This window comes from Anopheles nili, chromosome 2 (assembly GCF_943737925.1).
Source record: "Anopheles nili chromosome 2, idAnoNiliSN_F5_01, whole genome shotgun sequence".
Taxonomy (NCBI): Eukaryota; Metazoa; Arthropoda; class Insecta; order Diptera; family Culicidae; genus Anopheles; species Anopheles nili.
The window spans coordinates 50,377,042-50,449,130 of NC_071291.1; the positions used below are offsets into that span (position 1 = coordinate 50,377,042).

Genomic DNA, 72,089 nt, shown 5'->3' on the forward strand with positions numbered 1-72,089 from the left:
ATTTCATAATAAGGGCAGCGAATGGTATAGAAGATGCCCGTTTTTTCTTCGGGGTAACTGAAGCTTTAGTTTCTGCTCGAAAAGTTAAAAGGAACATGTTTGTCGATTTGCGTATATTTCGGTCTTCATTTGTGTTTTGCCCCCCTTTTTTGTGGTTGTGTTTTTGTGCTGTATTTTTGCCCCCTTTTTTGTGCTTGTATAGAAGCCCTTCCTTTTTTCTTGATCGGGGCTGCCGAAACTTTTGATTCTTTTGCAAAATATAAATAGATGCATTTGTGCTAAATTTCGACCAGATCTGTGTTTTGTATATTTAAGTGAATAATATTGCCTTCTTTGAAAGGGGGTTGTATGGGAGCCCCCATTTGTTCCCCACCGGAGTATCTAATGATTTGGATTCTTTTATAAAATTGAAAAAGATACATGCATCCCGAACTTTAGTCAAACCGGTGGTTTTTTTGTATTGTTTAGTAGTTATTATAAATTTGTTAGACGAAGGGAGTTTGTATGGGAGCCCCCTTTTTATCTCACGGGGGTGGATGAAGCTTTGAATACTTTTGCCGAATGTAAAAAGAAACATGTTTGCCAAATTTCTGAAAATTTGGACATCATTTACAGATCTAAGCGAATAATATTCACTTTTAAGGGGGTTGTATGGGAGCCCCCCTTTGTTCTTCATTCAGAAGGCTGAAATTTCGCCAGTATAAGTTTTAAGTAATGAACGTCTATGCACCAAATTTCAACCAAATCGGGCATCATTTGTATTTTTAAATGAATAGTCGCGAATTGGGGTTGTATGGGAGCCCCCCTTTTGGGGACTCTAAAAAAATAAAAAAATCAAATGCCTAAATCCGAGACCATCATACACCTATGTACCAAGTTTGGTGCAAATCGATTCAGTGGAAACCCCATTGAAGCGCGCGCATAGGCACATATAAATATATATATATATATATATATATATATATATATATATATATATATATATATATATATATATATATATATATATATATATATATATATATATATATATATATATATATATATATATATATATATATATATATATATATATATATATATATATATATATATATATATATATATATATATATATATATATATATATATATATATATATATACAAACATTCATTTAATTTATAAGATGCACCAATGCACTGACATGGTAACATGATGGATGGTAACACATTAGTCCAGATAACAGCAGCTAGCAGCTTGGTTGTGAGAAATACCAAGTTCGCACTTCGGGACATCCATAAAGCCACTTGAGTATCTACAGCTCCCTGAATAGAGCTTCTTCCACGACAGACAAAACAGATGAAACACGTATTGAAAAGTTACATGTCAGGACAATATGTGAAGCAAAACTCGATTACAACCTCTATTTGGTAGATTTTGTAATTCGTTCAGAATCACTAATGTTCCGCACCAACGAGAAAGAATGCAGCTCGTACTTTTTAAAGGACAACAATGTCCAATGACGGGTGGACCAAATGTTTTAGTCCCTCCATATTTTCATACACTTTCGGAAAGTCTACATACAATAACATCTTCTTCTTCTTAGGTTGCACATCAGCTGTTGTTGGCCTAGGCCCTGTTAAGTAAGGCTTTTATTAAAGATTTCACGTAGCTGGATATAGTCAGTCCTTTGTACGAAGAGGGGTGGAGGGCATACATAATTTTCTAAGACCAGCGTGACATGCCATGTCAGGTGTTGGTGAATGGAAAACTCCTAAGGTACTTTGTTATTTCTAAGGGTCCGAAGTTGAAGGTGATCATCTTTTACAAGCCTATCCAGATCCAGTCATATGCTGATGACATAGACATCATTAGTATGCGGCGTTTATATGTACCAGAAACATGTGAGCTGGTTGAGCAGGTGGCAGAAAACCTCCAGTAGAAGACAGGCGTTGCATAAACCAAAATGCAGACGGTATTACCAGCGAACTTGTTTACAAATAAAAAAACAAATCTACGAAGGGGTGATGTACAGATAGGTGAGAGCATCTTTGAATCTCGCCTGGAGCACCGCAGATACTAAAAAGAGTTTACTGTTTAGCTGGCGTAATAGTGCAGCATATAGAATGGAGGTTCTTTAAGATGTTGGTTCGCTGAACCTGTATGTAAAATAATAAATAAATAAATAAATACATGAATAAATGCCGTTCTGATATACAAGGATCCCACGGAGTTAGGAGTAGGAGTTGAAAAGAACAAAATCCAAATATTCCCACAAAATCCGAAATATTCCGCATGTAGAAAAGCGATGGTATTTTACAGGCAAGTCCTGAACTATCCGCATGAAAGACGCAAACGATCCTGTCGTCTATTAGCGATGTGTGCTTCGGATTTGCTACGGTTGTGTATACGAACATGGCGTGAGGTGGAAAATAATGAATCATGGGTTTGCTGAGGTATGTAATTAGGATGTGGGACTAATGCTCAATCAGGAAGGTGCTCGTCAGCAATCCGGTTAGAATGAGTCTTAAAGACCCTGTAGGATATGGCATACAACAGAGAATGAGGGATCGAGTAAGCTGGAGATCGCCTAGCAGCTTGGTCATGAGGCACGACGTACTAACGTATCGAATTGCACGTCAGCTAACAATAATCCAGTGTTTTAAACAACAATAGTCAAAACATAGACAAAACACATTAGCAACGGGAATATGCTACCCTGTCATAAGTTCAGTATGCTGTTAACGTTATGATCACTCATGAAAACGATAATTATACATTATAGAAGAGGGATAGAAAATTGCGATGATTGATTATTTTGACAAACTTCCAGCTGTAAATGGTAGAGCTAATTGTCAGTAATGTATTTTTTGACTTTCCTGTGTCCATTTTAAAAGATGGAAAAGCTCCTTCCTTCCATTCCTTCCTTTCGCTGCGTTATGCAGGTTTTGTTTTTTTTTTTCGAGATTGTCACTTCACTGTCATAATTTGTTGAAGTATTCTCGGAATTAATTTGTGTCTTGGTGTATTTCTATTCAATATAACAAAAAGTGCAATAGCACACGACCGCGAGCGGTCCCGTTTTCTCCTGGAGCAGGCCAAGACCACCAAGCGGTTGTAGCGCCTGATTAGTAAGTAAGTAAGCAATAGCACACGATTCTGCTCAATGACGAGAAGTCACAATAGTATGTATGGCCCAGCGAGATTATTCACAAATGTTTTAAACTTTGATCTCCTCATGTAAATTCTAATAATTATTTGCAAGGCCTTAAAAATACAATTAATTTCTATAGTTCTGTTGAACTTCACCGAATGTTCATTACTTTGCAGCTTTAGAAAAAAATAAATTTCATAAACCTTGGTATGCTGGAATCGGAGTTTACATTATGAACATTTCAGCACCGATGCTAGTCGCCTACGGATGAATAACACTTAAGCGTTTTGCGAAGTTCATGATTTTGTGAAGGAAAACTCGTTTTCTCCTCTTTTTCATGATGGAGAAATGATCGGATGTAGGAGAATTTACTCCTGAATGAAAAATAGGAGAAACAAAATGAATTTGTTGCAACGATTCTTTAAATGAACATTTTCAGCATAGATATATATTTCCATGTAGAAAAGAGAGCATAAAGAAGAAAATGAAATAATTTGTTCAAACTAGATGGGCTAGGGATAGAGCTTTGCCATCTGAAAATTTCAGCACCGATTCTAGAAGCAGGCTTATGATTGTGATCGCAGGCAGTACAGTGTTTCTGCGAAGTTCATGATTTTACGAAGGAAAAAACGTTTTCCCCTCGTTTTCCATTATGGAAAAATATCCGGACGTAGGAGAATTTATACACGAAGCAAAAGTAGGGGAAACAAAATGAATTTGTAGCATTCATTTACGGAATGAACATTGCCATTTCAGATACAGATTTCCAGCCAAAACGATGTCGCGAAAAAAAAAGTAAATTTGGTTGATTTTTTGTAGCTGTGAAGAATACAGACAAATATTTTAAACGCCTTCTGTCCAGTATTTGTTTACGTTGTTTGCCTGCAAATATAGTTATGGTGGATAACATTACTCTACAACTACATATAGCATCACTTCTTTACACCAAACAGTTGTGATATTAAAAAAAACTGTATTTGAAATTATTTATGCAATACAAAGTGTTATGGTTCACACACCTACTTTTTGTGTGCTTTTTAGTATTCTATAGCTATTTCATTGTTGTTTCTGTACTCAACCAACCATTTAACGAGTCTTCGTGTTTTGGTTTAGCACATTTGGTTTTAGCATCTGATATAAAAGCTCAACTTTTTTTGTACATGGAAACGTTTTCAATAGTTTAAGTACGTTTGTTAAAGTTTAGAAAAGGTAAAATTATCAGCAAATTATGTTGTCGAATATTTATACGACTATTTATAGTAAACCTCAATAGCCCAGCTCGTCTTGATTTATATTTGACATAATTTATGTATTTAATAAAAATTGAAATTATAAGCGATGTAAAGGTTCACACTTTACGACTCGTTGCATTTTGTTGTTCTTGGTTACAGTAGAAAGTTTGTAATATTTGCTTTCAATATGTACCTAGTCCACAAATGCACTAACTTTATAATACCGGCCATGAAAGATAGCATGTTAATAACATACGTCAACATTCGTCAACAAAATACAACCAACCAGTGAAGCCCACTAATCGTAGCGTTTAAAGCACCGGTTGTTACGGCTCTGCGGTTCGCATAATGCCCATCAAAATCCTGCCCGGGAAGAAATAAACCTGCGAGCGTACGTGCGAAATATGACCCACCTCTAAAACCTGTCACCCTTTGCTTTACCACCCTAACCCTTCACACTTATCTGTGCATGGTTTAGAGTTGAGGTATTTGATTCGCATCTGAGAATTTCAGCTGTTCCTATGGCCACGCTCTCATTGCCTTCTTCAACCGGAACCAGAGGACGCACGAACTGGAAACGGCTCGGCGAATCGTTTGTTTTACCGCGGCAAAACATCATTATCCCACATCAGACTGAGGCTTAAAATAAACATAAAATATGCAAATCCCTTCTTCTTCCTGTCGGATTGCTATTTGGAAAGGGCCGTTCGTGAACAATTCTTATTACATTTTTTGCACACTCCGAAATGCCGCTGCCTTTACGAAGTATTCATCATATTTCTTGATGCTGCAAGAATATAAGAAACCGAGTACGAACGAGTAGAAAGGTGTACTTCTATCGTTCGGTTGTCAGAAATGGGGTAGTTTGTATCTGAGCTTTTCATTACATGTTGTGGTTTCTGTACCGGTTTGAAATAACGAGTGCTACAAAATTTCACAAAGCATTGAAAAAAGTTTATTGTTACAAGAACTTTTCCATTTTGTTCTTGTGAATTCTCTTTAACCTTAAACAAGTGTAGCAAAGGTTCGGTTTTTTTATTTTCCTAATATTTTACAACAATCACAATCTTCATCAACAGTTTCTTAGCAGCTAGCAATTATCATTTGTCAAATTATCGCTAGCAGGTGAATTCCGGATAAAATTTGCATCTAATAATACCACTTGCTTTAATTCTACTCTTTAACTTTTTTTGTATAATTTTGCTCTATCTTTCTCTATCTATCTCCTCTTTATCTTTTTAACTAAACAGAGGTGTAAATAAACAAACAAAGAGGTGTAAATAAATCAGCTACGTAGAAACAAAGAATCATTTTCGTTAAATACTCAATTAGCAAACACGAGTCGATCAACGTCTTTTTGATTATCTGTTATGATCCAAATACTTTAAATAATTAAAAAATAAATGTTATCAAAGCGGTCTGGAATACAACCTTCAATCGGCAAAACATAGCGATTTTAGTGGGGAAGGTAAGGAAGAAGAATTAAAAATGAAGTTGTCTTCTATCAAATACATTGAAATAGCTAGTTACCATCTTTGAGGCAGTTTGTTTTACCAAAAACATGCGTGGAGAAATTTGCAAAATTCACATGACGTGTAACGTGCATCGCTGTTGTTAAACCCCAAAATCGCTATCCACAAACGGTATGCAAATCCCAATTTTGTATTCATCAAATACATTTTCAATAGTGATAAATATATCGCATATACAATTTCAAATTAGTAATGTATTGTCATATACTTTTGTAATAATAAAAAAATGCTGAATTACCTGTTTTCTTTTTTGTTCATAAATCCGCAACTCCCACAGCCTTACTTTTTTCGTGAATCACAATTTTACCCTCGCAAGCTGAATACCAGCCATCGTTCGAATTATATACTCTTTCCTTTTCCTATCAATTCGTTTTCGCTATGGATCAAGATTCACTTATGACAAGAAACTGAACTGACTGAACAAGGAACCGCAATATAAGGTATTTGAAATGAATCCTCTAAATCTACACAGGAATGTAGAATATAAGGTATTTGAATGAATCCTCTAGATCTACACTTCTTAACCAGAACCAATCTGGGTTCGAATGCACTAATATTAGCTATCAGACGCTTCCAACTCCACCGCTGCATATCAGAGTCTGATTTTTGTTTGTTTTATTTAAACTGTCTCGTTCTAATGTTCCATGCTTACACCTCTGGCATGAGACATGTGCAAAATGAAGGAGCCCCATACAAAATGTGAGGAAACGATAAAGTGGCAAGATATAACTGGAAAAGTACTAGTTTACAATCAAAGCCACATGTCTCACCCATCACGCAAGCATTTGTACTGGGAATTTTCATCAAAAGATGTATGTTCAAACATAAGATCTTCATTAGGGTGCGAGACAAATTTGTTGTTCGATTAATAGTGTTACTACCGTTCACGACATTATTTTGCGTTGCAAAAAATATGCAAAAATCTTTTTTTTAGCTCTTGGAGATCCTTGATTTTACACTCTTAATGTTTCACTTCGTTATTAGTGCTTATTCTTGTAATTCAGAGAATCTTTGACTCAATCCCACCTGGCTTACACTCATTAAGGAGAATAAAATTATAATCTAATGATTTCCTACAGGAATATTGTTAGCAATAATCTCATTTAGTAATTAAACAAACCGGATCAATGTTACGAGAGTTGATCCCTGCAAACATAGTCAAGTAGGTTACCGAGTTCTACATTAAAACCCACGTACAGGCTATTCTAGTGATATCAGAAATCGTATCTGCTACCTTAGATAATATATGAATTGTTATTGTTTATCATGTAAAATGGTGTTCAAAAGTACATGTAAAATGTGGTTTTGTGAAGTAATGTTGAATTTCTCAAATTCGTTGTAATTGAAATAAAGCATAGTAAGATACATAAACTTTTACATCAAACACATATCATGCCAACGTAATGACCTTTTTATTTTACAAAATAAAATCCCTTTTAATTTATTACTTTCTTGTCGATTATTTCGTTCATCCGTAGATAGCACGTACCTATCATGAAGATGGGAAAGTACTATCGCATGAGTAATGTGCTCTTCATGTTACGATTATGGTTATGCTACCGCAGCGCTGGGTCGTTTTGATCTTTATATATTGGAAAGCACCACATGTGCTCATCCGTGTATCCTTGATGCTGTGATTTAGTTTGACAGTTGGGGAAGTTATATAGTAGTGTTTCTCTGTTTTTGTTTGCATAGCCGTGTTCCTAAAAAGCCTGTAACTATTTAGAATGCATGCTTGCAATACATAAAGAAAAGCGCAATACGAGATATTCGCTGAATGCAGAATGCCTTCAAAAGCAATGTTTGAGGGAGTATTCTATTACACTCTGTTTTGGATATGAAATGAAATGACTCATTCATAAAGACCACGAAAGATATAATCAACAGTAAAGTACAATTGCCATTCTTTTCATTAAGATAAACTAGATGGTTTCAAGTAAAAAGAGAATAATTGATCAACATGACAAGAATTAAGGAGTGTTTTTAAAACTATTTTTTAGAAATTTTTTGCTACGTCTTCTTTACTGGCCCGCTCACTATTGAGCACATCGTAACAACATAGCCTACCTTTCTATGCTTAGCCAAGGCTTTCATGACTTTTTTAATTACTCGTAGCTGGTCAGTCAGTCCTGCGTACGGGTGGCTCAGAAGGAGATTCGATATCGATACTCTATCGTGTGTTTGTGCCACACGCTAACGCTTCGGCTATCGAGCACCCCTAAATCTCCTTTTTGCTATGCTCGATCAAATTGATTCAATTCTAATAAATGGATGTTCCAAGTAAGCACAGTTTCATAGCAAACGTTAATTAAATTAAAAACTTACTTTTACTATTTCCTAGCCTTTCTGATTCTCTTCAAAATACTTAACCATACCTCATCCTTCTCATTTCGCTCGTTTTTCATCTCGCCTACTAAACCAGACAATACGCTCTCTCTTTCTCTCTCTCTCTCTCTCTCTCTCTCTCTCTCTCGCTCTCTCTCTCTCTCTCTCTCTCTCTATATATATATATATATATATATATATATATATATATATATATATATATATATATATATATATATATATATATATATATATATCTTTATTTATCTATCTATCTCATTATATTCTTATTTTTCTCTTCCTTACCCTCGCTAGCTTAAGTATTTTACTCTTATCTTCAACTTAATAAATCCAAACTACTAAACCAGACAATACGCTCCCCTCCCTCTCTCTCTCCCTCTCTTTCTTTCTCTCTCTCTCTCTGTCTCTCTATATATCTATCTAATTATTTTCTTATTTTTCTCTTTCTTACCCTCGCTAGCGTAAATATTTTACTCTTCTCTTCAACTTAATATATATTTATTACTTTTCTATGTTATGTATGTTATGGAGGTTCTTCCCAACAACACCTTCTCTTTTTCTCGCTGTCTCACTTGCAACCTTTTACTGTTCTCTATTGATCCCTTCTTATTACCTACTTATTGCCAATAGTTTTGGCGAGCTGCACGGATCGCTTGCATATTCTATTCCTGACTATTCTAAAGAGGACACTCACATTTTGTTGATTATTTATTCGCAGTTCTATCTTTATTACCTTAGAATCTTCCAGTTGACGTACGTGCTAAATGCTATGATATATAATATTGCATGAAGCAGGAACAACATTAATCTTCTTTAGTTATTGTTATTTTGTATTTATTTAAGAACGGCCTGGCCGTATTTAGATTTGAATAATTAGTTATGAGCTGAAAGGCATTTCCTCCCAACAGCCGCAGAGAGCCTTATCCCGGGCTGACTCGGTTAATTATTCTTCTTAAGACAGTTTCAATTTGAAACCCCAGGCCAAGAAAATGTTTAGTTCGTTTTGATTAAAAATATCACAAATGATGATAGTGCAGGTAGTTATTAAAAAAAAAGTAGCACGGTTTTACTTTTTAATTTGTGAAAACACGATATATGTGGTAAAGTGATAATGTGGTAAAGTGATAATGCAATGATACAATATACTAAATTCATTCAATCTTCTCAAACGAAAACGAAAATCTAAAATTTATTGGAACTGTTTAAGAGTTATCGTTAATGCAATGTGCGAAAAACCATTGTCCGGTTTTCTCTTTTATTTTAACGCAACATTTATGTTTAGTGTTAAATATTAGATATATCGTATGTTGTGTCATAAATGATAGTTAATCCTGTACATTTTTTTAAGATTAATGCTCCTATCATACTTATACTAATATGATATTCGTTACATGAATTTTAGGTTCTTTACACAGCAGGGCTTGAATCACATCACATTACGATGATATCCATAAGTCATCTGCTCAGCATCTCAAATAGAAAATTTGTTCTACCCCTGTCATTCCTACACGATGCTTGCTATGATACGCTTTCTTTTTATTGTACCTTGGTAAAAGAAAATGTATAGCATTTCTAAATAATAATGAATGTGTCGCGATTATTGATATTGATGAGCGTTACGACGGCAGCTAGAATCAGAAACAGTTGAGTCAACCTCCCGTTTTTCTGTAGGGTTGGGTTTGAGAATCTTCTTTTATGGTGAACGAATTTCTTCAATATCCACTACTTCCTATTCCTTTTCATAACTGGTTAGCATTCCATGACCTATAACATCAATCAAATCTGCATGACCATTGGCTAACACGGAATTTGGGAAATTTTTAGTTTAAATTTATATTTAAAAAACTTGCTTCAAACTAAAATGGTTGAATAAATAAAAGGTTTTCTTAAAACTATGAAATAATTTCGTCGAAAATGTATGCAATTTGGTACAATGCATTGTATAAATTTAAACAAAAAATTTCCCAAAATCCGTGTTAGTCAATGGTCATGCAGTTTTGATTAAAGTTATAGGTCGAAGATTTGTGTGAGAATAAGATTTTATTTAGTTTATAATGAAAGTTATGAAATGGAAATAAAAAAAAAATTGTTGTGTCTTTCAAAGATTGTTTTTTTGTATTGATTGTATTGGTCAAAAGTCAAAAACAAGTAGAGTTCGTGAAACTGAGTGCTCATAAAGCTGAATGCTAATTTTATCATACAGTTACCCAATATTCGCTTAGCGCATTCAAATAACGATAAATTGATATGCAACACTCAGTATTTCAAAGATATATTTTAATCAATACATTCTTTTTGCCATAATTGTTTATTTTATTATTCTGAGATAGCGACACTTAATTTTAAAAAAGCATGTAATTTTTATTGAACCGATGTAATACAACTTTGCTTATATGGTATGTTTGTGTTTTTTTTAAATAATTCTTTTATAATGTTTTAAACACTTTATGCTCAACAGAAAAAAAATATTACACCAAATTCATGACATCATTTTAGAATATTAGATAGTTAGTATATGATGCTTATACTTTGTTTTCATTTATGCAGAATCCATGTACGAATAATATATCAAACAAACTCAATATCAACAAACAGCATAACTGAATTTGATTAAGGTATTACATTTAATATGATATGGAATGTGTTGCTCACGCTGCAAAAACAATTTAAAATGGATATTATGTATTACACATATTAAGGTAACATAAGAGCATACCCTTTTAGTACCGCTTTAAAATGTTGAATAACATGCATATGAGCGGAAGAACATGTGCGTTAAGAACATTCATGTTGACAAGGCGCCAAATGCATTTGTCGTAATTAAAGATAAAAGATAAAAAGCATTCAGCTGTAAAATGGTTTCGAAACTATGCCAAAAAAGTTGCTTTTTGAAGTACAGTTCAGCAAGAGACACTAGCACGGATTACACATTGCAGCCAAGAAGCTCTGTTTTTCTTCAATGAAAAAGAAATCTGCTCAAAAGTTACTCATGGGAATCATATTTCTACGGCGAATAAGTTATTGTCGCCAACACACATTTTTATCATTTCATTTAGTTTAAGCAATAGTACAAGAGCTCGAGTTCTATAGCCATGTATAGCAAACTTATGAAAGCTCACCATTTAGTTTAAGCAATAGTACAAGAGCTCGAGTTCTATAGCCATGTATAGCAAACTTATGAAAGCTCACCATTTTTCAAAAATGATTTCAAAATGATTTTCAACAAAAATGATTATGTAGTATACTTATTTCTTAAACTTTATCGTAAATTCAAAAAGGTAGTGGATGAAATTTGTAGATGGAATTCAAATCTCAATGCAGAGCACTAATATCAAAAGTGTTTAATTTGTATGATAATCAATAAGAGTCGCATCTGAAAAGCTTTCTTCTACACGTTCGAGTATAGTGTACTTAACATCATTAAAGTTGCTCGTGTTTTCTGGACTAAGTTATCGCTAATGATAATTATTTTTAATTTGTTTTAATATAATATCTGCTGTCCGTCTATGATGGCTTAACTGACTTAATATAAATGCTTCTATATAACATAGGCATTGACGTTGACAAAAATTTAATGAACAACATGGAGCTAATTTCAAAAAAGGAGATATTTTCACCAAAGTCAAAGAACATTCTTAGTTTGTTGAATTTCCTTATCAAAGCAGTAAGGGGGTCATTTGAGGCGTATTTAGTGTTTCTAAAGTCCGTTCTAAAGTAAGTTCTACTTTTATAACAAAAACCTACTATGAACACAATAAACTTTTACAAAATTGTTTTGGTGTTAATCTAAATATGGCCTGGTCAACAATAGTTCTCCAGGATGCTCGTTCCCTGGCTGCAACTTCCCATCCATGCAGAATTCCGATCTCCGATAAGTCTTTATTCACCTGATTCAGCCATAGTCCCCGCTGTTCTCCCCTGTGCCTAGTGCTGAACCTAGTGATGATGATGATGTTCCATAGCTCATTCCGGTCTATGGTATCGTAGGCCGCCTAGAAGTCGATGAACAGGTGGTGCCTAGGGATATGGGGCTTCCAGCACTTCTGGAGGATCTGCCAAAGAGTGAAAATTTGGTCGGTGGTGCTTTTCCTAAAACAAACCTAACTTGGTAGCTGCTCACGAAGTTTGTAGCAACAGATAAAAGTCTGCAGCACAGGATCTGGGACAGGATCTTTTAAGCGGCATTGAGGACTGTGATGGCGCAAAAATTCAAGCATTTCCTTTTCGTCATTGATGCATCCAATGTGCGGACTGAACACATTTATAGGTCTAAGGTTGAAGAAACTGCCTCGCATGTTCAAACTGCACATCCGTTCGTTAATCGGCCACCATCCGATCACTCTCTGTTGCATCGCTCCTAGCACCATGAACGCTGTACCGAGCTCGCGCGTCTCTCGATCCCTCTGATAAATCGTGTATTTGCTACGATACTATCCCACCGTTGCGCTTTTCCACTACACCACCTGCAATATTTCAAATTGGACATATTGACCAAAAGAGCTATAACCTTCACACATTCACTCACAGTGACTCTCTCTCTCTTTCTCTCTCTCTCTCTCTCTCTCTCTCTTTCTTTTTCACGTTGGTTGAAACATTCTTGAACACGACTTGGAGACATGGTCCACGCAACAACAGTTCTGTAGATTGATTGATCTCTGGTTGCTGCCTCCCATACCTTTTGATATCCGACTGGTGCTAGCTCACCTGATCCAGCCACGGTACTCACTGTACTCTTCTGTACCTTGTGCCGATTTGAGGATCACCTTCGAACACATTTTACATGGAGCTTATGTTCGGCATCCTCAGAACATGTCCCAGTTATCGCATTCCGCCGGAATTCCATCGCCATAGATGGTCTTGAGAATTAATCGCTCAAGCACGCCCATTTGCATCTTCTAGGACGAAGAGTTGGTCTGTAGAGAACCAAAAACATATCTGATGGCATTGGCGACATCATCCAGAAATAACGTTGACACTTTGTTGTCTACACACTACTGTCGTTTGTACTAAAATACAAACTGGGCGCAACACTTGTTGGTTGATATTTGTCTAAGTTTCTTTAAGTCTTCTTACACTTATAATGTTATCTCTCAAAACCGGAATTAGAGGGGTTATCGGATTTCAATTTCAGTAAAAACATTAGGAATTGATTTTTTTCCTGAATGTAGCTTAGCATGCTAGAGCTCAATAATACCAACTAGCCGAAATGTGGCCGAAATGTTTCTTCGAGAAGATATCCAGTTAACCAGGAAAGATAAAGATATCTTAGAATAAGTTTGATGCAGTGATCTTAACGTGAATCAAAGTGAGTTACATGCTGGAAGAAGGTGCTGCGATTGTTCATATGTTTGGAGATTGCAAAAATTGATCAGCCATAGAGTTATATAGAGCCTCTACATATCTGATATACTAACACCAGTGATGGACCAGAAAAAACTCTTTTTAAAGAGGAAAGGACAGGTATTCATTCTCTTACAAGTAGCGAGGACGCTATGTAACTCCAAACAAGTGAGTTTGAATTTACTAGCGTACGAGTGAGCTCAACTAGTAAGATAGTTAGTGCAAGGAGAAAACGACTGTGAGCTTTTGTTGAGCGCAAAGTGTGATGAGGCCAAAAATTGATATTTTCGGTTAGGTTCAAAAACATAACATTTTTAAAGTATATGTTCGAATAAATAGCAACATTCATAGTTTAGTGTGTGCTTTTCATAAATATAATGATAAAATTTGATTGAATAAACTAAAAATACTTTTTACGTTGAACTAAAAATACTTTTTTCAACTTGTTTGTACATAGTATTTTGGTATTTGCATAATCACGTACATGTTGCATCAAAATTATTGATTGATTTTGAGTAGGAGATTTTTTAAATTTTAAGAAATTATAATTATTAATATGAGTAATACGGACCCTTCTTTCTCTAATGCGTAACCTTACAAAACCAATATTGATTAAAGCCGTATCCAATTATTTGTAAATTCATGAATAAGGCGTGTTAAAGGTGTGTAGCGTTTCAAAATTGCTTCGTAAATTGTGCTCAATGCTTACACACAAATTAGAAGCTGATTTCGAAAAAAATGGAAGATTTTTCTTATTTACTTTTTGACATGTTTTCAAAATGCTGTTATTTTTATCCAAAAACAGACAAATTTATGTTTTTCAGAAATATAATATATTTCCCTGCATATTACCCTGTATTAAAAATATTTCTAAAATGGTCATTTGAATTGTTTGATTTTTGACAAGTCTTACCTTATAAAGACTTTCTATGGCTTGAATTTTATATGTGCCTCACGCATAGCGTATTTTGATTTTAAATTTTGGATAGTAGTTCATGTATATGTGTCGAGCAGATCACAAACTAATCTTTTTCGGATCGGAACGGATCACTCTTCTACAACCAAGCGCACATCCCTAAGGCAATGTATGAAATTGTTCTCTACCAAAAGCTGTTTATTTATTATTTCTATATTATTCTTGACGTTGAATGCGCGTTTTTGATGTTGCGTTTTTGTACTCCGGGAAATAATTGATGTGTTCAGAAGGTATTTCTATTATCCTCTGTAAAACGTATGCATTGCTCAGAGGTGAAAGTAACGGCAATTCCAAATAGCTGCATCAGGTTGATGATGGTGTGTATGCATACAGGTGTCATTCTCTTGCATTCCTTAGGGGAAAACGCAAATAAGTGCATTCTACGGAGACAAAGCACGACACACCAGCGTAAAAGTGAGAGAAGTCGTCGAGAATAAAGTTATCTAAGAGATTGTGAGCAAGTCAACATTCAAATTACTTCGAATCATAAAAAGTGCCACACAATAGTTAATGATGTTATACTATGATTCAAGTGAAATGTCTCATGGTTCTCATTAATAAGTGTTATAGTCTTAGGCAGAAAAATGCGTTATGTCTTGTATGTAAAATCATAGTTCGATAGATATTTGCCGTGGTGTATTCCGAGTAATACCTGAATCTGACAGGTATCGCCATTGTTTAATCTACATGGTAGCGGAAACGGTAGTGTAGGTGTACAACCTATATTTTTCATTTCAGTTAAGAGAAGAATTGTGTGTTATTTATGTGATTAAAGTGGAATATCACGTGCATGAATTAATACTAATAGTAATACATCTTCATATATTTGTAAAAAAGAGTGTAATTAGTGTTCGTTGTGGCTATTCCTGGAATCGTTTATATTCCATTCTGTTATGTAAAGAATGTGATAATGGTTTATGTCGGTTACTAAGTGTTGGAGAATAATCAATTTTTTGAGGATCGACTAATAAACAGTTCTTGTATTCTTGAACTGGCATCGGTTTAGTTTTGCAAAGTTGGATCCAGCTTGTTAAGCCGCTAATATTAAAGTGTTTCCAACTAATATATGCAAAGGCTGATTCTGAAAACGGGAAACGTAACATTTGAAAAGCTTACACAAAGTATTGAAGGATAGTGAAGGTTGTTAATCAAAAAACCATTGATACACGCTGTTGATCTTCACGATCTGCCCAGCCAGTATAAGGGCTCACCTTTAAAACTCCTGCTCAACGCGTGTTCTTCACTGCCCCAACTGAAGCGATTACTTCACCTGCCTTACCTGAAATTCCTACCGCAGAATATCGCTCCATTACCTTCGGCGAATATCTTCAGCTTCTTCATTCAAGGTAGGCTAGGCCATGTTTTCACGTTCCTCTTATTGCCTCGTCTGTTTCGTGATGAAACAAGTTTTCCTTCAGATGGTCTGCCCTCTCTGTCGTTTCATGTATCTTCGAATGAGTGTATATCTTTCACTCTTCTCTAACCAAGGGGTTTGAGGTTGAAGCTTTTTCTTCGCTCTGTGTCGTTGTTTATCCGACCGGACTGTGGTTCCAGTTCTCCTCGTTCATTCCACTTTTGTGGTTGAGCATCAGTGCAGTTTACATTTACGTTACTTCAAATAGCGCCTTCTTACTCTATTCGGCGGCCGATGGTCGTTTTACCCAGTTCCTTCAGTTCCACAGCAGACGTGGCCCGTCACTTTATGCGGAGAAAACTATGAAAGCAAACTTGCGTACGGTTGTATTTGTGGCTGTGATCACGATGATGAACCGGTTGTGGAATCGCATAGCAAGCCATGGAAGAAGAAGCTAAAAGAAAAGGAGCGTCTTTGCTTATTAAGATGTGAACCTGATGTAAAATAAGCTTAACTGTGTTTTCATGCCATCGAAAAAACGAACAATATTGAAATTTTCGTAGCATCTTCCTTGTAATATTCAAATTTTAGTCATTGTGTAATACAGCAAGATTACGATGAAAAAGTGAATAGCATGTCTGCAACAACGCATATAATATTTAATATACAATCATGTAGGAATGTAATGTAAGAAGCTTCGTAATGCAAGAAGCCAAAGATTTCCAAATTGCAAAGATTCCAAAAAATGTGGGATGTATAAAGATACATGCTCGTAATATGAAAGAAGATGAAACAAGCATGAAGAGCTATGAAGATGAAGTACTTCAGGATTTGACTAACTTTTTCCACAATTAATGTTATCATTCTTAAAAGAATCTATGGTTGAAAGAGCTAATTATAGGTAATTTAATGTGTTTGATTACTTCTTCGGGCCTATATATAAGGTATATATATATAAGGTATATTTGCAGAAAGATATTTTTTAATTTACTAATTTAAAAATTGTTTCATAATGTAACTGAACAGACGAAACATAATCATTTAATTCCTTTTAGTATATCTATTACACTGTTGTTACTACTACAGTTTCGTGGTGCGATAAACCGTAGAAATGTCGTGTACATTGCTGACAAGAAACTTGAAAACTACCATAATATATTCGACATGAATAGTTACATGGCTTTGCTTCAGCTAGGTATGTTGTTCTAAATGAGTTTATACATTGGTTTAAAATTGGATACTGAAGATTAAATTTACAAAAATTAGAAAGCATTTTGTTGGTGCCTGTACAAGCATGCACACATATAAAAATTAATGACATAAAATTTCTCAACTTTTATTGTACATTTTTATCCATTGTTTAAATTCATTCAATGGCAATGTCGTATATGACATGTACATTTTAAATTCACAAATGATTATTTTCCATTATATCAATTGGTCCTATACATTCCTATATCTGCCTTTACTGCTGATTTTGCTACTAAAAGAGGTGTTGTCAAAAAAGGATTCTTGATGTTTGTAAATTCGAGCAATTCGAACCGAGGCCATGAAGGAAACAGAACGAATTTTTATGTTTGAAACATTGATATTTTGTTCAATGTATCAGACGTTCGGTGGTAATGAGAGTGTCTGTGCAAATACGATCAAACGAGGGTGAGATAGTTTGTTTTCATTGAATTTTATTCATTTATTTGGTTGAGTTACCATCAGCTCTTTGTTTAATTCAAAAACATAATTTTATACGAAATTATTCCAATCAGTCAAAAAGTTGTGAATAATTTACAAAATTACGCATGCATTTACAGTTAACCTATACAACCTATAACCTATGTTCAATAACAGCGAATACACAAATGCAACATCATCGATGGCAAAACAGTGGCTAGTTAGTATGTGAAAATAATTCATCTTTGCCAAAGTAATATCCCGCTAACTGTAAAGTATTGCGGTGATAAAGAAGCTGTGTCATTTATTTTGCAAATATTAGCAGTTTTCTAATGTAATCTAATTAATTATTTAATTATTTTTCTAATCTAATTATGTAAAATTAGAAAATAAAATATGTTTATACCATATGTTATACACTTTTATTATGATATAACAAATATCCTTTGTTCATTCATTTCTATATCATAAAATAGGTGTAATTGTGAAACAATTGCCACTCAATGTTGCAAAATATACATGAGTTTTCTTTACTTAAAAATACACACAGACATTATGATCATTACTACCGGTATGGTGCATTCAAATAAAAAGGTTAGCATTATTATGCTTAAAGAGCTAGTTTGAACAATGCAAGTTTTGATGTTTTCTATTTGTTTTCCTTATACCTATAGAATTCTATATAAAGTCTTATAAGAAAATGTGTTGTTTTAATTTTTATTGCATTAAACCTTTGTGTAGCTGATACATAAATAGGACGAATAATGGCAAATGCTACCTGTGATGTATGGGAAACATTATTCACAGCGATCATATTATCGATATGTGACCTATGTTTATTTTGCTTGCTTTATAAATCATTCTAGAAGTATTAAAATATTCGACAAAATAATACAATCTAGGTTATATTTTGTCCAAGAGACATAATAAAATTATGAGACTGTAGTTGTGTTACGGCAATTTGCGTTATGTCAAGTGTGAAACAGAGTGAAAGCATACCAAAGAGATATCAATTTGGGCTCATGGTTGTATGATTAATTGTTTTTTCAATCATTGAATAATTTGCTGTAAGTAAAAATCGTATTGTTACTTTTGACCATAATTAAATTAGTCTTCTGAAAGTAAATATTTATTTTAAACATGCCGGTAAGTAAAAATAAAAAAATATAATGTGAGCCATTTTACGTCTACAATTTATTATAAGCAAAGCAAGTAAATGAATTCAAAGTGAGCATAATTTAAAAAAATGCATCATGATTTGAAGTTCTAAAAAAAATAAAATTTAAAGATACAAAGTTTTGAATAGTTGGTGCTTTGACTTCAAATTTATTTCTGTATAATGAATTTTCATAAATCGAATATTAGTAAAACGTAACAGGCAACTTGTTTGTTTGGAATAAAAGATTTGTTTATTAGATTAATCCGTTTCAATGTAGCAGGTCTGCAGAATAGAAATAGAAATAGAGTGGCATGGCAGTACAGCTGATTTAGTATATTTAAAACCAGTAAAATGTATTATTGCTTCCTAATATGGCTATTTTTGGCTAATATGGTTATGGTTTTATTTCAGCAGGATATATTTTTAATTTGAGTTTAGATTAGATTTTATCAAAATAAACAATGTTTTAACGTTGCTGAACATTAATCTATTGATTTATATAGAATATCGATGTGATTGGCAATAATGACCAGTTTCTTCAATATAAATGCTTCAATGCTTTAAATTCTACTCAGGATCACCTCTTCATGGATTTTGATCAAAATAATATTCTATAAATTCGTAATGAACAATAACGATCTATCGTTTGATGTATGACGTGTGATGTGTGATGTATGGTGTTTTTTTTATTTTTTAGGAGAAAAAATCCAAAAATAAATATGTTTATAAGGCGTACAGATAATTACACATAGGTTGCTTTTTTCTATTTTACTTTTGTAAATAAATTTTATCTTAACTCATGATACTTAAATGTGAAATGGGGTTTTTACACGGGAATATCGCCATCATTTTTCAGTTTTTTTTAATACAATGCCAATTAAGGCATACTTTCGAATAACCCCACTGAATATGTTTTAAAATGTTATCGTGTATGATGCGCGTTATTGTTTACTATTAAAAAGATAGTAGGTAAAGTGGATGAATGTATTTGTAATGTTAAAAATACCTTGGAAATTTTTCTGATGATATTCGAAGTATCAAATAACCAATGTATTAATTAGCATATTTACTATGTTTATTGATTTATATGAATAATCAATACAATAATCAATATTCAATAATCAATACAATTAAAAAACAATAAAATTTTGTATCATTTATTAGACCATGCAGTGGGTATGGTATTAAGCTTTTCACAAAATAATGTTATGTGGTCACAAATAAAGTGGTTACATCCATCACTCATAGTTCATGTAATTATAAGAAAATTTTAGATTCTCATGGCTTGTAGATGAAATTGCTGTTCCAGCTGATATACATTTATTCTGTTACTTAAGGCCTCATAAATTAATACGAGCAATGTACTTGCACACGCATCACTAGTCGTTCGCACTCGCGTAACGCTATTGGCTGGTACATATCGAGTAGAAATTGCGTAATGGTTTGCCACATAATTATGCAATCTGATGGTTAGCAAATGCGCGGAACATTGTTTTCAATGTTTAGCATCTGATTTTTTCTCAAAGTTTGTGATAGAAAAGGCATTTGAAAATATTCAATTTATTGCTTCTCTTTCGCTTGATCACCAGAAATCCAAAAATTCATTGGTTATTTTGAAAAGATTCGTACTGATTTGAAATTTTTTTCCAACAAACTCATCCTTGCTTCTGTTTTATATTCTGTTACATATGTTGGGTTCAAATTTCAATTGCAACAATCAATATTTCCCAAAGGATGTAATGAAAAGATACGAGAAATAGCTATCCTGCTTCATAGAAAGGCCTATCGATTTCGTGCGTAGAGCTCAGTTGCACATGTTTCCGCTATGCGATGTGAAGAATGAAACACATGTTTTGGAAGCATGCTGCAAAGGATCCTAGGAACAGCAGTTGGTATATTGAAACAGGAAACTGATGCATTCTTTTTCTTATTGGTATTGTAAAACTCCTCTGGTGATCCCAAAGATGATTTTTTTTGAGAAATTGGAGAGAAAGAGGAGGATTGTCAATTTCTATCTTGAGTATGTAAAATATTAATTCTGTACCTTCTTAAGTAATAACAGGTCTGCAAGTTCATATTTTGAAAAAATAAATGCATCGCAATTGTATAAAAAATAATTTTGCAACTATTATCAAGCAATATGTATAAAGATTCGTTCGATATTAAAATAAAAATTCTTGCTAAATAAAAGATATACAAGCTTAAAGCACGTTATCTTCAGTCCATACCGTAGTACAATAGTCCATTTTTAATCATAACAGCATATAAAATTAATCATTATAGCAAATAAAAAATATGTGATGCATTGAAATTGTAATGTGTTAATATGATAGGCTATCAAGGGAATAAAAAATAGTAATTGTTTTTTCTTCAGTTTTTGGCTATTCAATTTACCATTTTATTACCATTGCCACTGCACATTATGGGCTGAACATCTATTGATCTTCAATATATCGGCAATGGTTTGCACTATTCTCCTTCTCGCTTACTAATACAATTTGATTCCAGACATTATTGGATGTTCTTTTCAACTTTCTTGTCGATTATAAATGATTGTTTTTGAACTTTTCATCAGCCATGGCTGCAAATAAATTTAATTTTTTTATCTAATGAACTTATCTTACTGAATTTACTCGCAAATACTATCATGAAGTTTTCTATTAAAAGATTGATTCTATTAAAAGTGTAGTACAGCAATTTGTACAGCTAATTATTTACTATGAATGTTTTTTTTACACATTTTTAAGTGTAGGTGATCTTATAACTAAATCGAATTCTTTCAGAAAATTATCACATTTGCTCATAAATATTTTCAAAATACGGCCAGGCCTTCGCTAAACGTCTAAAAAAACAAATAATATTTCTCTTTTATGTATATTTTTCTATTTGAATTCTAACTACATTTGTCTTTTATTCTCGTGTATCTTATATATTTAGTTAGAAAATAGTTAGAAAATTGTTTGATATTTAATTATGTTTTAAATTTATAACGTCATAATAGAAATCAAAAATAGAATATTCTTGCATTTGATACAACAAGGGGTGGATAAGGATTATCAAAAAGGGGCGGAACAATAAGAGGATAGTATTCAATGATGTGTAAATAGCCGGCTATCAGTCGTAATAGTAGAAAACAAACAAATTGGGAAACAGAAGCTATAATGCTACATTTTAGCTAAGATCCCACCGTTTTCCTGTTATATTTACAACTTAATTTTGTTAACAAATGAAAGTTATACTGGAATGCAACAAATATAAATTAAAATTTAAAATGTATAAATTTGTTTGTTTTTTTCTTAGATTTTTGCATCGGGATGATGGCTCCTTCCCCTTCAAAGAATTCAAAAACTCAACATCCGTCATTTTTAATAACCACCGATTCTGTAGGCACGAGTCCAGTTCCAGCTAGTCCACCAAATACAGGTATGTTGTATTATGTAAAAAATGCGTTAGGTTTACAAAGCAGTATTTTAATTTGTCATTAAATTTACCGATGATGAAAATTCAAGGACATTGGACAAAAAGGATATCAAAAACATCCCTAAATATTTTAACTTAACCAATAATAATTACCTAGGAAGGTCTGTCGCAGAATGTTCTCTCGTCTATTATATGCACTAAAGATGTGCGTTATTTTCGCTTTATATGAATTGAATTGTTCATTTATACAATATTTGTAGTAAACCATACATACAATGAGGTTGACATTTTAAAATAGAGCTAAAGAGAGAACAAGAGAAAGAAAGAGAGGAAGAGAGAGTGGTGTTGGGAGGGGAGGGTGATTTTGAGCAAACATAGGAGATTAGTTTCGTAGGACAATGGCTTTGGGTTTATTTTTTGGTTTATTGCTTTGGGGGGGGGGGGGGGGAGGGAGGTTGCTTTGGTAGGAATTTTAGAAGCTAGGTCATTAAAGTTAGTTAAAACAATTGAGCTGTACCTGTGCAGTTAGCTTTTTTAATTAGTTTGGTCATTGCAATTTACAATGATTTTTTTAACGTTATATTTATTTTAATACCTTGTTTGTATACCTTGTGTTTACATGGATGCTAACTAAGATACCTTACGATTCATTATTACGAATATAAAAATGAAATTTTAAACGTTCAAGTGTTAACATGAAAATAATGGATATAACATATTGATATTTCGTTTGCTAATAGATTAAGCTGAAAATATTTTCTTATTTTGCATAAATATAAACAATGCATTTATTGTGTCTGTATCGCATTTCTAGATAAAAATGATATATAGATACGTATTATATTTGTATAATGCTAAATGTTTATTATATGGTTCATAATTTTCTTAGATGCTTCGAAGTCTCATTGTTCTTCATTGTCTGATGGAGAATCTTTTGAATGCTACGGTGATATTTCAAACTCAGGTGCATTCGGTGTTGATCTAGAACTGGCACCACATATGAATTCTACCAGAGTGAGGTAAGAGTATATATATATATATATATATATATATATATATATATATATATATATATATATATATATATATATATATATATATATATATATATATTCAAAAACATTTTAAATCTACTGTTTTGTAAAATATGACAAATAATGCTTATTATTATTTCTTTTGTGTTCTCGCTGTTTGTAAATATGACACGTATCATGATGCGCAGTGAAAATAACAACACACATGCAAACGTTACCAATTCTGGTGAAATCAACAGGCATTCTTGGAGTCGAACAAGCTTACGTGGTGCGCCTAAAAGGTATGCAATTTTATTTTAAGTTCTCTTACAATATGGCAGATGCAAAGTCAAAACAGAAAATATATGTGGAATTAGATTCGTGGCCATATTTACGCTCACGTTTGTATATCTTACGATCAGTTTCATGTTATGTCTCTTTGTTATGAAGTTTTTACTTTTAAATAGAAAAAGGGTAGCTAAAGTTTTAATGATTGATATTGAATATAATTTTTTCAGCCACAGTGAAAATTTGCCGAATAGACGTTGGGGATCAATGAGACAGTAAGTATAATTTGTATGTTTAAATAGTAGCTATTCTACAGTTCACAGTATTCAACGTAACTCTAAAGTGACCCACATTTATCAAAACTATGTATTATTTTATTTTGTTTACGTCAAACGCCTATGTGAATGTTTCGCGTATAATTCTTGAAGGGCCGATAATATGTTTGTGCGATTGTTTTGTGTTATAGGAAATTGGAATAGTAACTGATCCGCTGGTAACACAAAATAGGTAAAGAATTTTAAAAGAGCACATGTGGTAAAATTACAAAATAACACGTAGTTGAAAGGGAAGAAAGATTTTTAGTATAATTTTTGTTGTCGTTGTTGAATGTTTTTCTTCTATTTCTCTCTGCGTGTTTTGCCCTCGAGCAATTAGTTTAGTTTGGATATCACCGTACATTGCAAGGTTAAAAAAGTGTTGACAAAAACTTTCATGACATGACTGTATATGTGCAGTTGTATGCATGAAAGTAGCACGCATATGTTGACAAAGGTAACGGAACTGTAGCGAGTACCTGAATTTTTCTATGCGTCGGACGGTTCATTTTAATTGAATGACTATATTCATGAAGTGTCGTTCGTTGTGAGCGATATAGTATACTGTTGGTTTTACCATTTATTGATATATATATATATATATATATATATATATATATATATATATATATATATATATATATATATATATATATATATATATATATATATATATATATATACATATTCGTATGTACCGTGAGCTGTGCTATGGTATCAAATAAATGGTGTTGTAACTGTATTGTTGACTCAAGCAAGCAAAAGTCATATGCATAGTGTTAGTTGAAGCAGTTAGAGAGCTCTCTTACCTGTCGATGTGAATTGCGCTGACAGTTACACAACACAAATGAAGGAACACTGTTTATTATCAGTGTAAATCCGAAGCAACCGAAGTTCAAGTGGTTTGTCGTTTCTGCGGCACTGTAAACCATTGTGTTAACGAATCCACACACCTGGAGAGGATAGTGGGTGTCTTGCATTTGTTCCAGCTGCTACTTCTACTTGCAGTATGGAACGCTTTCCTGTCGAATCGATGATATCATACCGTACGCCTAAAATAAATGTGTTGTGAAATGATCTCCACGAAATTTTACCGTATACATTTTCTTGACTCATTCTATAGTGTGGATAAACAGTAAAACGAACGTCATAACCAATACGAAGATATGCTGATACTAATGAGAGATTCTGCCAGAGCATGTACAATAACACACTTCATGTTCACTTCGAAAAATTGGCATTAAAATTAGTATTTCAATGTCAGTTATAAACAAGAGACTAAAGATCTCTTTCATTTCAAATGGTGGTGTATGTGTGTAGTGCCTCATGGATTTGAATTGTGTCTGTGCCTTATGAGCACGGTTGTTTATCTCTTGATAACAGCTGTTGAACGTGCTTAACAAATGTAATCTTAACAAAGCAAATGATTTTAGATATCAATTATTTCATACCTGTAAAGTAACTGCTCCAAATTACTTTTACATGAATGATCGTTATGTTAAGTTTATTAGTGATTATAACATTGAATATTAATGAGTGTGATTTTGTGCCTTTTGGTAGGCTTGTAACATTATTATTTGTACGGTGTTCCTGAACATCATGGATAATCTTTACAAATTGATGGTGTATAACAGTGCAAAAAAGTTCGTATTAACACTTGCCATCGCAACTTACCTCCATGTAATGTTATTAAATTCTATGTGAACGTTGTCCATCCATAGCTTTGTTCTGTTAGTAGCTACCATTAGTAGGTTTGTATGAGATCAGTCGAGTGTGCTTTGTTGAATTTAAATGTGCAGTAGATAGACCTGTTTGTAATTATGGTTGTTTGAATATTTATAGCATTTGTAGGATATTCTGTTGGTTTCGTTAAAGAGCTTCGTATGATGTTTTAAAATATATATTATATCGGATGTAGGGTTCGTTAACGTGATAACACGGTTGCTTAGAAACAATTGACCAAAATTAAATTATATCATAAACCAATCACAAATCATTAATTATATAATAATTTATAATTATAATTATATATTATTAACTATGAACTACCTAAAATTATAATATATATGTTCAATCCGCTTGATACAAAAAATTTTTTTTTCCTTTTTATTATGTTGATGCTACAGAATTTAGGGCTTTTGCGTATGTTACAATAATTGATTGTTTGATGATTGTTATGTTGTGTAAGTTAAAATACCTTTTATTGTTTTTCTTACGCGAGTCTGAAAGATTTTTCGTTATATATGCCAAGGTCTGTTTGGTAATATATAAATCATGTGAATATTTTTTAATTGTGTTTTTTCTTAATACTGTTTAAATGATTACATTACTTATTTGAATAAACATGCACTATAAATCTGGACAAACATGCATGTATCTGAAGCAATAAAATTTTTTACTCAACCAAAAGTCAAATTGTTTTGATTTAGCTATTTTGCAAAGTTTTATGTTGCTATTTTGCAAAGTTTTATGTTTTTTTCTGTTATATTTGCGCCTGATGAGTATAATGAAATCGGAAACGATGAATAGCAAATTATATTCTGAATAGACTTTGGAAAGTCCAAAAATGCATTTGCGTCAAATCTAATCATCAGGTATATATTTACCATAATCGTCTACTGATATCTGATATGATTTCGATAGTGATAGTGATTGTAGAAAATGAATTTATGACTGACTTTTTTGAATGTAAGCATGGGCTTTACGTAGGGGTTTTGAGTACACAGGTAATGCTCAGTTTCGGCTTTTATGTATCATTTACTTATTTAACTACACAATGTATTTAGTTTTGCTTATTTTTCTGAAATAATGGTATTCATCATGGGAATAGTAAAAAATAAACAATAAGCTCAATTAGGAGGTTTCGTGTTTCGGAATGTGTATTATTACGATTTAACAAAAATGATTGCAGCATCAAAACAGATGTTTTATTTTTGAGTATATTTGTTAATTGGCATTTATTATTTATTTAAGAACGGCTAGGCCGTATTTAGATTTGTATAAATTCTTATCTGAGTAATGAAGCTAATGTAGTTATTGGACTATTCTAAACGTTATGTGATAAGTCTAATCAATTTCATTTTCCAAGTTTACGTTATTAGTATGTCGTTTGGATTTATTTTCAAATCAATTCTTCATTCGTCGATTTCTACTCTCCATTCCTATCATACATTATCAATATTTCGATCAAAACGCTCATTACATCGTTTTGTCGTTTAATTTTTCTTTACACACGCCAACCAAACCGTATCACTTAAATCTTCCATTTTCACTTTTAATCATATCAATAATTCCTTTTATACTTTCGTTGTTAAAAGATTCTTTCAAATCTATTCTTCAGTTCTGAGCTTTCGATCATAAATCCTTCATTTACTGTTTACAGGGCTCATGGGTTTCCCATGCACTATATCAAAACGAACCTGGGAGTATCATTGTTTTTGGTAAAAAATGCAAAAAGAACCATGTATCATATTTTTGTCTAATCGTACATCATTTCTACTTTTAAGCAAAGATTTATACGAACGCAAAAATGTCTAAAATATTCGTACTCATAGTTTCTCGCAAAAATATTGCTTACCGCTTAACAAAATCAAACTCAACAAATTTGATGTTGATTCCATTATCAAAAAAAGAATTCGTTTCACTATTACTCGTTATTATTGTATATTTCGTTCTCATTATTCTCATTGTTTTATTTTTGCAGTTCCGGCAAACGGCAACTAGGATCCAATGCCTTAGCTAAGTGAGTAGATGTGTATTTATCATCTGAGATAACATAATTTTTGTTTATTATTAGTTCTGTTTCAAGTAGGGTAGACTAATTAACCCCTTGCGTGCCAAGCGTTTTTTTAGGAAAGTGCACAAAATGCCACGATTCAAGCGATTCTTGCTCATACGTCAGAGCCTCGGTTGCACTGGCTCTAATTCTTAACGTTCTACGTTTGTGATGAATTTTTGGTTTTCTTTGTGTTCATTCGTATTTCTGTTTGGTCATAAATGTAATAGGTGGGAATAATAGCTGTTCTAAATATTCAAAAATTGCACTTTAAAATTAAGCGTTTTTGCCGTAACCCAAAAATGGGTAACATGGCGTTTTGTAAAAATTTACATCACCCACTTTTTGGGTGATGTGGCACTCAAAGTGTTAAATAACCACTCACAGTCAATATATATATATATATATATATATATATATTTTTTTTTTTTGTGTATATATATGTATATATATTTATATATATATATATATATATATATATATATATATATATATATATATATATATATATATATATATATATATATATATATATATATGTAACTAATTTCGATAAAATGTTGAAGCAAAAATGACTGATTAGTGTGGTATGATCTAATAGATAGAAACAGATATATATATAAATTTGTGAAAATCCGCTAAGCATAGTACCTATAATAGTAAAGTCGCTATAAAGTCATACCTAACATCTTGAGTGCCGCGTCACCAAAAAAGTGGGTGTCAGCAAATATTCTATAACGGCATGTCAGCCATTTTTGGTTGACGCAAAAACGTTTCATTTTATAATGCAGTTTCTTTTTAATGTAGAATAGCTATTATTCTTAAATATCAAACTTATGACCTAACAGAAATACGAATGTACGCCAAAAAATAATCACAAACGTAGAACGTGAAGAATTAGAACAGGTGCAACCGTGGCTGTGACGTATGAGCAATAAACGCTTGAATCCTGGCATTATGTGGAATTTCCTATAAAAACGCTTGGCACGCAAAGTATAAAGCGTCTTAATCGAAAACTGCTTTGCTTGTTTTATGGCATGGGCTTTTTGGGTAGCTTTATGGTATGATCAATATGCTGAATTTTATATTGCAACTTCAGTCATCTTTACAGATCATCGAGCTTCAATTCATCAGGTAGGAGCTCCAACTGTGATACAGCAGAAGACATGTACAGTGATGTTAGTTTGGAAGACGTACAAGATATAAACCACAAGGTATGTATTTTTCTTAAATTTTGTGAAATGTATTAAACCCTCGTCTAACAAAACGGTTTGTGTCTTAGTAGATGTTAAATCACATAACTTTAGGCGTTCTTGGCACTGAGGCACAAACCGAATTATTGTTGGTACGAGAGTGGTAATATATTCGTCCAAGAATTTATCAAAGTATTAATATTTTATCAAATCTCAAAAAATGATGAATCACGTGTTCATATTACGTATTTTCGTATTCATGTTAATAAAATAGTTGAAGGTTGAAGTTATTAAGGGTATTATTCGCAAGTTTTCATACGTATACAGATATACAATATTTGTATGTGTTATTATGCATAATAAGACATTTTAAATCTTGCAGAATGCTTAATATAATAAGCATGATGATGTCATTATTTTTCGAAAGGATTACTATCGTAAATGGGATAATGCATACATGATCTATTTTTGGAAAAGTTTGTTTGTATGTACTCGTTCAACAGTTTCTAAGTGTCTTTCTCAAGGCCTAGGGCTGTGTGTGAGAAAATGATATCAATGTATTTAGACAAAAACTAAAAAGAGTATTTGGATGTGAACTACAAGTCGTATTTATACCGTTGCTCTTAGACCTAAGGAGAAGAACTTAAACGGCTATTTTCTCTGTTAATGGGAGCAAATTTGGTGTTAATGATTTATTTATGCAGAAAATAAAAATCTCGTATCTATATTTACTACGCTTTTGAGCATCATGGGAAGAAGATTTTGCGAATAATGTTGAGAAATATGCATTTTCTTTTGTTGCTGTTGATCAACGCATTAACTATACATCACTTTAAACTGGCTAAAATTTTATTGTTTTTTTTAACTAAAAAACAGACCCCTCGGGTGAATTGTTGTGGATGAAAGTTGATAGGCTTTGGCGTCTAATTTCACAAAGAAATATGAAAAACTGCTTTACTTTATAGCCTTTTTTATTTCTTTCTTGTTGCGTGTCGGGCTTCATTTTGTTGAATATAAGTATTATGGCTCGAGGAATCAGTTGAATTATACCATTTTTTAGTTTAAACTTCATTTTTTTTTAATTTTTGTAGTGTTAATATGTCTTTCTTATGTCATAACATCTTAATTCTTTCACATATTCAACAATATGGATGAATACACTGGTACCCATGAAACAATTGTTCTTCGACGTGAAATTGAGAATTACCTGAAACACTATTTATTAGTAAGGATTTTCAATAAACTAATTTTGTCTTTAACTTATTGTTTCATTTTAACATAACAGTACTAGCATGACATTAGAATTTGATTGAGTTGTTAACGATTAATTTTGATCAAGTTGGTGAGGGCTTGTGAATTGTATTTTGCTGTCTGGACGGATCTTCGATGGATTTAGATGCCTTGTCTTCCATGAATTAATTGAAAATGACACTCACACATGTTCATAGAGTTGACTCACGAAAGATGATTCCATATGACAAAATGATATTATTATTCCATGTGTACAATCTTTGAAGCAATTTTCGCAGTACTATCTCAATTGACGGCATTTGACATTTGCCTTTTATTCGCTAAATGAAAAAAGTTAAGAGTATATTTCTCATGTTTGGATGATGAATCATCTACCATTTGCTAGCTAAGCTCCGATAAATAATAAATTCTATGAATTGCAATAAATTCCAACATTTATGAACATTACAATACTACGTTCATATATCAATTAATTTGCAAATAAAGTTGAATAAATGATATCAAATAATTGTTTCGCTAAATCATAATAATTTATAGCATTTAAAAAGCAAATGAAGAGAGGACATTTTAATAAAAGATGAATTTTGTGCCGCCTAATAGTATAAAAATAAAATCTGACGTCGCTACATCGTAAGAGTATAGTTGTTGATTTTCAATACCGTGTTTTAAACTAAAAACAGAACTGTTTGGAAGTCAGATTGGAGCTAGTTCGGTACTAACAGAATTGAAGGCTCCTTAAATTAGACACTTAAATATATCTAACAAAAAGCATGTTACAAAATTTAGTTATAAATAGTACAGTATAGATCGAGTTCTGTTCCGTCACATACAACATTTTATAAAATAAACAAAGTATATTTTTTTATTTTATGCGCTAATAAAATATATGTATACTTAAAGTTATTCTCGATCATTATTGATGCTTTGATTTTAATATCGTGTCATCAGTATCAATCATAAAAACAAGTAGTAATAATATACTAATGCCATTAACCGAATAAACTATGTGACATCTTAGTTTTTAGCATTTTGTAAAAAATGTCTATAGGAGAAGACAGAAGAAGAATTATCGAAACATTCAGCATTATTACTAAGTAAGCAAAAAAGGTGAATCTCAATCCACTTTTAGAGATATTGGCCAGAGAGTCCATTTTCGTGATTTTTCTACGTAATTTTTTTCTCAGGCTAGGCTCACTCTTAAAACTCGATGTCGTACTGAGAGCGAAACAGGGTTAGAAGTCTGATCTAAACGATACAGCATTGTATATATAGATATGCATATTTTATCCATCTGGTGTAAAATGAGGTATTATATAAATGTTTTAATATACAGAATGGCATAAAGTTTAAAATAAATAAACGTATAAAAGTAAATAGGGAATAATTAAAATACTAATACTATAATTTATAGTTTTTCATACATAATATCATATTGTTTATAATAAATATACGTATGAAATTAGATTATTAACATTTAAAAGCGGCAGTATCATTAACAGCAACCCTGTACGTATCCAAAATGCCTAGGATCTCTCGGTGATGAGAGACTCATGAAAAGACTTTTCTCTCGATCGCTTCATTTTATGTTTAGATTTCAAAGAAACACGTCAGTTGCTCGAATCGTTGTGCTGTTTGTTACGACGATTCGGTCGCAGCTCGTTGTTTTAAAGTTTCTTTTAATTTTCGTTGTTGATTCGCCTGTTCGTCATCAGAAAACAAAAGAAACGCAACAGTTCGTAGTGGGGAATTCGTTATCGTTGATTGGCGAGTGTGTGTGTGTATGAATCTGTGTTGGTGAACGTAAGTTGCTGTAGTTGGCGGCGTGCCGTTTCGATGGGGCATCATTGCACGAAAAGCATTCGTGATTGCCAGTAGAGAGCAGATTTGAGTTTCGTTCGCCTACAGTCGTGATCGTGCAATATTTGCCTCAATTATATCGGTACGGGTTGCATTGTGCTGTTAAAACATTTTCACAGGTCTTTTCACTACACCTACCCAGCTGCTATTCGTGATCTTCATACACCAAATTCGTTATTGTGCTGGCGAAAAAAAATGAGGATATATTCGGTTTCAAAGCATTCATTATAGCACTTTTCTTTTACGCCGCCCATTACCTACCCATCGCATTCAAACGCTTCATAGTAATATGGTTTTTCAATGTGCGCGCGTGTTTTACAGTGTATAGTGTGAATTACTTTCTTTCCATAATACTTTCTTCTGTGGATTGTGGTGCCATATTTTCGTTTTTGTTAATCGCGTGTTTCATTTGACAGTGAACCGTGTTGTCGTATGTATGCGGCTCTGGGAAAAAGATAAAAAAGTGATAAGAATGACGACGGAATATGGAGGAGGTTTTGTGATTAAAACTGAAGAAATGTGATGTAGTGTTGCAAGCAGAATGAGGTCACGGATGGTTTCGTGTACCGAAAAAGTTATGCATTTAGAATGGTCTGACTTCAATCTTTCTTATTCGTTTTGATTGAATGTGTACAAAATATACTACACAGTCTTTTGGTGATACGTGGTGTATCGAATAATAAAATAATAATCATTAAGTGTAAATTGAGAAAATAGTTCAAATTAGGTAGCTCGAAGAAATCATGATGTATATAAATAATTTGATTTGTTAACTCAAAATGCTGACATTTTCTGGCTGTGATGTTCATATTTTATGAGTCCATTAAATAATACTCGAAATATTCGATTTTGATCGCATTTTTTTATTATTATTGCAAATTTCTGGATTAGGAAACTATACGTAAAAGTAACGTTATGGGGAAATTCAAAGTTCACATGAATGTTGGCCCCTTTAGCCTAAAACTATAAAATTAAGGGTAGTGAAATCCGTGGGAAAATATTCCAGATGTTTTATGAATTGCTTTTAACTGAAGGGTTTCGCAATTGCTTTCTACTCTAAGTGAAGAGTTGACCATGACAACAGCATTATACTGATGACGATAATTTTTATTTGGTAATGCTGTATTTTAGTTCAATCTTTTGCTATCAAATTGTTGTATCATCAATGCAACTTAGTAACGAGCAGCTAATTCGTGCTCGCAATCATTATTTATTGGCTTCTTCATTCTTGAACACAATGCATGCTGAGCATATGACTGCCTGCGCGGCCTTGCACGAGATTCTCCCTTTCGAATGTAGTTCTTGTTAAAACTTCGTTAGAAAACATTGAACCAGTGTTATTAAATGTATAAAACACTAGCTTGAGCGCTGTTACATCGCGTGCAAAATGTATTGCGATGAGGTAAATTTATTTGTTTTGAAGCCGTATTCTGATAGACGTCTTGTTCGTGTTCTGCATGGTCTAGCCTTGTGCTGAGGAACGGGAACTTTACGGTTATTGAAGCAGCAGGTCCGCTTCAAATCATATGATCATTTTCAATGTAGTTTACCAACTACGAAACTGACACTGCTGTAAATAATTTCATGGCTATCTTCCATGCATACACGACCGCAGCAGTAGTAGTGTGGATAAAGCAAGTTCTAATTAAGACAAAAAATGAGGGCTTACGATGCTTTTCGTGATGATGCTAAATACGCCTAGCGGCCGTCATCAAGCATGAAAGAATTCGTTTCATTGAAATGGTCTAAGGCACACAAGGGGCGTAGCAGATCAAGCTAAACATTAGCGAAAATGTCTTGAATAGCATAGTATATCAAATTAATTATCTCAACTTGACTTTGTATTAGAAATTACATTTTTTACTACTATTTACAACAAAATAAATCTTATCTGTAACATTGTGAAGATTTTGGATATCATATCTCATATCACTGCTGATTGAGAGATTATTGTTTCTGGAAATGGCAAAAATCACTTACACACAAACATTTACTGGTATTTAGTTATCGAAATTACTGCACCTCTCGCTTATAGTATGTGGCATTCAAACAATTTAAGCCGAAAGTAAATGGATTCCACTACTCTAATATTGAAATCATTCATTTGTGAACTCCTTTCCGGCTGAAACTGCCTCATGCCCATAATCACAAAAAAACACGCACACAAGTCGACTAGTTGTGGTCCGCGCATAAGCTTGCTCGGTGATTTCACATCAGAGCTAATTTAAGCGCATTTACGTCATGCGTAACCGGCAAGAGTACGCTGTCACTTCCTACCAATGAATTTTGGTGGAAAATCCATTCTCCCTAATGTTGCACCTTTTATTTTGGATTAGTTCATTCATAGAAAAGCAAAATAGGTATCTATGTAGCATTTTAGAAAGTCTAGGTCTAATTGAAAATATAGAAAAGTGTTGGATGTAGAAAAATATTTATATTTATTTTATAAGTTTTTTTTACCAAAAATTTCAAAAGTTGTTAATATTTTTTCTTTGGTACAAACAAGAGACATCATTTAAATTCATGATCTGCGTTATACAAGGAATTTCAAATTATTACCATTTCGTTCCGTTGAATGATAATGGAATACGGAACAAGCAACAACAAATAGCAATAAAAGATCTACCGTACAAGATATACAGAAGACGGTTAGATTTAATTTACCTTGCGGCAGAATGATGTTCTTCATTGTAAGTAAAGGTATTTCCCTTTGTAATGAATATAGTTCAGTAGAATGTATTTTCCTTCTTCTGTCCTAGGGAAATCATTTACACCATGATAAAGCTTGCCTAAAGAGTTGATTGGTCAGCTTTTCTGGTTTGGAGCTTCTATTTATCAGTGTTTGAATTGTTAGTACATGTTTGCGTTTGAATTTGAAGCACAATAAACGGAACCTACAACAGACTGGAAGGGTGTGGTGTATCAATTGATAGCGAGCTGATCTTGTATACGCACTTTGCTATTGTATAAGCTGCGCGATATTGCGGTAAAATACTATGTGTACTGGTAGTAGTGATAAAGACTTTTCGTAAACGCGTCGTGCTACTTTAACTGCAATGATTGGTGAAAATTATAAAATAGAACAACTAAAATAATGCACGCTTGAACATCAAAATAAGAGTCAAATAAATAAGAAGTGGCTGTTGAAAAGAATTTGAAAATCGCCCCATTTGTTGGGGCTCATTGCTCCAACAAATTTTCTCACTTATATCCGGACAGTGCACAGACTTGACAATGAAAGGAACGTATCAGAAGTTATAGAGCCTAATAGGAAACCACTAGCATATTTCATTGTGAAATTGTTCATCAACCATGGAGTTATTAAATTATTGTTGACATGACAAAACATGGTGACATGGTGGACCATATCTTGAAATGTGCAATAATTGTGTCTGACTTATTGTACTTTAGTAGGAAAGTGTTATTAAATTGCATAAGAAGAATTATTAAGTATTCCGGGAGTTACCAGTTCAAGTAGTTTCCTGGCTTGCCGTTGCTTGACCCATTTCCTGGCACAAACAACATCGGGAGTACGGTGTTTTCTACCACCAAACACTAGGAGTAAATAGACCATGGCTAAGGTGTGTTGAACATGCGGTAAAACAATTCCATTGCTAATCGGTACAGCTAACAATGCTGTGTGTTACATGGAAAAGCCTTAAACATATCTTATAAAGTGTACCACTCTATCTATATGTTGCGTGACGTAGTTAGTAGGAAATCCATTAGCGCAGCGAGCAACATATTCTAGGCTAAGATAGTTTGTTTTGAGCATATATTCTGGTAAAAAAATGTTCTGTTCTTACAAATTCGCTTTATTCGCAATGTTGAGTTTCACTGCAGGTTTTGCAAACTCAAGCATGAAGCTCAAATTATGCAAAAGATTTTTGAAGGATTGGTAAAAAATTGAATTCTCGCTTTTGAACTCTTTTGATGATATTTTATATATTTTTTTTTCTTTGTTTTGTTTTTATTTTTGGCATAGCGTATACTTTTCGGATATTTCGCATTCTAGTCATTTTTACCAATGCAAAAAAATACAACATGCACAAGAATTTTCATAGAATTTCATTGCATATAATTTTGATGATCATAAACAATTTAAAACAAAATTTTCTATATCAATTGTATAGGCACCAAAAGAACTGTTTGTGTCACATATCCACATGTACAAAATACTGCTTAATAAAAATTATAAAAGAGATCTATTAGATGGTCATTAACAATAACTTATTTAAAACTTAATAATACTTATACCGTAGTCTGATAATTTTTGATTAGGATATTTCAATAAATTTTGTACGACTGACTGACTGGTTTCAACAAGCTTGCTGCTGTCATGAATCATTCAAGCAGATTATCACTTGATGTGTAAAGCAAACATCTTTTGATATTAAATTATTTCCGTGATGCTTTTCAGCTATGTGGAGATGATCTACGGGTTGAAAAGGTGAAGAATAACAGTTATCTGCAAAGTAAAACGAAACAAAAAATAACTGTTTCTGAGGCACGCTGATTTTATGGAATAGAAAGTTTGGAAATTGGACGGAACTAGGTCAGTTAAATTTGTGAGGGTAAATTTCTATTTCATTAGGCTTCCTAAATTAGACCAGTAATTACGAAGGTCGTTCGCTGGACACGCTTGATAAGTTTATTCTACGCTCATCTTTTAAGCAATTATTGGTTAATTTATATTTTTGATTCTAAAATAACTTTACTATACGTTAGTTTTCCTGTTACTTTAATATTTAAAAAAAATTCATTGATTGAGTGATAAATTTCACGTACTGATAGCTGATTAAAATCATTCTCAATGCTGTCTTAAATTTGGTAAGAAAAATTTGTAAAATAGAATAAGTAGTTAAATAAAAATGGTGAAAAGATCATTTATTTATGCGGAAGATAATATGTCCATAATTAGTAGTTATTTTAAATCATTTTTGTTTCAAATTTTATTGTTTATTGAAAATAAACCAATTCCCATGCGTGCGTCTCTAACTCAAAACAAGATTATAATACATCTGCAGTTTCGGAGTAATTACAAGTAAACACTTAGTATACCATAGAGTGGGTGCACTGTATCTTTCGAAGCTAGAATATTTGCTTCCAACAACGTATCTATGTAGACTCAAATATGAAAAAATGTCATTTCAACGCTGCTTTCATGTTTTATATGATCTATGTAGTTGTGTTGTTTTGAACATTGTCATTTATTTAGACATTACAACATCGCCGATCTCAGTACGATGTATAGTTATGTAACGCTTTTCTTATATCAGATCATTCCAATGATCTGTGTCTTCAACACAGAGAAGGTCGATGTAACTAGGAGATCTTTTACGGTGCATTAGGTTAGTGTAACCAACAACAAAAGATATTCAACTCAGTTCAGCCTGTAGAAAAGGAAGTGTCACGCCTTCGAACCTAGAGTGTTAGGTAACGTCTGTACAACATCTAAAATCAGAGGCCTATGCAAAGTAGCTCTGTAGATAGGGCATACTTAATTGCAGTTTCTTTAGTACGGGTTTGCAAGGGAAAATAAATTGGAATTCAAAAACTAATTGAGCTAGTTGAGACATGAATGTCATCATCGTATAAAAAAGTAGCTCCCAGTAGCATTAAGAGTTATTCAACTTTTCAGAATGGGTTGATTTATTTTCGTCTGATAATTCCTGCATTAAAATTCATATCGCTAAAACTCATGCAATGCTGGACATTATTTTTTTTTATTTGATAAGTTACTGCTAGTAATATGCTCAATTTTGTTTGCAACTATAATATGCAATGTTGCAATGTTTAATTATGTTTCTCAAGGCTAAGCCCTCAAAATTATGAACATTAGTGACATTCAATAGATGGAATGCATCATAACAAGTACGCTCTGCATTTGCAAGTAGTTATGCTTTGTGCCTTATCAAAGGGTTACTTGCCATGATTTGGTATTACTTGTGCAGGAACAATGCTAATTTTTTGAATTGTTCCAAATAAAATTTGAACCTTCATACTCAATATGAATTTGCCAGAAATAACGGAAATTAGAAATTAAACCTAATATATTCATGCTGCACCTTACATAATTGTTTCGGTGGATACATATCTTAAAGTGGGTCACATAATTTTACGGAGTTCAGCAGTTATTTCTATGTATTGAGAAATAGTGGTGAAATGATGCAAATAATGCTCTTATATACAAATGTAGTTGTGGATAAAATTTTAGCTCATCAAATTATTAGTATGAATCAGTGGTGTAGTTTACCATGAACAGTTGTATAAATTTTCTAGTCATGGAACATATTATGTCATGATTTAAAAATATGGAATATTTTTCAAAAATATGTTCTGTTTTTTTTGTTGCTTTGTAGAGATTGTTTTTTTTTTCATGTATTTTCATCTATTCATGAACATATGTGCTTCCCTTGAAAAAACAACTTTATTTTGAATTATTTTAATTTAAGCTAAGCTATGCGAAGCAGTCTAATATGTTTAAGGAAGGTTGCTGTTGAATGAATCAATTTAACATTAAAAGCCGCTTGTTACACACGGCTTATGATTCTCTTTCAAATTCATCTCAAGTGTCGAAGACGCTTGTTATCAACTGAAGTTCTTGTGATGTACGTTTTACAACGATGTATTTGTGCAATGTTGCAACCGATGATTACAATAATTACAATTGAATAGTTTATCAATAATTGTCAATTTTGTATAAAATCAATGAAGTTATTAAAAAATAAATTCCGCTCATCTTGTTGGTTGCAGAGTAGCAATTGTATATTTTTTATTTATCAACTCCATCTCTTGCTTTAAAACTTCCTGTTTTGCATTTAAATACCATCTGGCCACCGTGTCTTTCGTAGTTTCTGTGTTTCTACGATTATGCACCATTGCCACTCACCCACGGCTTCCGGCATATTTACTGGACCAGTTTCACACCTGCGGGGGCAGTACAGATATAACAATTCGCGTGGTAGGCGATAGGCTAGGTAACCGTAAGCCAGTCTTATTTCTCTCTTCAATCTGCACATCTCTTTCATCTCATGCGAAGCGAAACTATGTTAGAAGTAATGTTAAACTGTTGTACTTTTCGTAGGTCCATTTATGTCTTCGTTTCACAGTAAATTTTTTTGCCATAAAAGTCTACATAAAAGACACGTTGTTCGATTGTGTGGTTGCTTGGATACTTTGTATATGTGTCCAAGTGATAAATTTCCAAGTAATTGAGCCGTTTGATACACTTTTTACGTAAACACGTTGCAGCAGCACACTGAGTGGTTATACTAACGTGAATTAACAGTTTATTGATAGATTTGATATAAGATAGATTTGGGTATAAGAAATTAAAAATTAAGATAGATTTGAGTGTAAGAAATTAAATTAATTAAGAATTAATTAATTATTAATTAAATTCTACCGATTTATTTTGGAAGGCTCTGGGACGCCTCGACAGTATCGAAACTGCTGAGATGTTGAATTCTTCCGCTTTGTAGAACATGATGCGGGATTTAAACAGTACATCAATTCGAGATAACGAAAGACAAATGAACTGTATTTTGTACCAAAGGTCGATCGGCATAACAAAAATAAACTTGCGTTCTCTGATTAGCCTTATCACTTAACTGTATGTCTTTTTTCGACATATTCCTTTCCCCAGAAAATATTGATCGCATTATGTTATACCATGTACAATTTAATTGACATGCAATTTTTCATATACGATTCTAATTATTTTTTAAATAGAGAAGTGATTTTTCAAACGAGTGACAAGCAAACCAGACAGGGAACCACATTAGTCCGATTCATTATAGGTGGCTGGAAAATGATAAAAGAAGTTATTATATACAACTGGACTCACCTAACTATGGAAGGTGTGATTCATGTATTTTTGAACACTCTGAACATTGTTGAATATTTTGCCAATAAATCGGTGTACTGTGCCATTGGCTCTGTGGCCACGTGGATCTCATATCGAGATGCAAATGCAAACACAATGAGTAACAGAACTTAATCAATTTTTAGTTTAATCTAGTTTACGTAAAAGTAATCTTCCTGGAATACAAGAACTAAATTTTAAAAATACAATAAGGAATACTTCTGCTTAGCTATGGCTCTAGTTATCGATATATCATACATTCTCCATTAAAATCGATTATTTTTGGGATAAAGCAAAGAGCATTACTGTATTGTGGTCTATTTTATAGTGCTCAAGCCACCGATTAAGTAAGAAGAATAGTAAACACCAACAAGACTGGTTTGAAAAATTTATAATTTTCTAACATATCTAGTAAACAAGTTCTAAATTGTGAAGTAACAGAACACAAAGCAATGAGAAGATTGTATTTATTGGTTGTGTTTTTGACGTTTTCAAACAAGTGATATCCACTTGAAAAAAGATCATCAAACATTAAAAAAAAGAAATCTCCATACTTTTATGGCAATTGCGTGTAGGTCATTGACCGTTTTTTTTATGATTTCTTCTCCATTTTATTCCGCAAACAAATGGAAAATTGATTGTCTATGCAAGAAACTGTAGAGACAAATGTCTGGTTGTTGGTTTGATTCCTTACTTTACTTGTTTATTGTAACAGTTTATGTTAACGGAAGGAAATGAGCATTTAATGGTGCGACAGTTTATGTTAATTTAGTTAGTATTGATTCTGGAGTTGACTCGAAGTAAATAACATAACTGCTTAATTTTGACCCTACGATTGCAAGATGTTTTACGAAATTAAATTATGCTTCTTACGTTGCAAAATTTGCTGATCGTTGAGTTAATCATAATTTTCTAATCAATAATTCGTGTGTATCATACGTCAGGTATCAAAAGACAGAATGTGAAATAAGTTTTAATTAGTAATCTGGTCGAATTAAATATGGCTTAAACAAATGTTTGGTTTCCACATTATATTTCTCGTTTCAAAAAGTTCTTGTTGCGTGTGTAAAATTGAACTCCATGGTATCAACCTTAAAAACAAAAAAAGTACCAATTGCCTTAGTATTTGTTAATAACGCAAATCATACACTCGTAAGCATGGGATCTTGAAAGTACTTGGTAGTTAATATTTTCCAAAACAACGAAATGAATGAATTTGTTATTAATGTGAAACAGTTTTTAGCTTCAAAATATGTGCATAAAAACTAATTAAAAGTGATTATTGAAAATAATGACAAGCTCATGAAACCACCGACAGTGATAGTGCCGTGAAAATAATGACCTATTACAGCCTGTCCAATGGATTGGCACCGACTTAGTGATAAACTTTCTCCGTTAAAAATGATGGCTACCACAAAAAAGGTCGACTATGTGTCCACGACGCCAACAACAACCACAACTTCGTCTTCTACCAGTCAGCCCGACAGTCTGGATTTAGATTACGATATGTGGCAAGGCCAATTCGAATTTGTTGGTCCCACAGTCCCGGGAAATGCTGCAAATAATGGTATTATCGGCAACACGCCGCTTGAAAAGCAATCACGAACGTCTTCATCTAGTCTAGAAGATTTACGCTTAAACGAGTATATCCCTCCGGATCACCCTGTGTTGATTGACGAGGAAACGTTCCTCAGCTTGCATCCAAATGATTTTCCTTCGTCCGAGCCTCAATCAGGTTTTTTTCTGGACGACTACAGCAACGTAAACCAAATTGGAAATACTCTTGACATGCATCAACTGAACAATAATAGCATTACAGCTAACAGTAGTGTGACTGTTGGAATACAAAACATTAAGATGCTCAACAACAAAACAAATAACCTCATCAGCTCAGTCACCCTCGAGGAAAAAAATGCCAAAAATAATTTGATTAACAACAATCTTAAGCTGATCAACGACAATCCAGAACTCAGCAATAAGTATATATTGAAATCGAGCAATAGTAGCAGTAGAATGAGCGACCTAATCAAAACTGACTTATGTGATAATTTAAACGAACAAGTAAGTAGTTTATTGAAGTCGACATGTATCATCGTCTCACACTATGAATATTTGAGAAAATCCACGAGTCATAAACTAGCGATATTTTTGTTCACTTACTTTTGCTGCTTGAATGACGTCTTTCTCAAAAATGTGTTGCGAATATTTTTAAAAAGCTATTTTAAGAGAATTATGGAAAAGGTTTTCAACCCTAGAAAATGTGTATGGTTGCGTGTACCAACTGTGGACATATGATTCATCATGCTTTGTATTTGTATCCCAAGGTTCACAACTAGTCGTAAACATATAGGTTGTAATAAAATTTTTCTATTTGTTTTTTTTTTTGACAATTTGTAGCTTGAAATACTACAACGGCAGGTCAGCAATCTGGCGGATACACAAAACAATGTAGACGATCGTACGAGTAGAACTAAAACGGAATATGCAGTACTTCAGGCTCGATATCACATGCTTGAAGAACAGTTAAGAGAGGTAAGTTTTTGGGCAATGATTAAACTGTGATATTGCTGTTTAATATCGAAATTTGTGATAGCTACACGTTTTATAATTAGAACCATAAAACCGTATTATAAAATGCGTAACTATACAAGGCCAATAAAAAAATCTAGATTCCCATAAAAGAACATCATCGAGAACGATAATTTTATTTAATTATCTTTTTCTCATTTTAATTTTTAAAGTTTCTTAGCTTTTATTATTTTTAATATACGTTTTTTTTTATGATAAACATTTAGTAAATTTTTTGATTACAAAATTCTGTGTGTGTGTGTGTGTGTGTGTGTGTGTGTGTGTGTGGTCAACTACTTCTTGGCCTTTCGATATTCATACAATATGGTTGAACCCCATGAATAAACGGTCAAACTAGCCGACCGGAAACGAATGGCCCAGCCCAAGGGCTTTTTCATTCGTTCATCATAGAGATTGATTGTTAGCAATGCTTTTTTCTTCATATTCTTGTTGAATCAGACTGAGCTACGTGCGGAAGAACGGTTAACGGAAGAACAAAAACGCCATCGAGAACTGTTGGCTCGTGTCGAGCGGGAAGCAAAGCTACAAAATGAAAACTGTCAGATCCGGATACGAACGATCGAAATGGAAGTGACCAGTTTACGTGAGGAAATTCAGCGGTTGCGTTTGCAAAGCGATAAACAGGCGGCCGATTTGCATGCGACTGAGGAGAAACTGGAGAGAGCTCGTGACTCGCTGATGATCTCTCAACAAGATCTTGCCGAGGCAAGAGCAGAAGAAAAGAAGTAAGTGTAATCAACTTCATTGTTGTTGAATCTGATTCATTTTCTTGATGTGACTGCGGTTCTGGATGACTATCTTACAGGCATAAAGCCGATAAGCAAGCAGCCGAGGATTTGATGGTAGAACTAGGTAAAGAATGCGAACGACTTCGTTCGGAGCGTGGTCCTGCTTTACCGACAACATCGCCGGAGTTACTCCGGCTAGACGAACTGCATCAAGAAATGGACGAACTTCGCCAGAAAAATAAATCACTTGAAGAATCGAACGAAGAACTACAAGCTATGATGCTGACCCGTAGTATCGAAGAAGGACGCAATCTACTTGGTGCCTCAAACAGTTTGGCTCAAGAGCTGGAAGCTATGAGTCAGAATCAGGTATAGCATTTTTCAAAAAGTATTTCCTGCTGTTTGCAATTTTTTATTGACACGAGAGAACTAAAGTGCTTTCAAACAAATAGGTTACAAATAGTTAGGTCGTTGCGTTTTTGTTTCTTCATGTCACACCACGTTTCATTAAAACTTCAAATGGTAATTTAATTTTTAATCAGCAGTTATAGCAATATAGCATCTCGGTATCACTTGTCTGTCAACTATTGTACGGTAATTTCTACCATACTAGTTGTCCCATCTAACAGATCTTTTATGTGTGGGCAGTCAAGACGATTTGTAAAATTATTCATTTGTTTTCATTTCGTTTCGCTTCTGTGTCTTCTTTTCATCCTCTTCACAGGATACCGTTGATTCGACCACTTTAGCGTCGTTAACACAGGTTAGTTCGACGATAACGGCGCCGGTCTCTTTTTCTTTTCTCTCTCTCTCTCTCTCTCTCTCTCTCTCTCTTTCTCTCTCTCACACACACACACACACTCACATTTACTGTGTATTCTTTTTGTTTAGCTTCTTGTGCATGATACAATTGGGTGCTTGTGATTTATATTTTATACACTAAGATTCTGATTAGAGATTTCCGTTTTAAGCAGTTTCAATATTTCGGGGTATTGGTATTCATCTACACAGCTAACTGCATAGATACCTATTATTTATGTTAGCAGATGAAGCAGCAATAATGTGCCTTAAACGGTCGATTATGTAGCAAAGATGTACATTAAACATCCGTAGAATGAAATTTGGGTGGACTGTTCAGAATTAAGGTTCTAACAATGTTTCTCTTTGTGTTTTCATGTAGCGCCTTTGCCTTCATTCACTCTTTCTTGCTCTAATATGCAGTAAGTGCAAGTGCGTTCTAGTGCTATCATTTATAAAATGTTGCTGATTTTCCCGAATAATCGAAGTCTATTTTTTATTTCTTGTTTCGTTTCTCATTAGTCGAGATTCTATATTCTTTGACATATGAAAAATATTCTTGAGCGTATTTAACGAACGATCCACTAAAGCAAGAATTGACAGCTTTTCTTTGTTTCGTAAATAAAGTCCTTCACTTACAATTTTCTCACATGTCTCCAAAACTCCACTATTCCTTTCGATGGATTTTAAATTTCTGCGCCTTCGTTATCACTAACCGGATTTTTATGTTAAAAGCTGAAACACTATTAACCGTGTAAAAATATGTGTGCTATTAAATTATTATAAGACATCTACGGTGCAACAATCTAGTCGAGAAAGTTTTTCACTATGAACTTACTGACTATTATAAGTCATTTTTGTATCACATTAATGATTGTGAGGCTAATAATACTATTTAGCTATAATCTACCTCGTGGTTTTGGTGGTTTGTGTTTAATTTTTTTTGTTTTGAACATAATACAGTATAGTTATGTTTTATCGAAGCTACATTTTCTCTTACAGTTACAGGAAGCGTTCCAGGAAAAAGAAGAGGAAAATCGACGACTGAAACACTACATTGATACGATGTTATTGAATGTGGTGGAAAACTATCCGCAACTGTTAGAAGTGAAAGCAGCATAATGCTGATGATGTCGTTTGGCCGTTTTATAAGGTCTTCGAGTTCTGGATTGTTTGGTGGTCTATATTAAGTATGTCATACTTAAAGCCGGTAGTAAACTACAAATTTATGGCATTGATAGACAATGATAACGTCGAAAAGCAGTAACCTAAGCAATATACATGTGTTTTATATAACTGACTACTGTAGACAATGGAACAAAGTTGTTCAGTGAGTAGAAGACCTCACTATTTCAAATTACTCCCTATTTATGATTGCATTAGTTCATTACGATTCTGTACTGCTACTACTACTACTACACAACAATGAAGCAAACAGTAAAGATCAGTAAGTGCGTACTCTCTACAGAATATCGTACGTCATTATTTGTTTTAGTATTACCTACGATTTAAAGAAACGTGATAACTCAACAGTAGCCTTCAATAGAATAAAATATAATTTGAATTCATTTTACGTAAAATACGTGTGCGGTGTTTACACGAGTCTTTAAAGGAGAGTACTCTAAAAAGAAAATGAATGACAAATGAATGATGGCCAAGAAAATTTTGAATAAAATATCTATTTTGCAATCAAAATGCATTGTGTAACTTAACAATGCCTAACTCCGCTTTTAAACTCTTCATTTATTTAAGTATAATGTTTACAAACCTTTGGAATGCTACGTTAATGATTCAGGTTTCGTTAAAATTTGTTCACTCTTAATTCGTGAGCAAAGTTAACAGGAGGACACATGTGGTGACGCGATTTTGATAGTTCTTGATAATGTTTTATGAAACAAAAAAAAATTACGTAACTATGCAATTTGCATTTCAACGAAAAAGTAGTAGGTTACATTTGGAGGCACTATTTACAAATTAGCAGAATACGAAATTTTCATGAGTAATTTAATGTTACTGAAGTTATACCATATTACCTTTTTGAACAACCGAAGTTTGATAGAGTGACGTAAAACAATTTGAAGCGTGTCTTTACAGGCAAAATGAGATCACTTTGAGTTAAGAATCATTGCAAATGATAGGATGTCTTATGTCGTCGATAATAGACTAGCAAAAGACAGTTGAAGTGCCTGTTAGGTCGGTTTGCTTTTTTTAAGTCAAGTTGTATTTATGAAACGTTACGGAGTGAGCAGAGACGCACTCTTTTAACAGCATGGATGCCAAAATAGCGTTCTACCCCATCTGTATTACTACTTAAAACCAATTTGCCGAAATAAAACTACATATAGCATAACTCGAATTTTATGTATACTGTGTCACTGACTGTGTACTGTGTAATGACGATTGTGTAGAATTAGAAACATGGGAGTTCAAATCTATCATTTTGGTAATCATCTGTAATTATAAATGTATGCTCGGCATGTTTCGATGTTTGCCAACTGATTAATGCTTACAAAGGAGTTACTAATCAGGCGTTAGACATTTCACACGCCTCCGATGTTGAGTGTTCATTCGCTTATCGTTCGTTGTTATCTAGGTATCCGAAAAATAAAATTTGGATGATTGATTGCCCGTTTACGGTTGAAATGTGAAAGGAAAAAATCATTTATTCACTACCATATCGCCATGTGTAGGCAGAAGTCAATAGTAGCGTGTTGACCATCACCAGAATGGCATTCCGGCATAGGTTGGTGTTTCTTACATTGTTACTTTGGATTTGCACAGGTAATGAAATACAGGTAAAAGTACAGATTCAGTTCAGATAAGTAAATCACCTTTAATAGCATTGTTGCAAGCTGATGAACACGATAACCGAATAGCCTCAGGAACTGATGCTGAGGAATGGGAAGTGCCGTATCAAGTATCATTTAGATTGATTGAACAAGACCGTCATTTGGGAAGTGGTGCCATCCTTAACATCCGTTACATTATAACACAGGCCTCGTTTATATGGAAGCTGTTGCGGCAATTTCCTGAGCTACCGTTGTCAAACTTGGCACGGATACGGTTTGGGCAAGTGCAACTCAAATCTCAAACCGATGACCAATTTCGCTCTATACATTCGTATTTGTATCATCCCAGTTTCGATTTCGAAGCTGCCCGAAACGATATAGCAGTGGTAAGAGTTCTTCAGTTCATTGAATTTAATAGATACGTACAACCAATCAACCTGTATAGAGGTCCACTATTGGAAAATAGCTTTGTTCTGTACACGGACTGGGGAGCAGAAAAGGTAGAGCATTTATATTTTAACGCTTGTCATTCCATTTGATATACACCTCATGGCTGTATACCTGTTGGTTGTAGGACATTGCAACGCAGGACGATTTTAAGGAAAGGCTTCAAAAACTAACAGCCAAAGCAATTTCTAACGACTATTGCAAAGCGCTGCTAACTTTTTGGGATCTTCAAGATTTTGTCTATGACACAAGAGTTTGTATCTTTACCAATGGAACCGGTAGCGTGTGCACGGTATGGTATAAATTGTCATAAGTCGGAATGCCGCTAATAATGTCATTTTACAACCAGGGCAACGTTGGTGGACCATTGGTTGTTATCGAAGATGGATACCCGCAGCTTGTGGGGATTATGTCGTACGTTTACAGAGCCTGCAATTCAGATGTACCCGGTGGATTTGAACGATTGTGGAACCATTATGAATGGATTGTTAAAACGACCGCTATCAATTACGATTACGTAAATTTTTCGGATATGTGTAAAGTTGTACGTAATATCGCTGCTCAAATGTTATTGAAAAGTAAAGCATCTACAAGGAATCGCAGAAGTTTACTAAATAGTGAGATGTAGTTTTGAAAAATATGTACAACAGCAAATGTTTTATGCCATTGGAAAGCAGCAACTACAACGTATGAATTTACGAAGACACTACCTATTATCCAAGTTTCGTACGGATTATATTTCTTAAAACCATTTGTACCTTATAACATTTTGTAGTCATTGATATTGCTTTCTAACCTTCTATTTGATGACAAATGTAGAAAATACGTGTCTAACTTTTGTAGCGTAGGATCCGCATCGAATTCACAATGCCGTTCTTGATGATCTGTCGTATCATTCAGAGCCGCAGCGTCAGATGACTCCAACTGGTTGTACTCTACAATCAGATTCAATTGCCGCTCAATTTCGTCGTCGAAAAATTCACCAAATTTCAAACCCGTAGAGCCCAAACGACTTTGCATTTCAGCAAAGTTTGCTTCCAATTTAAGATCGTCTGCGACTGAATCTGTGTTCGTGGTTAAAATATCACCCAATTCTTGAGATTTGTCTCCAATTTTGCAAAGACTGCACCGTGTTTGTGACAGCTTTCTTCTTGCAGCCTGCAATTCCATGCGTTCCTTGCTAAATTCTATCTTATCCTTGGCTAAACGGTCTTCCCTTTCAGACACCTCCCGGAATTGCCGCTGAACCAGTTGAACTTTCAGTAGCATGTTTCGTTCCGCTTTGCGAAGAGTCTGATATATCGCACCCGCATTACGCTCCTTTTCACGCGTGAGCTCTCTGCTAGCATCCAACTCGTTTTTAATTTCCCGCAGCTGATTCTCGCGGATTTGAATTTCTCGACGTTTTGCTTCCATTTGTCGTTGCATCTGCATGTAACGTTCTTTCTCCTCGTCAGCTTGGCGAGCTGCTTCTTCGGCTACTTTAAGAGCAGCTTTAACCTCCACGCTGGTTCTGCCAGCAGCAACTGGATATGTGCTTGATTGTAGCTGAGCAAGGGTTTCTAGCTTCGCTTTCTCTTCCAAAAGCACTTGTCGCTCTTGTGCCACTTTTTCCATCATACGAGAATACTCTTCTAGTTGTACCTGTTTTAGTTCGGTTATTCGGGCATCCTCGCGGTCGTGCCGTTCTCGAATAAATTGCTTTTCTTTATCTATGCCTTGTCGTTCTGCTTCAAGTTTCGCACATTTTTGCTTATACTCCCAGCGTTCCTCGGAGGATACCTGTGCGCAAAATGAAATTCAAAATGAATCTTACGTTATGATCACCGAATGAACATCGGTCTTACCTTAGACATTTCGGTAACTTTACTCTCAAGCAGTTCAACTAATTTTAGTAGACGTGCATTTTCCTCCGACGCTGCGTCTCTTGAGCGTTGAATTAGTCTTTGCTGGTCTTCGATTTGCTTTTCACGTTGCACTAATCGAAGTTCTTTCTCATTCTGAGAGAACTCAATCTGCTCCTGGAGCGTGTCACGAAGCTGCTGTAAGTCACCGGATGCGGTTTCCAGATAGTTGGAAGCGTTCTTCAATGCCTGCAGATAGGATTGGTTTTCCTGCATAACAGAAAACTCGAGGATTTTCGACTCGCGTATTCTGATTATCATTTCCTTGTGATCCTGTCGCAGCTGCTCTAGATTTTCGTCGTAGCTCTGCTTAAGCATTTCAATGGAGCCTCGATGCTGGTCCTCGATCATTTGCACTTTCGCCTGGTGATCAGCTATGAGCTTAAGCTTCTCCTGCTCGATAAAATCTAATTTAGCCTTGTAAAATTCTTGCATATGCATATTATCATGCTTCATCCGTGCTTCCATGATACTGACGCTGTCTTCCAGAAAACTCGTTTGCTTTTTGTAGCTAGCCTCAAGAATTGAAAGTTCCTGCTCGTGATTCGAAGAAAGATTTGACATCATGTCCTCTAGCTGAAGCTTTTCCATCTCCAATCTTTTAATGATCGAATGAATTTCTACGTTTCCAGCATGCTTATCGTCGGGTGTTTCTTTATCTAAATGTTCTAACGTTTTATGTTCAAGAAAAGAATATGCAGACTTTGGCGGTGTTTGACTCATTATGAGATGAATGTTAGCGTTAATTCGTTCTTGCTGTTTTGCAAGGACGTCTTCTAGTGCACTTTGTCGAGATATTTGCTTCTGTAGGAGCTCGTTAAATTGAGCTTCTTGACGTTTAAGTACGATGTACTGTTTTTCTTGCATCTCAATTAGAGCTTTTTCCTGTAACGCCATTTGATTAGCTAGCGATAGGTGAAACTCCTGCTGCTGCATTGTAGCAATGGCGCCTTGTGTTTTTGCTTCTGCCTGTTGAAGGGTACTAGTGATTGTGGCACTATCGACTGTAATTTCTTCCAATTGCCCGATAGGTTGAGTTTGGACAACTAATGTTTTTGTGGTCGATTCCAACAAATTATTTTCTGAAGAAATAACGTTTTCCGTTTTAAGTGCTTCAAGAATGGTTGATTCACCGTGGAGAGAATCGGGATTATGAACTACCGTTGATGCTCCTTCTTTTTCATTCAAAACACTTTCGTCATTCAAACCCAACCAATTTGGACCACTTTTTGCTTTGTGTTGCTTCAATTCAGAAGAAGTGGGCTTCCCATTCGAAGTGTTACCAAACAGCCCCAACGGATCGACAAGCATGGAAACAGACGATTTCCGACGGCTGCTTCGACGGAGGATGCCAGCAGATCCCGGTGCAGTAGTACTACTTGGCGCGATGCTACCTTCGGATTGCAACGTTTCTGTTGTGCCTGCTGATTGACGATTTGAATTTTTTCCTGCTGTTTTTGGCTCTTCTAACGTTGTGACAAAGTTTTGCTTTGGTTTTCCCACCAAACTTTTAGCTGATACCTCTTTGGTTGACAAGGACAATGAATCGCCAAGAATATCGTCAAGCATGTTGGATTTTGATTTAGGCTTTTTTGGGTCAAACCCTAAGTCGGCAAGCAAATCATTGTCATCAAAGGAAATTTCCTTCTTTTGCGGTGTGACAGGTTTGATAGAAATTGCTGAGCTCTCCGCTTTCATAACATATGTTTCAGATTTTTTGCCTTGCATGCTAGATAAACTGGACGGTTGATGAACAGATGTTGAAGTTTTTGCGTAGTCCATTGATGCTGTTTGGATTTTTTCAATCACAGCGGTGGTGTGTTCAGCAGCTTTAGCAATTGATTCATTATTCGCTGCATCGGTAGTATTAATACCAAATAACTCCTCCATTGTTTTATTCTTGCTAACCTTAATCGATTTGTTGGCAGTTTCGTTCCCAAATAAACTGTCATTACTACCATCGCTCAACAAACCTTCCAAAGGGTCATCAAGATCAAAATTCATTTTCAAATTATTTAAAACAATCTCTGAACTCAAACTGCTGAGTATTACGAAGGAACACATAAACAAGAGGAAATTTGTTGATATACTTCCGTTGCTATAGAAACGGTTACACATGCTTACCAGTTTACCAAACATTCAAGTTGAAAGAAGTTCATAAACGCTAGATATAACAAACATTTTCTGTAATTATTATTTTATCTAATTAATTATTTTTTATGTAACTAAATATAACTCCATTATTTTGAGTTTTTTGGGGTGATACTTATTATGCTAGTAAAATATAAATTATAGTCTATATGATATGTGCTAAATTGAGTACTAAATATATTCGAATTATAATAATGGAGATAGCATACATCATGTTATTTATCACCTTGTAACCAAAATAAGTTGAAGAAGAACAAATCAGTTGAACAAGAATCAAGAAATAAGTCGTTGTCTAGAAGTGTGGCAAATTTTAAAAAATGGCTAATATAAATGTTTTGTCTTTTTGAATCGCATTATAAATTTATAATCTGCAATGTAGATTCAACGTAAGGCAGCATAACAAAATAAAACAGTCGAATTCAACATTACATTTTTAAGTCTGATGCAAAATAAGCATGTTTAGATTTGATTACGGCATCTGGTTTTTAAAATAGAGTATTTTTTATTAGATTCTAAGGACTGATTAATAAATACACATAGTGTAGGCAGATGACGAAATCCAAAATATCGATAAGATTCATTTCAAAAGATGTAACAGGTATGCATTTGTTACAAGGTAAAACGTTCGCAAAAACTGTTTCTTTCTACACAGGATCCATTAAGTGAGATCGCCTTAATTGGATTTATTTATTCTTGTTATTTAAAAAAGTACCATTCAGCAATATCGCGTTACATTTTTTCTTTAGATTATAAACATTATGCGTGTGTCCTTTAAAATAATTGAATTTAAAGTTAACTTAATATATTTCCCGCCTAAATTGAATTCGTTCAAAATATGCAGAGAAGTTAGTGGATGTGTATATTCAATTTGAATATGCTGCTCGAAGTTCACTTATTTACATTCAGTTTAATATCATTTTAGACTTAAAATAAAGATAAACCAAAATAGTAATTACGTTGCCACTACATTTACACTAGTTGGAATTGGAGTACATAGTACTAATACAGGCCAATCAACAACACAAGAAGTGATTTTGGTAAGTGTAAACAATTTGGTTTTCATATTTGACGGATCCCAGTGCCAAACTATGGCATGTGCCATTTCTGGCATTTATAATGTCAATGCGAGCGTGTATCAATATTTTGAATGTTTTGGATAGCAGCTAATGCATAGCAGAGTATTGTGTAATTTGTTTTGGCTCATAGCTAAATTTCAATCGTTTGTGATTGTTGAGGATAAAATTTTCTAGAATCATATTCGGAATAAAACTAAGCTAACCTGGCGAACAAGTAAGCTTATCAATCTTATTATTTAAATAAAGAAGGGTTTTATTTTGATGAAGTCATTTATTTTTCGTTTAATCTTTTTTTTTAGCAATTCCGAATTTTCCTACGTATCTGGCTAACCAAAAATCCTTTTTCAGTTGCTAGATATTTGTATTGTCCTGAAAACTAGTAACAACAGTTGGCTGCCTTAGCCGATTTACTAAAACAGCTTTGTACACAATTCTACATGTCTAGTGTACCTGTCTTCAACACTGCATGAGTTGTTTGGTGACAAAAATAAAAAAAATGCGGTAAAAACAACTGAATAGCTTATGAGTGTTGTAACAATAAGTTTGTTCCAAAATGTTTGCAAATATTAGGCATATTACTTGTGGTTTGGCAAGTAAAAATATATGCTTGAAAGCATACCAAACATCATTACCAATCACATTTCGTAGGTTCAATAGTAATGGTTTTGATGCGAAACGAAAATATAAAATCAGATCAACAGTGTATTACGTGGCGGCTGCCGGTGTGTTGACCGTTGGTCTAAGCTATGCGGCCGTCCCGTTATATCGAATGTTTTGTCAAGCATACAGTTACGGTGGTACCACCAGCCAAGGACATGATGCTGAAAAGGTGGAAAAAATGCATAAAGTTAAAGACAGAATTATCAAAGTAAAATTCAATGCAGACATCGGAGCGTCCATGCGATGGAATTTCAAACCACATCAAACGGAAATTAAAGTATAATATTGATGATTGATGTTTGAGAAAAAGCTCATTCAAGTTATGATTTATTTTAGGTAGTTCCCGGTGAAACAGCTCTAGCTTTCTATTCTGCGAGAAATCCAACGAATCAACCTGTAGTCGGCATTAGCACATATAATGTGGTCCCATTCGAAGCGGGAGCGTATTTCAATAAAATACAATGCTTTTGTTTTGAGGAACAACAGCTTAATCCACATGAAGAGGTGGATCTACCAGTGTTTTTTTACATCGATCCTGAGTTCATTGAAGATCCTAAAATGGAACTGGTTGACTCGATAACTCTATCATATACTTTTTTCGAGTCTAAGGATGGTTTGAACATACAGATCCCAGTGTATGCCAAAAAGCATGGATGAAAATCAAACAAAGGATAATTTTGTACAAACCACAACAGCAACTTTTATTTTATGCATGTAGTTGCACGAAACAAAGGTTTGATCAAAACTAATCATCTATGTAAGGAATGATAGACAAAGACTATAAATACAAAAAGCTAGTTACAATGTACTGATTAGTTTTCAATTTATGTTATCTATTGCTATTTTACCTTAGTGTATCGTTGTTCTGACAAAATAATTGTTGAATTTATTTGGTTTAATGGATTTTTTTCCTTTGGTCTCCTCATAGCGATGCGTCATGTGCCGACATCATCGAGGTTTAATTTACTATGGGGCGCATTTTATTGGTTGGGGAGTTTCAGTCAAGATTCAACACGAAAAATAAACTGTAAACTAATGTGCTGTACTGTTTGCCAACGACTTTCAACTCATTCATTTACAGAGAGGACAAAAGTTTATGCAATCCAAGGATGAGCAAGATTTTGATGAGTCTTATTGCACGCACTCTTTCTTTTTTCTGTGTGTTTGATATAATTTAAAATAAAATCCGTAAATGGATTCTACCCGTATTGAAGTTTAGAAAGGGAGGAATTGTTCTCTTTAATCATTTATTGTCGGCTCACGATAAGCTTATAATGAGGCTATGCCGTCATACGAGATATTAAAAATAAGATCATGGTAATAAAATCAATTCGTCATTTTAAATCTGTTTTTTTAATTTTCACTCTTGTAACTCCTATCTTTTTGACATGAAAACAAATTCTTGAACAAATTATTGCTAGCTGTTGATAGCAAACCTTTCGAATTAATTGTTAGTTACTGAAGGTTTTATACATAAAAATAAAGCCTTACGATCTTCATACACCTATGAAAAAAATTTATTCAGAATTAGCAATTCAAAGTATTAACAAAATTCAAAGTAAAAAGACCTCTTTTACCCATTCAAATTATAAAAAGCTGCGTCGTCATATAAAAGAAGCGACCTAACTTGACAAAACCACCATCCAACTAAATTTCAAATAACTACAAGGGAACAAAAAAAGTAGAATCGATTAAACCAACTAAATGGAAATAAAGGCATCGTATTATGAGGGATTTAGATATCATAACGGTGTTGTAGGTTTACCTGGTAGGCTATATTTCGTTTCTCAACATCTATGAAAAAAAAACTCTTTAGAATTGTATCAAAGATTTTTTTTATTGTTATAATAATTTATTAAACAATTAAAAATATGCTTTTGTGTCCACTGTATAAGAGGCTGCCTTACTTTTGTATATGTTACTGCGCTTTTCCGTTTATTACTTTTCTATTGTTTGAATTGATGTGCTTTTCTTACAATGACTTATATGTCGCTTGTTATACCATGTTGGCTTTCTAAACATTTTCATAACCAGGTTTGTATTATGTCGCACCAACTATATTTCTATCAATAGTAAGTTTTTACAAGTGCATTACGAAAATACTTCTAACACATATACTATTGTTCATTCTGCTTTTTGATTTACGCTTTTCCTATAGCGACCTTGGCGTCCCTGCAGGCGATCCAGAGATTTGAAAATCCATTCCCGAAACCAAGCTAGCGAAACAAAGCTTTCTTTGCTGGATGCATTGTCTCGCAAATTTTGTAGAAAGGATTATGAACAATTTTAGCATTTGATCGCTTATTAGCGCAGCATGGTTCCGGTGGTCGGTTTTGTCATCCCGCCTGAGTCAGCAACATGTGTTAGTTGCGTTTTTACCACAAAATAAATGAACAATATTCGTATACAGTCTATTCATCTGTTAAAACCAGATTTTCTTTTTAAGATTTTTTCGTTTATTAAATCTCTTTCTTTGTTGAACCTTTATCTCATCGCAGTACCATCAGCATTTATACTTTTATGTATTCCTTCCTTCAGTATTGTGCATGGTTGCGTTAAAAGTTATTTATTTGATCCTCTTTCTATACAAGTCTTTCGCGAGTAAAACAAGACAGCATTGAGATATGCAAAAAACCGTAAGAAATAACTCGTTTAATGAAGTATGCGTTTTTTTGACTTTGGTGTTTCTAGTTCTACGACAAATCATAAACATTGACTGATGCAACTCAACCGAACAAACTCATTTGTCACGTGGGCAAAAATTTGCATTGTATTTCCATTTTTGTTTTGTTTGAAGTTCGAGCTTGGTAGATTGTTGCTATTTTAACTGAAACCAGGACTCTAGGTTCTATAAATTTATGTTTCATTCGAATCACGGTTTACGATAGCATCAATTAGATTGCTCCGAGATTTCTTTTCTAATGCTTTTAAGTAATTTATGAAAAACAAAAAAGTTGAACTAATTTTGTAAATATTATCGTGGGAAGATTTGTTATCGTCTTGCTTATACAGCACGATGCGCAACCATCGTCTTAAAGTTAATAGCTCCCTTAATTATTGTTCTTTCCCTTTTTCGTAACTTACTCTATCACATGCTTACATATCGTGCTGTACAAACCTACAAAGCCTATTATCCTACATCTATTATGATGAACTCTTTGAAAGCGAAAAATCCTTTCCGGTGTTCACATTTTGACAAATACACGTTTCCATTATCGAAATGGCGATAATTTCGGCAATTAATTTTCGGCATGTAAATTTTTTCGATGGCGTTATGTTGAACAAAAGATGGTCGTGGACGATCTGTAATGCGTTACGACACTACGTACCACAATGGCATTACAGTAACATCTGAAGTTGATTGATATGTACAATTAACCATATCTATACCTCAGAACCCTCGAGATATTGAATAGGGCACGAAGCAAAGAGGTAGAAAATTATGCAAAAGCTTTGCTTCACAATTTAAGCTTTTTATAAAACAAATTCATAACGAAACGCATCCTTGTTTTATAGGAAAAATAACATAAAATTCCAATTAAAATTTGACGCTACTCATACAAATATTACAACAACCTAAATTCATATTTAAACACGTTTTGTCTACGGAAAACGTTAATTATTCAAGATGAATTGATATTGAAGAATATACCAAACAAACTTAGTGTATAATTAATCATTAAACTTCATCGCCATTTACACTACGGAGGATATTGAGTTGACTTTAATATGGCAATCTGAGAAAGCTTAAGTTTGCTTGTGTGAATCTATACAACCATAATGAAAGATAAAATCATACCTAAAAAACAAACGAAAAAAAAACATCAACGTGCAGGAGCGTGATTAAATAAGTTTTTCACTATAACAGGATTTAACGGATTGGCATTTTATAGTAATTCGGGCAAGCAAATGAAATTTTGCAAGAATGTTCAATTTTAAACGAGTAAAACTTGATTTAAAGGTAATAATTATCGACTATAGTTATGAGGGGATGAGAAGCTGAAACGTTTTCATTAGATATTCCGATTCACTTTTTAAGTAGTTTCACAAATTAATTCTAATTACGTATTAAAGTTCCATCAAAACGCTCCCGATAGAAAATATTTATTTTCATGATTTGTTTTGCTACTAGCAATATGAACGCACCGATCTATTGATGGCAGTGATGTTAAATGTAACTATTTTAGTTACATTATTATTGTTTTGTTTATTGGAAAGAAATGTTTCTCTTTCCATGCCTCTACCGTGTATTCAATTTTGAAATATATAGTCCGCTAGAGAATTCAATAACATTGTCAGAATGGTTTTTTACCGTTCATGTGTCAAATTAAGCTGCATTCGGCGCTTCATAAAGATAAACGATTGTGATAGTAATTTTTAACCGGAGTTTAATAGAGCTGATGTTACTATTTTTCGTGTGAAATTTGATACGTTCTTGTGATGTTAAATTTACACGTTTTTTCTTTGCTGTTGTTCATGTGTGTTTCGTTCTACATATAAAATATAACTTACAAACATCCACATTACTATACGGTTTCACAAACAATGTACTTATTACCATCCTTAGCACATTATACCACTACACATCACCGACTAGAAAGAGAGCCACTTTCTTAAACTGATCTTGCAATACGCTTTTGCCTGTCCAGTAATATATTTTTGAGTCTTGAATTTATATGCGTATATATGTGGGACGCGGATCTTTATGGATAGAGGGTTGATAGAGCATAATGATAGTCTATTTTCTGTAATTTAATATTTTAGTCTGTATTCCATGTTACACCTTCACGTAATGACATAATGCACATTAGCACATCATAGAATAGTATCGATTTGAGTCGAGTTGATTTTAATACTATTAAGAATTGCTTTCACACCTCGCGGTCGGGGGTCAATGTTCTCCCAAATGTGACATGTTTTTAGAACACATTCAGAAACGTTTCGTATTTACTTGCTCTGTTGTCTCTTGATGTGATATATATATATATATATATATATATATATATATATATATATATATATATATATATATATATATATATATATATATATATATATATTTATATATGTATACATATAGATGTATAATTATATATATATACATATATATATATATATATATATATATATATATATATATATATATATATATATATATATATATATATATATCACGGCAGAAAGGAAATGATAGACCTATGCAGTATTCACAGTTCACTTAGATTACTGGGAGGTATCCACCGAGCCGTATCAGGACGTACGGTCAACTATATTGGACCATAATCGCTAAGGGCTTGCCCTGGTTGTGGACCCGGAAGCGTTACAACGACTGAGACGGCGCGAGGATCAACGACTGAACCTGATCCGGCTGTAAGGGTAGATGCGCCGCCTATATCTCCAGGTCATACATGGCTTAAAGGAGCTTGCTTCAGGACGTGATGGTGTAGATGATGATGACTTGTGGAGGCCACACTGCCGACAGTTTGTGTATACGGCGTGGCTAACAGCGAGGCTGCCGCAGAGCCAGGCACTCCAATACCGGAAGTAGCGTATGGTTGAGGGAGTGGCGGTCGTGGTTTAATCAGTACCTGCCCGGCTCCAGTGTGATCCGATGGCCCGAACAGTCTTCGCCAAAGTCGCCGCCACGAGTCAACAGTTTTTCCCGACCAGATCCATACACCCGACGTGATACCAACGGCCAGAGCCATGAAATATTTCAACATCAACACCGAGTACAGTGGTTTTTGTCGAAGTCCAGGTGACACTTTGCACGGGCATGTTAGTCCCGTCATCCAGTCTTCGAAATACGATGCCTCGTAAAGATGACACCCGATGACGATTGTAGCTGGTACTGTATACAGTACACTAAAAATGCCTATTCGAATCATCAACTTTTCAAGCTTATCTGCCTTGGAGCCCGCTCCAATGCCACCCTGTTGCTTAATTACTGATCTGATGCGGAAAAGAGACACAAAACCGGCCATAAGGAAAGTTGTTCCAACGACCAGGTACATAAATAAGGGAGCCAGCACGAAGTTTTTCAGATTCTCGACAGATGTGTTTCCAACGTAGCAGATGCCAGCCACCGAATCTCCGTCGACGGCGGGTCGTAGTAATACCGACACGGTTTGTACAGTCGGAACAAGCCACGCAGCTAGATGGAAATATTGCGAATGTTTGGATATTGCCTCGTTTCCCCACTTCAAACCGGCCGCCAAAAACCATGTGAAGGATAAAATCACCCACCATATGGATGAGGCCATACCAAAGAAATATATCATGATGAAGATCATAGTGCAAGAGCTTTGGCCGGCCGATGGATACTTTATCGACTTGCCATCACAAGCAATTTCGTCGTGACCCAAAAATATACGTGTAAGGTAGCCGCAGGACACAATGAAGTAGCATGCTGACAGGAAAACGATCGGTCGCTCAGGATACTTAAATCTTTCGGTGTCGATGAGAAAGGTAGTCAGTGTCATTAATGTGCTAATGCCGCAAAGGCCTGACCACAGAGCTATCCAAATGCCGGCGAAGTCCTTCTCCTCCTGTGTGAAGAATGCTCCCCGGCACGGGATCGCGCAGTTTTGCACGTCGCCGACCCTTTCTACACTTTGGTTGTTGCTTAGGCTGCCGTGATGGTGCAGTAATGTTGTGGTGCTCTCCCTCCCCAGGGTTACCAGTGGCTCCCGGCACCGGCACATGCACTCTTTTGTTCTTTCCCCTGGGGGATTTTGGCAGTTTTTTGAATTCTTGCCTTTGCATTTGTTATTTTGTATGTTACCACCGCCGCCATTTTGACTTCCACTTCCTGTTCCGCCATGTGATTTTCTCGTTGGTTTCCCTGAATGTCCTCCGCCACCACCGCCAGGTGGACTGCCAGCACCACGATCTCCATGATCCTCTTCATTTGGCATCTCCATGCAAAGATTATCACTATCCCCTGATACGGGCAGGTTTTCGCAAGCCATTCTTTCTGGCCAGCTGAAGCTGTACTGTTGCATAATGGGAGCACAGCCGGCTCGTGCTCGTTCACACACGCTACGGCACACCGGCAGAGGTTTATGATAATCTTCAATACAGATAGGTGTGTACATAGAACACAAAAAGAATTTCAGATCTGTAGAGCACTTGATTTCGACCAATGGCCAAAACTGATGTACTTCTAGACCTGCTTCCTCCTGTGTTTCATGGTTCATCTCATTTGGAAACGAGGTCAGATTATAACCAATGCCGCGGCACATTGGGATAGTTATTTCTTCACAACGCGAGTTGGGATCTTTTGGAATAACGGGTACGTGTGGCATCGGACTTACACCAGAATGATAACTACCATTGGCCAGTCCACTGAATAACAACAGTACAATTGGCAGCAGGTTTACGACAAAGCCATCCTGGAGCAGCAGTTTTTGTAGTAGATGCCTGCTTTGTTGAATTTTTATTTGTGCCATAATGATTATGTGTTTCATCTACCTTATCGGTATAATTCCGATATTCCAAATGTTTCCTCACGCCTTTCCACCACAGTTTTTGCAATAGAAAACTTATGCAGTATTCGTGTGTACCAAGTATTTGAATATATTTAGCAAAGTTCCAGACCGTATCAAATTTGATCTATGCGGTTAGATAGTCTGCATGATGTTGAGCATCGTTGACCTCTGCATATTTTACTTGAACATTTTCATGCATGCCCAATGTCTCATCTACTTTCACAAGTATTAAAATCTATAAAAAAGAAGAAAATACAAATAATCGCAGGATTAGTATTATCAGTATATGATGTAGTAGATTATAATATAATTAGTATATGCTGTAGAAAATATGCTGTTGTTGATGTAATTAGTAACATCGTTGAATTTTAATGTAACCGATGACTAAACCTGATATTTGTTTTTAAGAGAAATATGATAAATAATTATTTTTGATATTTCTGCTTTTGTTGATATAAATCTAGTTAAATGAATAAAACGCCATTTGATGATATTCTCAATTATACTGGTTTGGTGAACAATATAAAGTAAGTGAACAACGGATTGACTTGACGAATACAAATAACTGTTCTATTCACATCTGCCTTTGTGGGTAATGCAATGAATATGTTAATAACGAAAAAGCCTATGAATGATTCCTTCCTGCAGGAAAGAAAAAAGCATACCAGCAGCATGTGTTGGAACAGAATTATGGCCCAAAGCATATATTAAAAGTGTCAACAAATAGCGCAATTATTGACACTAATAACATGTTTTCCCATAATATAGCCTTAGAACGCGAATTGAGGATTATCTTTCTCGAAAACAACCCTGGACTGTTAACGTTGAAGTATTTGAATTTTGCACATTATTGCACATGGATACATTATACCATTGGTAACAAACACGGTACATTGTGACACATTGGAACATTAGAGCATTTGGTTTTTGCTTACAAATTTTCTGTCGTATTGTTTGAATATATCATCAACCAAGGCATATTTGACAGTTAGCATAATGTTTTTGTATACGTCGTATTTCTTCCATCAAATAAATGCGTTTTCTTTTCTTTACACTGTCTTGGCCTATTTTTCTCAACCAATGAAGGTAGATAATTTAGAAGGTTTAGAAGATATGTTAAAAACGTATGATATAATCCGATGTAAGAACGATCTTTGTGAAGGCTAGTTATTATTTCTTATAAATCAATCTTTAAAAATTTTATTCATATAAAATATTTCATCAAAATTAGCTTTAGTGAAATTAAAATAAATTTGCAATGGCGTTCGGTAATAGTGCATCGATTAGCACGAATTAAAATTATCCGGCATCTCGTATGCTCTTTCCACCGAGTATGTCGTAAACATGCACGATGATTGTTTCATACTAAATACTGCGTGAGTAAAGAAGCCGCAAAAAAATTATCTTGAACATTATTTGAAATCAAGAGTTCCAGTTATATGTTGTTCTAATATATCGGTAAACATCATTGGACGTTTTCTCTTTAAAAAAGTATCATATCCATGAAATATTGGATACCAATAAAAGAACGTTTGCAGATTATTTGTTTAAACTGATAATAGTTTTTGACGTTAAATTTTAACGAAACAAACATTGTTTCAAATATAGTTTTAAAAACATAAATTTATAATAAAATAGGGATTGTTTTAAATAAGGAGTTACTGCACTTGTGCTTTTGTTTAAAATTAACATTTCATTCAACTAGAATCAATATTCTTTCAATCAAAAATTTAAACATAGATATATAGGTTGTAACTGAATCCCCATGCAATTCACATAAGTTTAATCTTTTCAGGAATTCATTTGAAATTCCAAATGCATCAATTAACGCTTTTTTAACGATATTGTAAATGTATGAAACGAATAATAAATAAAATATTACGATCATATTAATGACACTATAAACCATAAATAAAAACTACAAGAAATTTGCAATAGCGTTTTAAACGTACGCATCCATCATTTACATATGTAAAGGTGCAAAGTGTACATCATCCAACAAAGCAAACAAAAAAGTATGGATGCCATGTTGTGTTTGCTTTGAGTTTTATTTATTAAACACAACCAAAAAAAACTCATATGTGCTTTGTATTTGACTGACTACTGCATTCGTCTTCCCGTCGAATGCTCCTCATGGCTAGCGGCGGGATAAAATGCTGGAGAGCATCAAAGTTTATTATCTGTAAGTTATTTATATCGAGCATGGATACGAGTTGTCTTTGTGGTTTGTATTCATCATTCTATGTACTGTACTGCACCCAATTTATCCGGTAACTTAGCAAAGCATAACCAAATACACGGATATTGCAACCAAGATCATGTAGAAGATACAAAGTAATAACAAGTCGAATACGAGTGAAAGGCTAATTAACATGGATTCCAGATGCGAGGACTTAGAAAATGATGTTTACCGATCTAGGATTTAATAAGCAAACTAGGCCATTCAATAAATGATTATATACAAGTCATCTCGCTATGTAAACTGAGACAGTTCTATTGCGGCGAAGAAAACATGCAAGCAAACAAACTAATGTAATTGAATATCTTATGAATGCTATGTGAATTAATACGCTCAGTTTCAATTTCAATGTTGGAAACAAAAATTTCATTACGTATAGTTACTACTTTACAACAAACATTTTCATCGTATCAAGAAAGTGATGCGATCTGCTTAATACACATCATATAAGTAAATTATAATATTTTTCTTCAGATCGAAAAATTGAAAACCTACAAGACATGTGGTCAGGTCAGAATGTCAGAAATCAAAAATTAACATTCGGAAGACAGACAGGAAAGCAAGCATGCGAGGTTTGCTGCATCACAAATATAACTGCATCGCGCTAAAACCGAACGAGCACATGTGTGTAGGGACGTGCGTCGGCGTTTAAAGTAAGAATATAATAGAATCTGATTCAACACAAGCAGCAACCAAATTTCCCAGCCCAAGTGAGGAAAAATTATTAAAAAAAAAAACAAAATATCGCGTGATAGATTTGATTCGTTGAAAATTGACATGAAAAAGTTTCCAAATTCAACTGAAGACAGTTTAATAAAACAATAATGCACTTAAGCTATGCAAAATCACAATACACAATTTACGTACTATCGTAGTTGGCTCAACAACGCAGCACCCATGCGCAGGTCATTGCGTTGATCTTGTTGTTATTCAAATTGATCATTTCTGAACGCTGAGAACCAGTCTTCTTGTACCACTGACAACCTGTTTATAAAGAAAAATGTTGAACGCCACTCGAATGATCGGGGTTTTCTTGCAGTCTTTGCTTTGGTTCGTTCGTTAGTAATTGGGGAGGAGCTTGTAGTAGGTTTAAGTTTATTAGTCGCCGTTGTTGGTTTTCTCCCGTACACAAAATCATTCAACCTCTCTTGCTTTTGCCGTTTATTACTCTACACACTGCAAGAAATTCTAGAAGGGTACAACAGTGTAAATTATGGGACAGCTTTGAGTTAAAAGAAGAAAGGAAAAAATAAATGCGAGAAAACAAGAAATATCCGAGTGGACTCTAAATAAATCTCCTGCAGTACATGATGGTGCGTCCTACCGAAAGTCAATTATTTATACTCTTATTTATAAATTATGAATTTATGCGTAGTTGTCGATAGTACCACAAATATAATCGAAGCATTCCATTTACCTCGATAAATTTCATACATTTTAAACCATAATTTACAAACTGTGTACAAAGGGTCATTTGTGCCTATCAAGCTGCCAGCACGCTCTGACCCATCGCAGTTAGAGTGTAACTTCACGTAAAAAAAATTGTCGATACTACATAGATATAGAAAAAAAACTGACGAAAGAAAATGTAAGCGTTGATTGACATTGCGTGAAATTTTAACACGAAGAGTTTTCAATTCATTTTCTTGTCTGGAAGCTAAGAGCGATGGTTTCGACAATAATTTAGTTACTTTACTGAACTAAACGAGAGAGCAAACTAATCAAAAGAGTAAACTGTGTAGCGCAATTATTTTCGCGCTAATATATTTTTGTTGTGCTATTGATAATTCAAGTAAAAAGTCGAAAAGTCAGTGGATCAATTTAATGATAGTAGTACATTAATAATTTTTGAGATTACAATCTCACAAATCCGTTTTTTACATGCTTATGAAAGAAATGGGTGATTGTTTAAACAATATTAACGGAATATATAACGCAACGGAATAACAACGGAATGTACAACGCGCTATATGATACTGCAGATAAGCTAATTTATAAAAGTGTCGACGGAAGCAATGAGACAGTATTCATTCTCTCTATCAATCTCTTTATCTCCGTTTTCCGTTACCGTCTAAAGTCATCTCTCTTTTTCCGTCATTCATCTTAAATCCTCTATCTATCCTCTCTCTCCATTATCATCATTTCTTTTTGGCTTTGACTAAGTAAGCTTAAGTTAAGTTTGTGGAACCTACTGGCGACATCCCATATACATGAAGCATGATTGTTGAGATATTGAAATGATAAATATCAATGAAAGGGATTAGGAGATACTTTTTCGCAACACGTTAAAATCTTTATATTCAGGCGTCTTGATTAAATACTGAACTTATGAGAATTTTAATTACACAATCTTTAACAGGTTTGTGTAAACCTATGTATATATTCATGGTAAGACGATATAGATATAGACGATATAGAGATATTAGCTTTCCTAAGAATTTTAATGTTTATTTAAGAAGAAGCGGATTCATCAGACAAATCGAAAGCAGCCAGGTGAATTGTGCATAGTTCAGGAATGATAAGATATATTTTGTTCTTCGTTAGACAAGACATTCCGATAGCCGTTATGACAGTAATCATCGTAGCATCAATCATTCGTAAGCACTGTAGGTTGCAATATGTCCGTGAACATTGCAAACGCAGTAGCAACACAGAAATAAACAATAACTCGGCATTAGATGAAATCAGTTACTATATAAATACGAATAAACATACTTAAAAAGTGATAAATCCCAGAAATAGAAACATGAAAATTAAAAGATAGAGAAAGATAAGTAAATGTGAAAATATTTTGGGAGCTATTGAATAAATAATATTGAAACCTTAATTTTCACTGTAACAATAACAATAATAAGCATCGTGTATTTTCTGTATTCGCTCAGCCACTCGGCGGGAGTTCTGGAGTTTTCCGTTAGAATATATCCGTCCATCGCCATAATTATGCCCGTCACCGGAAATGAAAGACTTTATGCAACGGATATAGAACACTAGGGGACTTAAACAGTACGAAGGAAAATACGACTCGCTCTAATCTATTTTCGAATTGGAAAAATATGAACCTGATCCCGCCGTCGTAGGATAACGAACTCACTTGGGCAGCAAGGGATTTGGTAAACAATTAACTCCCTTAGTCATCTGTTACGTAGTGATGCACGATGAATACCATATTCGCCTAGACGCAAGTCATAGTCTGATTAATACTGGTAGGCACATCGTGAGACATATGTGTTGGAGATATGTGATTTTAAAAATGAATGACAATTTGTAATGCGAAGAAAACAATCGAAATAAAAATAAATTTTAACCAACTAAACACATTATTTTAAAAAAAGCTTGAGTTTGTATAATAAATATCAAATTTCAATTAGTTTTATTAAAACTGTTTTAAGGAGAGAGTTGCAACTAATTAAATAAAAATTACACCTTCTTAAATAAAGAAGAAATGTTTTTCAGTGATATGACATATGATATGAGGGTAAGTAAATTTCCATAAATAATTCTGTAAGTAAATTTATTACATGCAATATAGTGTCTTTCACTTTTGATATAATATTATGTCGAAACAGTGTGAGTAAATGGTATCTTAACTGAATTCTTCATTAGAACACAGCATTGAAGACGAAAAAGACAGCCAACATCTATTGCAACTAAACGTGCGTTTTCTTAATCTCTGAAATTGGATATCTTACAGCTTGGGTGTGGAGCGTTAATGATCGCAAAAGCAAATCACGATCTGAAAAAGCTAATGAGTTGGTAACGGATTCAAGACTTCGAGACAAAATACGAAGGAGAAGAAAATCAACAAACGTGGTTAATTAATGTGGCAATGAAGAATCGACGTTCAGTAGCTATAACTTTATCGCCAAAATCACTAGATTCGTGTGACAACCTCAACAAAAAATGTTGTTCATTGAATTTCTTAGCCAACTTTTAAATTTGAAGGGGTTTTAGCTTTAGCAAAGGTGCATCGATAGTAAAAGAAATTATTATTTTCTAAAAAGAGCAACCATCTACTGCTTATCTAGACAGATATTTTAGGATCCTCAAAATAAGAGAAATATTGTACGAGTACACCAATCGAAAGACGATTTATAGGTGGACAATTCATAAGCCTTAGCACGTTCAGAGCCTGATTTGATTATCCAAACAAACAGCGAATACATAGCCAAATAGGAAACAGTATAAGTAGTATTTCCGAATGTAAAACAAGTTGGGCGTCACCTTCAAAAAGTTATCAATAATATCGTGATACACAGATTTGCCATGTTTACTGTATATCATGCCAAGTATTGGACGTTGAAAAAGTAACTTGTATTTATTAAAATTTTCCTGATACAGTTGTACAACTTAAAAACGTAAATTTTGAATTTTTTAAAGTTTTCAGACAGAAAGTTGTGTAAGCAACAGAAAGGAGCCTTATCCCGGACTGACTCGGTTATATATATATATATATATATATATATATATATATATATATATATATATATATATATATATATATATATATATATATATATATATATATATATAAATCGAGGCCAATTATGCATCTAAAGAACCAGGACCAATTATGCATTTACATCTGAAGAAGTAAATTTTAACAAAACAGAACAAGGATATTATGAGTTTGTAAATCTAAGTAAAACAACTATTGAGAACACCATGAAATGTTGACTCGCAATGCTGCTGCTGTAGTTCAGCAAGAAAACTTGGTAAATACAACGAAAAGAAACCTGTATTGCCAGGTTTCTTCGGGGATCAGGAATGCTGGAGAGGTGTTTGCTTTTTTACGTTTCCCCTCCTCGAGCTACCCTTCGTGACGTTTCGTTGATGACGGTGTCGCTACGAAAGATACCTTACCTTAGTTAAACAACTATACGCACAGCAGGAAAGTTCTGTGGTCTGCAGCAAAACTAAGAAAATGTGCGAAGACACCGGCCCTAACCAAATCGGGACGCCCTGGACATAATAAAACAGAGAGAGATTTCCCGATGAGAAACAAACCTCCGAGGAAAGCACGACATCGTTTGTCTTCGTACTGTTTATGCTCATGTTCATGTTGGTGGCCTGGAGAGTCGAATGAATGCGAGATATGAGATGTGTTTGGTCTGATGTCTGTCTTTCAAACACGACACGCTGCTTGTTGAACATCGCGGCAGTTGGTCGTGCAAGCATAGCCATCTGATCGTTTGGGCCGTCGCTTATAATATGCCGTTTATTCGTTCCACGTCTGCGACCAGCGTTTAAAGGATATCTGATTTCATTCGTTCTTGGTAGGGCTTCTATAGCGTTGAAGCAGTTGGGGGTTGAGAGCGTGTTTGTTTTATTTATTTTTTCGGACTTTGCTGTGAGGCCCGATGTGTAAGGAGCTCGAAGGGGTTTATACGTTCAAAGGTTCAATAACAATCATGTTGGAAAATACAAATATAAGTGTTACTAGTCAACTGTTCATACCCTGTGGTTAAAGGTGACCTATCGTAAGCATGTGATATTTTTTTTGTTCTAGTTAATCTCTAAACTAGTCGAAACAAATTTGTTTTATGGAATGAATTAATGAAAAAAAAATATATTCACACTTTTTGATACAAAATGTACGAAAAAAGGTTCACAACTTCAATGAACCCAATTTAAAAACACGATTAACATTTGATTTCGCATGGTCTCATGGTGTTAGATATAGCCATTCATGTGGTACGTAGCAACCCCAGGAAGCTGCCAAAGAGTATCTCCGAGAAGTTTGCAATACATCATTCAGTCCCGTTTAACTTCTACTGTCCTCAGAGAGTCCCATGCTCGTATGAACAATTATGCTCATCCACACCTCACTCCGTTTCCTATCTTTCGATCTGTATTCTGTATCCTTTTTCTTCGGCGATATATTTGCTGATATATGTTTTTAACCTTCTGTTTTTCTTATTTTCCCATACCTGTCTCTATTTCTATTATTCCTATTTTTCCACAAAGTTGCAATCAGCATCAAGCGTGTATGTTGAATTGGAGATTGTTGTAGCTATGCCTTTTAGACATCCTATTTATATTTTCTAATGATTTTCAAAGCAACCTTCTTAAAAAAAACTTTTGGTCAACGTAATTCCTTTTCAGGGGTCTATTGTTGGTTACTAACAATTGTAAGAGAAGTTTGTGTATCAAAATTTGTACATTGACTTCCTTGTTGTGATTTATGCTTACAGCAATACAAAACCGTAATTATAATTACGAATGTTACTATATTAAATTAAAATCAATCAAAATTTGAATGTTACTATATTAAATACTTTAAAAGCCTTGAGCGGTTATTAAGATGTTATACTGGGATTTAATAGTTTGTTATATTTGTATATATATATATATATATATATATATATATATATATATATATATATATATATATATATATATATATATATATATATATATATATATATATATATATATACGAATGATATGAAATGTATATGAATATGTATATGAATAATCAATGAATTTTGTGAATCAAATTTAAAGCCAACTGTTGGAGAAATTACATTCCAATATTCGACTTACTAAAAAAGAAAGCAAAAACGTAAAAGTTATTGTCTTAACAGTTGATTCAGTGCTAATTTTCAATAGAGGCAAAGACAACAGAACGAATGGTAACATAGGATGGATGGATGCAGTGGGAATGAAGACGCACCCACTTACAGCCTTGAAAATACAAGCGCGATTGCGAAGGAACTCATCGAAGCATAAGGCAGATAATCGCGAAGGAAGGACCTGGTTTGGAGATGAGAAATGCAAACATTACACTTCGTTGTTTTAGCTTTTTCGTTAGCACACAGTAGACTGAGTTGAACAAGACAGGGAAAGCAACAACCAAGGAAAGGGTCTGGAAACCAGACAACCACTGCGAGGAGCGTGTGCTCTATCTTCAATATATTCTTCTACGTTGTCAGAATAAACAAACCTTTACATTTCATAGCTCAATGCGTTGGCGTTTATTCACATCGTAAAATATTTCGAGGAACACGAATCTAAATCTTGCATCGTCGTACGACGAAAATATTATATATACATACATATATATATACAAATATATAAATATATATGTGTGTGTATATATATATATATATATATATATATATATATATATATACATATATATATATATATATATATATATATATATATATATATATATATATATATATATATATATATATATATATATATATATATATATATATATATATATATATATATATATATATATATATATATATATAATACAAAATTCATATAGTGCTCGTCACAATCTGAGACATTCTTTCATTCATTCGTCTCACACAATTTGCAACGAAGGTAAGTTGTGTTCTGCGTTAGTCCTATATGTAGTGCTCTGTATGCAGGTGCGTAGGCGTGCCAGTTTTAAAATTTCATACTATTATCCACTACTACATTCGACTTCTTTTCTTTCATTCTTATTTTCGACACTTAAAAGCTTCGATAAATAGGAAGCATGAATCCAATCGATATCCAAGTTTAACAAACCAAAAACATAGATGTTTCGTCCAGTGTCAATCAATAATCAACAGTAAACACAACTAAATAAATTGAGGAATAAATAATATCAGAGACTATTATTACATCTTTCTGTAGAAAAACGAAATGTATAGCCCAATTTCAGTTTGTTTCGATGCGAATTTGTAATACCATCAGCAACTTGCGCCGCTGTCTTGGACACTACTGTCACCCTGTTTTATGTTTTAAGAAAAACATGCTCCAAAAATAATAAAATAAATTACGATTGTTAAAATTTTATATATTGGCATAATTATTTTATGCAATTAGTGTATCAGAAAAATACAAGAGAATTCAATTGAAATTATTTGTTTTCAATATCAATTTATTATATTTATTTGAAACGTATCCAATTTAGTTTAGTTAAAATTTAGTTCAGACTAATTTATATTTCAATATAGTTTTCATTGATATGGAAAATCGCAAAGCAAAGTCCCACATCACAGTCTGTGCAATAATATCTAGTTTCTTTGCAAAGCTTTTCGCGCCACTCCCTTCTGCACCAACACTACTACTTGTACTGTCGCAATCTCATTCAAAAAAATTTAAATTTAAAATTCTTACGAATTATTCAAACAATAGAAACACCATATGCATTCGCTGGGAACCTATACAATCCCATAAAAAGTGAATACACAACACTTATAAGGCGAAAGAGGTAGAATAAACGAGAACAAACCGAGTGCTGCTCTGGCAAGACAGTAGACACGCTCAACTTTTTCGAGCAATGCACGGGCATAACAGTGGTTAAAATGAATGAGCTCCAGGCCACGAGCTCATTTTTTCACTGTAAATTTATGAACATTGATTGATAACTTTTAATTATTAATTTTACTTAACATTTTTTTTCAAGTTGTCAGTTTGTAAATAAATGTTTTAAAATAATTGCATCAAATTGGTAAATAATTGGTCTGTTAGTGTTTAGGGACCTCGCTATTGGTTAGTTATACGTTAGCATGATCTGATATTGAAAACCTTTTTTTTTGTAAGTTCATGACCAGTAAATAATTCTTTGATCCGCTTGTAATATTAAGCAGTATAAATAAAAAAGTTTGATGATGTAAAATGTATACAACAGGACATGCTCTCTTTTATTCCATCTAGATTTGAAGTCTATTAATCAAATTATGAAAATAGACACCGAACAATGATCAAGCCCGAAAACGTATGAATTCAACTTATCATCATCGACCACAGATTCTCTAATGGTCACAGAAAAATCAAAGTGTGTTTTATGTTGTACTTAATTATATTTAATTATGGTTGCATTTCGCTTCATAACAAAATTTAGACATTATCAGTCGAAATCAAAATTATAAGCGAATAAATGAGTTTGCATGAACAGCAGCAGCATTTTATAAACTTGATAAACTAACCTCAAGCGAAATATTTTTCAAATATACTTAAATACGACAGTGCACACATGCTCTTCAATACGATAAAGATTTTTATGACTTGAAATTTTTACGTAATCATGCCCTGTGGTTAGTCAGATGCTATGTACGGGGAAGTCTAAGTTGAGATTTGAATTTGTGCGTTTTTGGTTCAAACTAACACTAATGTTTTCAACTATCGAGTCGTATTCTTACTATTCTGCATCATGCATACGAAATAAATATAATAATATATATTACATATAATATATATATATATATATATATATATATATATATATATATATATATATATATATATATATATATATATATATATATATATATATATATATATATATATATATATATATATATATATATATATATATATATATATATATATATATATATATATATATATATATATATAATATAATATAATATAATATAATATAATATATATATATATATATATATATATATATATATATATATATATATATATATATATATATCTGTTATGTTATGTTACCTTCAATATTTTACAAATCATATGAATTGTGAA

General features: G+C 33.7%; 5 protein-coding genes across 5 annotated transcripts; 3 read left to right on the forward strand and 2 right to left on the reverse strand.

The window, feature by feature from the left end:
• Nucleotides 1–41,079: 41,079 nt before the first annotated feature.
• On the forward strand, nt 41,080–46,185 carry LOC128721555 (rab11 family-interacting protein 4B). Its single transcript, XM_053815317.1, has 6 exons — nt 41,080–41,781; nt 42,118–42,252; nt 42,748–43,034; nt 43,115–43,406; nt 43,762–43,800; nt 44,838–46,185. The coding sequence occupies exons 1-6, from the start codon at nt 41,080–41,082 to the stop codon at nt 44,955–44,957; spliced, it is 1,575 nt and encodes a 524-aa protein (XP_053671292.1). The 3' UTR covers nt 44,958–46,185.
• Nucleotides 46,186–46,561: 376 nt separating this feature from the next.
• Nucleotides 46,562–47,699, forward strand: LOC128725360 (chymotrypsin-2-like). Its single transcript, XM_053819103.1, has 4 exons — nt 46,562–46,616; nt 46,676–47,124; nt 47,199–47,363; nt 47,421–47,699. The coding sequence occupies exons 1-4, from the start codon at nt 46,562–46,564 to the stop codon at nt 47,697–47,699; spliced, it is 948 nt and encodes a 315-aa protein (XP_053675078.1).
• A 131-nt stretch (nt 47,700–47,830) lies between these two features.
• On the reverse strand, nt 47,831–50,979 carry LOC128725370 (fas-binding factor 1 homolog). Its single transcript, XM_053819114.1, has 2 exons — nt 48,919–50,979; nt 47,831–48,853 (listed from the first exon to the last, which is right to left on the reverse strand). The coding sequence occupies exons 1-2, from the start codon at nt 50,977–50,979 to the stop codon at nt 47,831–47,833; spliced, it is 3,084 nt and encodes a 1,027-aa protein (XP_053675089.1).
• A 1,719-nt stretch (nt 50,980–52,698) lies between these two features.
• On the forward strand, nt 52,699–54,063 carry LOC128725381 (cytochrome c oxidase assembly protein COX11, mitochondrial). The gene is made up of 3 exons (XM_053819125.1): nt 52,699–52,703; nt 52,851–53,139; nt 53,199–54,063. The coding sequence occupies exons 1-3, from the start codon at nt 52,699–52,701 to the stop codon at nt 53,517–53,519; spliced, it is 615 nt and encodes a 204-aa protein (XP_053675100.1). The 3' UTR covers nt 53,520–54,063.
• A 4,094-nt stretch (nt 54,064–58,157) lies between these two features.
• Nucleotides 58,158–60,313, reverse strand: LOC128725391 (frizzled-2). Its single transcript, XM_053819136.1, has one exon. The coding sequence runs from the start codon at nt 60,311–60,313 to the stop codon at nt 58,265–58,267; it is 2,049 nt and encodes a 682-aa protein (XP_053675111.1). The 3' UTR covers nt 58,158–58,264.
• Between the last annotated feature and the right edge of the window lie 11,776 nt (nt 60,314–72,089).

Excerpts from the sequence above, each read along its gene's own strand:
- LOC128725370 (XM_053819114.1), bottom strand. The coding sequence starts at position 50,979 with ATGAATTTTGATCTTGATGACCCTTTGGAAGGTTTGTTGAGCGATGGT. Across the intron at positions 48,854-48,918 it reads AAGTTACCGAAATGTCTAAG|GTATCCTCCGAGGAACGCTG; the intron begins GTAAGACCGATG and ends TTTTGCGCACAG.
- LOC128725360 (XM_053819103.1), top strand. The coding sequence starts at position 46,562 with ATGGCATTCCGGCATAGGTTGGTGTTTCTTACATTGTTACTTTGGATT. Across the intron at positions 47,125-47,198 it reads CGGACTGGGGAGCAGAAAAG|GACATTGCAACGCAGGACGA; the intron begins GTAGAGCATTTA and ends TGTTGGTTGTAG. Across the intron at positions 47,364-47,420 it reads GAACCGGTAGCGTGTGCACG|GGCAACGTTGGTGGACCATT; the intron begins GTATGGTATAAA and ends TTTTACAACCAG.
- LOC128725381 (XM_053819125.1), top strand. Across the intron at positions 53,140-53,198 it reads CACATCAAACGGAAATTAAA|GTAGTTCCCGGTGAAACAGC; the intron begins GTATAATATTGA and ends GATTTATTTTAG.
- LOC128725391 (XM_053819136.1), bottom strand. The coding sequence starts at position 60,313 with ATGGCACAAATAAAAATTCAACAAAGCAGGCATCTACTACAAAAACTG.
- LOC128721555 (XM_053815317.1), top strand. The coding sequence starts at position 41,080 with ATGGATTGGCACCGACTTAGTGATAAACTTTCTCCGTTAAAAATGATG. Across the intron at positions 43,035-43,114 it reads GCAAGAGCAGAAGAAAAGAA|GCATAAAGCCGATAAGCAAG; the intron begins GTAAGTGTAATC and ends ACTATCTTACAG. Across the intron at positions 43,801-44,837 it reads CTTTAGCGTCGTTAACACAG|TTACAGGAAGCGTTCCAGGA; the intron begins GTTAGTTCGACG and ends TTTCTCTTACAG.